We start from the raw sequence: 72,089 nt of genomic DNA, 5'->3' as shown, positions 1-72,089 counted from the left end.
TGACAGAAGTTTACAGTGACTGTGTAGAATAAGGAATAACAAAATATCACAGTGACACTTCTGAAACATGTGGAAAGCCTTTGGCTGCGATAAAGAAATTACTGGGATAGGCTAACTGTATAATTCAGAGGAAAAAAATCCCAACAAATTATTTAATATGAGTAATGTACAGAAATGCTGCCCAAATAAGAAGAGAATTTGCTATCCAACAGTAGACAAACAAAAGTCTGTATTCCCACTCCTTTCCTTCTGAAAAACAAGTAAAAGGAAAAGGTCAGGTTACAGCACTATGCTGATCAACCACGGTAATAAATATAAGTTATTAATATAACCAACAGACCTCAGATTTTTTTCCTTGAAATCATGAGTTACATATAAATTTAAGTGCACAGTGGACACTCAGAGGAAACCAGGAAGGTTCAGAAATATTGGTAGACTTTCTAATACTGAGGAATTTTATTTTAAAGCATGCAAAAGGCTTCAAGGAAACCCTCCACAAACACACATACAGGAAAATAACTTATGTCTATTTAACATGTTGAAAATTTCCTAAACTTAACACATTGACCTTTAAATCTCCAGTCAGAAAGTTTAGGTAGATAATAATGCTATTGAATAAAGTAACTTTATAATCCACCTTCAATTATATACCTTCAATGCAATTTTGACTTTGAAACACACATTTTTATGTGTGTTTCATACTTTAAAAATTCTTGAACAATCCTGATAGAACAATGGTTTTACAACCTCTGCCTATGAGAAGTAGTTTGTATTATATTTTTGTTAAATCAAAGATCCATAGCTATAAGGAACATTCTGTTCCTGTCCACCAATCTTATTTTTAAAACACAACTGTGTTTAACTATGACATGAGTCCGTGATAGCATGCATGTTTCTTCATCAGCTTGGCCAAAAAAATACAAGCAGAAAAACCTACGCCCCAAATGTCATAAGCACCTAATCCTAAACTCTATCCTAATGAAAATATGAAGCAATGGATTTCAAAACTATGTAAAAGCATGTAATCTATATACTCTTGAATGAGAAACGTCCTTCTACATTTAAAGAAAAAGAAAATCAGCTTGGATATTTTGGGACTACACAAGAAGCCTCCTGTTAGTAGCCTGGTAACTTTCTTTAGAGTGGCCATTTTTAACTCATACCAAACAGACAGTGAAAGATTGAACTATGGCCTGGCCCAAAATAGAGAGGTTTTCATTTCTTCCATTGTATACCATCTATTAAATTGCTGTTGAATTTAAAATGTCACAGATCTGAGTAGTCTCATTTTTATATACCATTTGTTTGCTTTCAAGAACTCAGAGTATTTAGGTACCCATGAATAAATGTCAAGAGAAGTAAAATAATATTGTTTCAACTCTCAAATCAATGCTATGTCTTTTGCAAGTGCTGCATTCCATATCCCACTGGAAAGATGCTTCTTGCCCCTAAGATAATGGAGAGATATGTACAAACTTTTCACAGTATTTGGTCTGGCCTATTTCTCTTTCTCAGAAGTCAATTGTAATAGTTTACCAATCTCTAGTGGAGCTTGAGTCTAAAGGGCTTATGTTCCGTAGGCTAGAACCAATATTGTCTATCTATTTTGAAAGTATTGCAAAACTTCTGTAAATCATCCTAGATCCTGTGGTTTTTTTAATAAACGTACCTAGTGATAAATATTTATAATTAAGACAACTTTTATTAACAAATATATATGGATTCCATATAATCTTATCATATCAAAGAGCTTAATTTTAAAAATTCTCAATTTTACAGGAAAACAAGAACAGAAAGTACACAAAATTGCTCATGGAATACTGTAGTGTCTCAAAAAGTGGTATGCAACTGTCTGATAAGTTATTTACTGAAGATGATGAGCAATATTTATCTTCTCTATTAGATAGATGGTGCTTTAGGTGGATCTTTATTTTTCATTTCTGAAACATTAACTTAAACAATAGTCTGTAAACCTTCAAATTCAAACTTCTATTCAATAATTTTAGTAATCACGCTGGAATATTTCTTCATAAAAATATTTTTTTATGAACAACATTCTTTGTTAAAGAATTACCATTGTATATACTTTGTTTCTTGTGAATATTTGAGAGAAAGACTGCTTTTAAAGGTAGAGGGAATTGTCACCTATAATTTTCTTACATATCAATATCCTGTCATTCTTTTAAAGCATGTATTCTCTGCAATTGACAGAAAATGTTAGATAATGCAGATTTGAAACATGTAACAATGATAAAGACAGTGAATAATAGTTCAGTGGCAGATTTATTTTGGGTTTCAGTAACATTATCATCCTATTTAAACATCATATTTCCTAGATTTTCCAAAATGCTTTGATGTAGAAAGCCTCAATTTTTGTTATTGTCAATGCTGTACATGTAAAGAAAATGAACTGAAATATATGCCATCTGGATAATCAAACTATTAAAGTTAGCAATTCTCTTCTATTAAACCATCTTGAGTTTGGTTTTAAAATTCATAATTTATTTGAAGAAAATTGTCAGCATCGTATTCATATCATATTTGAAGGGGCACTAATTTGTTATTCAGATTCATAGTACTGCCTTTAGTATAACATTCAACAAGCCCACAAGCTAATAAATGTTAAATAAATAAATTATTCTGATTTACAGCACATCTTCTTAAAGCAAATAGATAAGATGAGAGATAAGGGGAAGGAGCTCAAAAGCAATTTCATCACAGTAAGTATGTAAAAATTGGAATGCTTTATCTGGTCAATATCTCAAGGTTTCAAAGCCCTTAAGTTTAAAAATATCCAGGATGACTTTATTTGTAAGACACTCATGGATGAGTTTTGAGCTGGAATTTTTATGAAGGAGTCTATCAGATATAGCTTGATTTTACATATCTAATTCTTACTTTTTAAAAAGATTCTTCTTTTGAGAAAGACTGGAGTTCATACTGAATGCTTATTTTGGTGCTACAGCTACAAAGAAATTGACCCTTTTCAAACAACAATTTGCATATTTACATTTTTATTTTCCCAGGCAAATGCCAGGTAAAATTTCAGGTACAAAATAAGTTATGAGTGAAAATTTGAGCAGTTAAATCTTTAGCTACCTTAGTGAAAGAAAAAAAAAAACAAAACAAAGTGCGATTTGTTTTTTGCATTTTATGCCTGTGAGAATATTCATACCAGGCATTAGCTACGGATGATTTAAATAAAAACCAGAAGAGGAAATGAGATTTTCTAATTATAAAATCTTGCCCATTGTCTGTCTAGAGATGGACAAGGTAATTGTAGATTCTGACATGAAATTCACTCATTTGGTGCCTCATTGACTCTGGGTACAAGATGTGCTTTTGAAGTGCACAAATATACCACTAAATATACACAGCACAGGAATATAAAGCAGCTATAAGAACACTGAACAGTGATTAACAAACACAAACAGACAGCAAGGAATGTCAACGTACTATACCAAGCAACAGTATGTCCTTCTAAGTCCCACTTTTTTAAGACATGCAAGCAGCCTGCAATGAGGTGAGGATGGGGCAGATTCCCCCACTCCCTGAAACAACTCCCTGGAATTGCCTAGTCACCACTTTTCGACTTCTAGAAAACAGAAATTATCTTACTAGAGGTATAAGTACTATGAGGTCATGATAAAAAGTAATGCAGAAGCATTCAATCCTGCTCTCCTACAGAGCAGATAAATCTTGTGCCTATGTCTAGATCTGCAAGTAATATATTCCTTAAGAAAAGGAACATCCTAATCATGTCTTTAAGCAGATTTCTCAGTCCTGTACTTCTATTTTGTTGAAAATGTAATCTGATGGTATCACTCTCACCTTTAAACCCCCTTTTAAATGCAAACAGATGTTATCATGTACGTTAAGCAGATGCTGCTTAATGTTTATGGAAATCTTTGTATGTTATGTCCTATTTGGCAGCTTTTCAAGAAGTGAGTCTGGAGCTGCAGATCACATCTTATTTGGAACACAATCTTGTGTTTTGCACATCCTAAACTGAACTTTGCTTGAGACTGAGTAGGGGGGCACTCCCAAAACGACCCCCAAGAGGCCCATGCAGATGCAGTCAGAGGTACTGCACAAAGTAGCCCAAACTAAACAATTGTATTAGTAGATGGTGACTATGTATTAGATAGGAGGGTTTATGTAAATTTTATTGAATGAATTCTTTTTCTTTTCCTCACTGGCATGCTCAATTTGTGGAAAACTTCTGCCTTACACCCTGTGCAGAATAAACAATATCTTCTTTCTATACCTGAGTCATTGTGCATGTTTAGAAAATTATCAAAATTTGGCAACATTAGGATATGGCAATACTACTACAAGATAAAATTAATTTTCTGCATGGCTCACTCTCCCCATTCTACCACAGGTCAAAGACCTACTGCACTCCTATAGAAGTTTTCTTTTAATGAAAAGAAAAATGAAATAAAAGTTCTTGTTCTGTAGTTATTACTGTAAGAATTTGCAATGTTCAATCACTCTCATATGTAGGAGGCTAGTACCTTTTCAACCTGTTACTATCTCTCTAAAATATATTAAATTTCCTATCAGCAAGGCTACTGAAGGGCATAATGAGAGGCTAAATGACTTTTCTAGGAAATGTACTTTGAAACATTGGTGAAACCCTGGGTTTTGTCTGATCTAAACCAAAATGGAAATAGTTTCTTGAAGTGAAGCAAAATACTGCCTATTCAAGCCAATGGAGGACATGACTTCAAATGTTTTCTTATCCAAACACAAGAGTGATCTTTTCTGTAGGGAACAATTTGCTGAACAGCATTTTTTTCCCCTTATTTCTTTATGGTGCTTCCAAATAAAACTCTCATAAAACTAATCATATACTTGCAATACCTGAAGACATATCATTGTTTTCAATGCCTGAATAGGAATAGAAGAGATTATTATTTCTGTAAATTTTATGAATATCTGTCATGTAATTTGAAGCACATAATTTTATCCAGAGTTTTAGAACCAAGTTCTGTAAGCTCCGCCTGTGACACAGGAAGAGAAAAACCTGTAATGACACTCAGCAAAGATCAGGGCAGAAGAAACATCCTTCAGGGAATTTTACTAACTTGAAATGCTGCAACTGGATCTTAAGGCACCTAGATGTTTTGCAGAGTATGTGACAACTTTGAGCACCTACATTCTATGGATCTTTTTGTGGATCTGGGCCAACATAATTAAGAATTCTAACTGATCCCACACAGGAGTTCGAATGAATTTTAACTTCCATTTTCAGCTCTCTACATGTTCAAAGTAATGGACCCAAGGGAAAGATATAAATCCGTGTATTTCAGGCCAGACTGACCTCTAACTGTCAAGAGTTGGGGGGAAATTCTGTCTGGAAATGCTATGTCTTAATTGTGTCTTGCAGAGATTCTTGAGCTTTACTGTGAAGCACTACCCAGCAAAATTATTAGTTTGATTCAGAAAAGCATTTCCTGTGCCAGTGTCTGAGTTTTTCAGCTACTAGTCTCAAAACCTAGCAGAAAATTTTCAGCTGCCTAAGTACAAACTGTAAGAAATAAAAAACTGAAATTTAAAATATTTTTTTAATTAAAGAATTGTATTAAGTAGAATGCTTTTCTACCATGAATACTAGAAATGAGAGCTTCTTTTTGTTAGTGTTATAATGTTCATTAAACAATCCTTTCACTAAATGTTTATTAGTCTACATTTATAAAATAATGAATGCAGAGTGAGATTTTCAATATATAGTTACTCTGAAGTACTCCAATGTGATCAAGGAAAAACACCTCTAAACACAAAATTTCCATGTGGACTCGAACAAGAAAAGTTTAAGAGGAAATTCTTTATGAATGTAGTTTGTCATTCATAGCATGCAATTTATAATAACTACTTTTGTACTAGCTTTTAAAATTGAAAATTATATAAGATTTTTAAGATCTTAACGCGGGATAAATATTGATCACTGAAGTGTTTTTGCACTGGTTTTTTGAACAGTAACGCTTTTAAAATATGTCCTGAAAAAATGTTAATGTAGAAAGCAGAAATGCCTAAGCGCTGTCAGCTAAATATACAGTGGAGGGAACCCCAAACTTTTATAGTTTGCACATGAACCTTTTTTAGATTCTGTTAGTCATGCAATATCGAGAAAGATTACCAAGCCTGATTGTTATTTTAAAATTAAACAGGATAACAAGCTTTATTTCAAATGAGAAAGTCTTGGTTCAAGGATTATTACCTTTCAACAAGATCAATAAGGTAATCACTACAGATCTGTACAGTACCTTTACTAGTCAACATTCAGGAAATAGTAATACATTTATTAAAGATTAACTTTAGTTATTTTAATATAAGGACTTCATAATGGTTTAGTTCTTTGAAAATATTTATAGGTAGGAAACTAACACTTATGGTACTGGTGTGCTTGCTATTACCTGGTGATTCTTTAGGGCTTAGTTCTAGCAAAATCTCCCTGTACACCTCATTATTGTTGTTATCCTTGTGTGCTCATTATTGCTTTTGTCTTGTTGGACTTCTGAGACTCTAGAACACATGCACTGAAGGAGTGTGCTTTGCCAGCTGGGGCTATCATTATCCATCCTTTACACTCCTTAACTCCTATAAGAACATTAGCCTAAAAGACAAGTTGCCTAGATTGGAGCAGAGACTTAAAATAGGATTGGCATCTGGATTCGAGTAAATCCTGAGCAGATTACATAAGTGCTGAAATTATGAGGAGAATTCCATTTTTCAGTTACATGCAAAGTCCAATTTTTCAGCAAGGAATGATGGAGCTAGTAAAACCATGTTTTGGGGAGTGCTTTTTATTCCTTATTTTTTGACTTTCTGCCTTGTTAAGAAGAAAGAAATTTTTCTATAAACAGATAGATGGGAAAAATTTTGTTCTCAGCCATGATCACTGTAACAAGTTAGCCTACAAAAACTCTGTGGGAAATACAGCCTTCTTAATCTTTGCTCTTCATTCTCCTGAATTACTAGGAAGTGTTAAAAAGCAAACAAAGAAAAAACAGATGAAAATAACACAGGTTTAGTTGCAAAACAAAGATGAGATCCAAAGCTTCTCATCTAGTTTTGTTTTTTGAATTTTCTTTCCCATGAAAAGTTCCAGTTGCTGACTTTTAATTCAGTTCCTATTCAATATCTTCACGTTGTTAACATAATCAATTCTGTCATACTACTCAAGAAATACAATTTTGGGAAGGCAACTTAACAAGTTTCTTGCTTATTGCTGTCAAGTCTGTCTTCCCAGTGAAACTGAATTCCTCAATAGTCATCTGCTTCCTTCCAGGCACATATTCTCTCCTGGTACTCATTCAAAACACTTTTCAACTATTGTGGGGACAAAGTTCTTTCTGCTTAAGCTTTCTGCAAGTCTGGTACTTCTAGATTTCCATCCTATGTACAATAGGCAATTATCATAACAATGGATAGTTACCACAATACTACCAGGTGTTTGGTTTGTTTGTTAGCAAACAAACACCTGACAATACTGCTTTTCTGAACTATAGTTCAAAATAGTGGCTCCTTTATTCTTTTTCAGTCGCACAGAGATTTCAAAGGAATAGTAGTATGCAAGTTGGCCTTAGAAATATGTATTCCAAACAAGAACTGATCCCTTAATGTTTGTTGATACAAAGGAAATAAGCTAGTTCTAAGCAGAAGTGAAATTCACAGCTGTTTAACACAATAAATTGAAGTTTCAGCAACAATGGATTTATCATGAAAAAAAACCCAAAACATTTCCAAACATGTCTCAATGTAGAAAGCATTGTAAGGAGCAAGATTATTTTAGTTTTTCCATGTCCTGCAATAGCAATACACCAATTGTATGATTTAATTACAGTTTAACCTATAGTTATATTAGACATAAAAAACCCCAAAACCTAAGGGGAAAAAAGTTCAGGCAAAAAAAAAAATCAACATATGTCATTGGATATATGGAGTAACTCTGATACAAGAATCACTGAAGAGTCCTAGTTTATTTAGCTTTTGAGAAAAGAAGATGGAGATTAGTAAGGACAGAAGTAGAGATCACTAAGAGCTTAATAAATATCCGTTAAATCAAGTGTGGTGCAGAGAACGCAAATATGAGATCATAATTTAAATATTGCATTGTTAAAATAAAAACATTACACAAATATAAGTCAAAAGTTAAAAAATGTGTAAGGAGCTAAAAATTATTTTCTTTTCCCATGCATGGGATTTCTGAAACCAATAGCCAAAGGTTGTAGTGGGATCATATCATAGAAATATATTAAAAAGGATATCAGACACATGTTCAAGGATAGGGCTTTTGATTCTAAGGCAATCTATAACTTAGAAAATCTGCAAATGGATGGATGCTGGAACCTGAGAGGTTAATGAAAAACCACTAGATCAATGTTTGCCGTGAATTTTTTTTTTCCAAAAATATCCAGGGTGATGATGAAGGCTGACTTGTGTTCTAATTCACAAGGAAAGTAAATAAGGTTTGATCAATTACATTGGTAGAAAAAGCAAACCCCCTGGAAACAGTTTTCCATTGTATACTCATTGTATAACAGAGATGGAGTGTGGGAAGAGGACAAAGATGTCAGTGGGGTCACAGTGCCGTTTTCCAACACAGTGATTTCTGTGTTTCTTGTGCTAATTGTAACATCTCCCAAATTCCCAGATTATTCACTTTCTGCCTAATTGGCTTGCAGTAACATATTCTACTTTTCTCTGTTTTTTCTAGTCATAATTATATAAAGAAATCATGTCATTAACATTCAATGTATTAGTAACATGTTGATCATCAAAATATATTAATATCTTTGCCACAAAAATATATTCTATTTTTTCTTTTATTAAGTTTTCTGGCTTATTTTTTGTTTCAAGTGCTGTTATTTTAGAATGAAAAAATAAGTTTCTTTACCAAAAGTCAGCATAATTCCTACAAGTGCTAGAAGACCTGAGCACTTATCCTGCACAGTACTTCCACACGAAAAACATCAAAACAGGAAAACTGTACTCAGTTTCAGGATCCAGAATTGAAATTAGTCTAGGGAATCCATCTAAAAAGTTTGAATTGCTGTCCAGTAAGTGAGACAGTGGCAGAAAAAGGTCAGTAAAAATTGATTGCAATGGAGTTGCTCAAGTGAATACAGATTATTTGACTGAAAGGGTGATGTGATGTGAAGCCACAGATCCTAAGCTATTAACACAAACACCTGTGAGGGGAATGGGTATACTGAGAATGCTTATGCTGTCATGATGTCAAAGGCACATGTTAATCCAAAATTTATTTATTAAAAACAAACAAACCAAACAAAACAAAAAAAAAATAAACGTGGGATTAACATTCAAATAAGATCACAGGCTTGCATTCAGTTAATTGCAAGGGAGCTGCATCAGTCTGTTTTATTCCGAAGTATCCAGTAATTAACAAGGCAAAACATCAGTTTGGAAAAGGTTTATAGTGGTGACACATGACAATATTCCTGTCCAAACACAATACAGGTATTATTTTATTCACCTTTTTCATCAAAATTCTTCCCCTTTTCCTTTTGATAGTCACACGGCAACAAGAAAAGTGGGAACTCTTACGCCTTTACCAACTGTCAGATTTAAAGTATCCATCCTCTTCCATACCAATTACATACTGAAACCTCACTACAAAATTCCTGCTTCCGGTAACATTACGTTAAGAAATGCAGCCGGTGGCAGCTGAGACCCCGTCTGGGCTGGGCTTTCCTTGTGGCTCCATGGAATGTTCCAGGGAAACACCTGGGAAAAGTGTGAGGAGGGGAAAATAGGAGAGAGGAGCTGCTGTGGACTGACAGCAGCCAGGAGGGAAGGAGCAAAGCTGAGCCTGGGAAGAGGGAAGGGGTGAATGTCAGGAGGGTTTTCTCGTATTTCTCTTTGCTTCTCACCATGCCAGGCACTTTTAATTGTCAACAGATGCATTTTTCCCAAGTCAAATCTGTTTTGCCCATGTCAATAACAGATAAGGGATCTCCCTGCCTTTATCTCGATTTTTTTTTACTTTATTTTCTCCCCTGGCCTGTTGAGGAATGGGAGAAATATAGCAGCTGTGTGGCATATAGCAGCCAGCCAAAGTCAGCCCTCCACAAAAAGTATGGCTAACCCTGTAGCCATCAACTTATGGAAATCAAGCACATATTCCAAAGCTTGCAGTGCTCATTGATTTAAAATATTCTCTTTGTAAGAAAAAAAATGTACCCAAAATGCTGTAAAAACCACATAAGCACTCTATAGGTAGTTCCTATCTATACAATTAATAGCATTTTATAGGGTGACTGTATGTACAATAAGACTTCAAGAGACAGCTATAAAATAGTCTTTATTGTCTATTTGATGGTCTAAAATCTTCACTTTTTAAAAAAGGTTCCATTTTAGAGGTAATTATTAGCTTCAGCTAATCAGGAAACATCCTTCCTGTGAAAAGAAACATGACTTCTCTTTAGTTTATTTTTCTAGTAGTTTAACGAAGAAACAAGATCATTTCTCTGCCAAAAACATACATTAGATAAAGAAATGGAATTGTCTCCAGCAAACATCACTAGAATTTGGATCAGCACCTTGCCTTTGATTTGTAAAAAGTAATATATCTGCAAAAACTAAATTGAGGTCTTGATTTAATAGTTCCATCAGATATATAAGAAAATCAAAGACCTTCCATTCACTTGTTATGAAGTATTTTTACTTTGCCAAGTATTCTGCTAAGAATGTGAAGACACGTATCAGCAGAATATACTTCTCTCACACATTACTCTGCATTAGGAGAAGAGATTAACCCCTGTCTCAAATGTCCTCAGAGGGTTGGAAGTTGCTTCACTGCAAAGATACCTGGAATCCCAAACTTGTCTTTTCTCTACCTAGTGCCAATCTTGAGCCTTCCCCTCCCGCAGCTCTGCTGAGGGACCTTCTAAGTTTCATGAGTTCTGCTGGTATTTTTTCTTTTGACAGTTACATTAGCTGTCCACAGTTTCTATCATGAAAGGTGAACAAGGTCTATTCTGAGTTCTTTCTAGGGCTGGGATTCTGTAAGATATCAGAGACAATCCTACAGGATATAAATACGTATCTTGAACTGATCTTTTCAGCTAGTTTCAGTGCTAGCCCCCTCTCTGGCTGCGCTATTCAGGATCTGCTAAGGAAAGCTGTGATCTCTTCCCCTTACATCAGTATCAACTCAGTCTTTCTCTACAGCTTAATCATATGTCTGTGGCTGCTTCCTAGTGTTTCAAGACTAGAGGACTCATATTTAGCTTTTGAGTCTTTTTCTGTCAAATAAGTATTTTTGGATGGAAGACAGGCTTCTGCTGAAACATAATGCACAATCTATTTCAAGGAGTTCACCAAGTTCTAATATATGGCCAGAAAATGATGGCTGTGGAAGAATAATTGGCTAGCCATATAAATCAGCTTTAACTCCCTTCACATGTTTAGCTTAATCGTTTTCTTAAGGGCATTCATGTTTTTGTGGTCCCGATAAAGGTTAACGGAGGTCTGCTGTAAAAAGTGTTAGCTCTGTTTAGCCTTAGCTTGCTATCTGGTCATCCCAAATAGAGGAGAGGAAGTTGGGCAGCATAGTCCCAGATTCCTTATTTTCCTTGTTTTCAATATGTTTTTTTCCTTGTAAAAAATACATATATAGCATTGACTATGGTCTTTATGTTCTTTAATAGCTTATTATATACTCAAACTAAAATTTAGCCTTAAATGCTTTAATAATTTTATTTTTCCTGATGTAGACACTGAGAAAGCTTTTGCCCATTATTTATTTCCCTGGAATGTAGTACAGCCAGCTTTTTCCAATTGATATTGCAGGGGTTGACATATATCACCAGCTCTCAGACACCTTGTCCTCTCCGGTGTTACTGGGCAACAGCATGTCTGGTGCTGCATTGCAATGGCAGACATTCTGATCACTATTTCTATGGAATTAAGTGGCTGACATTTTTCTATACTTTGTCTATATTAAAAGCCTTTGGCTTAATTCAGGAAAAGAAATTCAGCATAGGTTTGTTTCAAATACACTACTGCAGCATGGACACAGTCTGGTCCCAAGCTGACATTTGATGTCATATTGAGAGTTTTACATTTTGAAATTGTTTCCTGTGTTTTCTGTTCATTTATTTTTTTTAACACATATTTTTTTCGATTTCCAATTAAAACAACATTATTCTCTTCTAGAAGGTTTCAATTTTTTGTTCAGGTGTGCAAATGCATATTAATTCCAACAGCAACAGTACACTGTAAATTTTAAAAGGAGTCAATATTTGCCTTAGCTCCCAGGTATGAATCAGTAAAAATAGACAGTGCTTTAACCCCCCTTCTCTAGATAATCGTGGATGGGACACATGCTGGTTTAGACACCTGCTATAATTTACAATAGAAGATACCTCCAGCTGTGCCATGTGTTGGACACCTCAGGGGAGCACTGCAGAAGCTGACTGCCATCATGGCACAGGAGAATTTTTCCCTGCTCTCTGTTCTTGGTCTCTATCACCTTCTGCTCATGACTCTGACACTCGTTGCTGACAAGAGTGATAAGAACTAATACCACAGCACTATCTCAAAAAATCCTGTCAGACTGGGTGTTCTGCTAGTTTAGGGTCATTTCATACTGATATGAAGAAGCAGGGGAAGGTATGAAAAAAAAGAAAAAGAAGACATACTGTGATAAAGCAGCTGAACTTTGGTGTTTTTAGGCTCAAGTTCAATCAGTAATGTTGTGTGCGCTATTTAAAGACCATTGAATAAGATGCAATATTTACATGGACTGGCAGGCTGAAGAGAAGCAACACATCTCTTTTCCAGTTACTTTTGGTGCATCAGTAAATACAGGACAGCTGAATGTCCTGTAAAATATGTTGAAAGGTACATAGTAAGACTGTAATTCCAATGGAAGTGTTCTGACAGACAAGTAAAGAGGACAGGGAAGACAGAATTGTTTCCTAATGGAACTTTGGAACTTTGACATAAAATTATGTCAATGAATTACAGTCATATCTTTCTTTCTCATTCATACAATACAATTTAGTTTAATAGTATGTAGAAAATGAAGTATTGATGACAGCAAGTAATTTTTTAAAGGTCGTTTCTGGAGGTGCTGCTTTGTAATAACCCATTAATAATTGGGGGAAAAAAAATCAACGGGTTCTGAAGTCACTCTTCTCTGTAATGTTTCATGATGTTTGAAATCATTCTTTAAATTGCATTGTGAAAAGGTTGAACATTACTTTTTGAAATAATTTGCAAACTGAAAATTCCAGCACTGCAAACCTTGTCTTTCAAACTATACTTTTTCTATTCAGAATATTTTTAATTACTAATGGATGTGTAAATAAATTTTGAGAGTTATTTGGTATGAAATAGTGACAGGAAGGCATTAAGTTTTCCTGACAAATACTTCAAAGCGCATTATGCAAATAAAACCCAAATATGTATTTTTTTATTCAAGGCTGAAGACTAAAATTTCAAGTGCAGTAGACAATTGCAAGAAATACAGTTCCAGCGGTATGCAAGACTGTTACCTAACAACCAAGTAAAACAGTATTTGAATTCTCCTTCCCTCATTTTCTGTATATGCACAGAAGGTAGATTATGGTAAATAGAAAGAAATTATCAGCTCCCACTTAGCTTATGTATGTAAAGTTATAAAACTGAACATTAATTTTGAGATCAATTATGACATATCTATTAACCCATCAGCCAATTATTCACTTTTGATACATTAACACTTACTAAATATCACAGCTGGGTATCAAAACTGAAGAAAAAATCACTCATAGCAGTTGGAAATAGGTAGTGAGATTGATTTTTTTTTGTTGGCTTTTCACACAGTGCATTTACCTATCTCTATCTCTATCTCTCTCTTTACCTATCTTGTCAAGTTTTAGTATGAAAATAATTTGTTTGTTTTGTTGGAATTTTTTTCTGTTTTAACCAGTAGCAGAAAAAAAAAGGCTATTGTAATCTTATGCTGTTCTCTCTCTCACGTGATAACTTTCATTTCTTATGTTTTCCATGGAGAGCTAACCCTAAAGAAACCTCTCTTCCAATCCATTCAAACAAAACAGAGTAGAGCCATGGCATCAGGCATCTTCCTCGGGTGTGTGGAACTATGCTACTTGGTGCTAAAAAGCAGCATTTGTTGATGTCTGCCATACTGCAGAGCAGCATCCAGGTCTGTGAATTTCCTGCTCTGCTCTATCCATATCTTACACTGGAAAGGAGAAGAAAATTCTTCACAAGTAATTATTTGCCCCTCAGCCAACACAGGGTAAGAAAAATAAGACTAGGCTAGGCTAGGCTAGGCTAGACTAGACTAGACTAGACTAGACTAGACTAGACTAGACCAGACCAGACCAGACCAGACCAGACCAGAACAGAACAGAACAGAACAGAATAGAATAGAATAGAATAGAATAGAATAGAATAGAATAGAATAGAATAGAATAGAATAGAATAGAATAGAATAGAATAGAATAGAATAGAATAGAATAGAATACTTCAACAGGAAGGAACCTACAACAATCATCTAGTCCAACTGCCTGACCACTTCAGCTGACAAAAAGCTAAAGTATGAGTTCAAGAGCTTTCTCCAAATGCCTCTTAAACACTGACAGTAATGGGGCATCAACCACCTCTCTAGGAAACCTGTTTTGGTGTTTGACCACCCTCTTGGTAAAGAAATGTTTCCTAGTATCTAAGACCTCTTCTAATGCAGTTGTGAGCTATTCACATGCACCCTGTCACTGCATAAAAGGGAGAAGAAATCAGCACATCCCTGTCTCCTATTCCTCATCAGATGTCTGTAGAGAACTGCCTCCATCCTCTTTTTCTCCAAAATAGACAAGCCCAAAGTTCTCATCCACTCGTCAACAGACATTCCTTCCATCCCTTTCATCAGCTTGGTTGGCCTCCTCTGGACACATTCAAGGACCTTCACATCCTTCCTAAGTACTCAAGATGAGACCACACCATCACTGCAGGACAATCTCCTCTTTTGATGGGCTGGTGATGTATGTGCTGCACCACAGGATGTGAGTTGCCCTCAGGACTTTCAGGGCACACACTCCTGACTGTCACTGAGCTGCTGCCAACCAGCACTCCCAGGTCCTTTTCAGCAGGGCTGCTTGCCAGCTGCACATCTTCCAGTCTGTACTTGGCTGAGGTAATTTTTCATCAAGACAGCAAAGTTCTAAAAGTTTATAGGCAGTGGAAGTTCTTCAAAAGTGTACATATTCTCCTTCTAAATTCCAGTGATCCATATTTAGCTTTCAAAGCAAGCAGCATGACAGATATTTCATCTTCTGCCACCTGTTGTCTTAATATTGAAACAAGCAATTCTTTCCCCTGATGTTTTAGACATGTGCATTTCTGACAATTCCAGTGTCCAAATTCTGGGGGTTTTGATCACACATAGGTTTAGGCAACATCAGGACTGATGGTAACAAATGGGGTATTCTGTCTCAAAGGGGAAAAAAGATCTTTACTCAGGACTTAGCAGAGATATTTTTACACTATTACAGTGGGAGCTTTACACTAGATTTGAAAGGGAAGGAGATAAAAATCAGGACCAGACTGTCCCCATATGCCAAACAATGAGCCACAGGGAAGAAGACTTGGCTGAAGAGAGTTGTGTCTGGAATTTAGGAAAAAAGTGAGAATTTATGAGATTTGGAAGAAAGATGAGCAGCTCACTTAGGAGGACTGCAATGATGTAATGAGATTGTGGAGAGAAAAAAATTGAAGGGAAAAAGCTCAACTGGAATTTCATCTGGCTACTGTTATTACAGACAACAAAAATGTTTTTACAAATATCAACAACAGGAGAGTTAAGGAGAATATTCATGCTTTATTGGATGCAGTGGAAAATAGTCACAAATAGAGGCTGAGGGACTTAATGCCTTCTTTGCCTTAGCAGCAAGACTCAGCTGTCCTCAGGGTACCCAGCCCCCATGGCTGGAAGACAGAGATGAGAAGCAGAGTGAAGTCCCCATCATCCAGGAGGAAATAGTGGCCTGCTGTTCCACATAAACTTGCACAGGTCTATGAGGCCAGATAGGATCCATCCAAGAGTACTGAGGGAGATGGCAGAAGAGCTCACCAAGCACCTCTCCTTCATTTTTCAGCAGTCCTGTTAACTGGGAAGGTCACAGATGTCTGGAGGTTGGCAAATGTGATACCCATCTACAAGAAGAGCCAGTAGAATCCAGAGAACTACAGGCCATTCAGCTTGACCTCTGTGCTGGCAAAGATGATGGAGCAGATCATCTTGAGTACAATCACACATCAGGTGTGTAACAACCAGGTTATCAGGTCCAGCCAGCATGGATTTATAAAAAGCAAGTCCTGCTTGACTAACCTGATCTCTTTCTCTGACAAGGTGACCTGACAAGGTTACGAATGTTGTCTCTTTGGATCTTAGCAAAGTTTTTGATTGTCCACAACATTCTCCTGGAGAAACTAGCCATTCACATCTTGGTCAGGTGTATTCTTCAGCGGGTTAAAAATGGTGTGGATGGTCAACTCCAAAGAGCAATGAGGAATGGTGCTACCTCCAGTTGGCTTCCAGTCATGAGTGGGCTTCCCCAGAGCTCAGCACAGTTTTCTCTAATATCTTTATCTATAATCTGGATGAGGGCATCAAGAGCACCCTCAGTAAGTTTAGAGATGATGCCATGTTGGGTGAGAATACTGATCTGCTGGAGGGCAGCAACACTTCAAAGAAATTTGGATAGGCTGGATTGATGGGGCAAAGCCAATTGTACGACAAAATGCCTCATCCTGCACTTTGGTTATAAAACCCCATGGAGTGCTACAGGCCAGGGGCAGAGTGGCTGGAAAGCTGCCTGATGGAAACGGACCTGGGGGTGCTGGTGACATCAAACATGTACCAACATGTACCCAGGTGGACAAGAAGGCCAATGGCATCCTGGCTTATGACAAAAATAGTGTGCTCAGCAGGACCAAGGCAGTCATCATCCCCCTGTACTGTACTGTACTTACCAAGTGAAGCCACACCTTCAGCCAGGTTCTTGGTTCTGGGCCCCTCACTACAAGAAAGATATTGAGATGTTGGAGCATATCCACAGAAAGGCAACAAAGCTGCTGAAGGATCTGGAGCACAGGTCTGAAAAGTGGCTGAGGGAGCTGGGGTTGTCTAGCTGGAGAAAAGGAAGCTCATAGGAGACCATATCGCTCTGTACAGCTACCTGTAGTGAGGTAGGAGTTGGTGTCTTCTCCCAAGTAACCAAAAAACAGGACAAGAGAAAATGGTTTCAAGTTGTGGCAAGGAAAATTTACATTGGATATTAGGAAAAAATTTCTTCATGGAAAGGGTGGTCAGGCATTGTAACAGGCTGCCAAAATAAGTGGTCTAATTATCAGCCTCTGAAACGGTCAGAAATCTGTGTATGTGTGTGGAGGAGGCCCAGTCCTCTGACAGGCATCTGTGGCATCCTCCCTGGAGATCAATCCCCTAAAATAAGATAAAACTGTCTGGTCACTGTGACTAATCTGTGGACCCCTCCCTTCCTCAGGACCCCATATTATCTCCCTGTTAACTATTGGTCATTTTACTCCAGTCTCAGATTATTGGCCTCCTTCCTGATTCTCCCCTTCCCTATAAAAACCTCAGCTTTTACCCAGTTCAGTGGTTAGACCATCACTGGCCCCCTTTGCAATATTTAGTAGACTAGGATGCCTTCATTAGTGACCTTGCTTGAAAATCCAGCCTTTTATGTAGCAATGCTGTCTTGAAATAAGTTAAACTAAATTTCACTGAAATCAAAACCACTGAATTTCCCATAATCTTACCAATTAGATCAAAATCCTAAAATTTCCAAAGTGACAGAAAATCATAATTGTGTATCAGTGAAATTCAGATTTTTGTCACTGTTCTATTAAATTTTGTATAAACCTTTCCAATATATTCAACAGATACAAGCCAAAATTAAAATTGGATATCCCTTTATATTGTACAAATGTATGTATTCAGTTTCCCCTCAAATATCCAGCTACCTGTGCTGGCACATTCCTAGATGTCCATTTTATGGTAGAAAGAGAATAAACTATAAAAACCCAAATGAACAATATAGTCTAATTTGAAATACTGAAATTCAGAGAGCTTCACTGATCACCTTAGTTTTACCCTTTACTTTTTAGTTCTGTTTTCATTCTCAAGCCTGTCACTTTCAATTTTCCTACTCATAGCCATCTGTAATTCCTTCCTGAATTTGCTTGTGTTCTCTTAGTTCCTTCCTAGTTTTCTCAGTACCTTCTCAAGACATGAGAATGCAACAAATGGATAGAGGGAAGCAGAAACTTTGTTGTAAAAGCAAAAAATGGGAAAAAATTCTCATTTGATCATTTATTTTGAATATAAATTTTAAGAATGACAGCTGGAAAGTATTTTTTCACGATAGTCAAAGCAGAGTATATTTATTTTACTGAAATTCCTTTTTGACTTTGTTTTTAAATAAAATTATGTCTATACTGAGAAATTCTAAAAATGTTTTGTGGATTAAAAATCATACTTTACAGTGGAAGGAAATTGTCTTAGAAGCTTTGCATTGACTAATATAAAAATAACTTGTAAGAAAGAAAAATATTTTAAACATTTCCATGTATGTGTTTTATATACCATTCTTTAATTTTTAGAACTTTCATCTCAAAACCATGTTAGTTACACATTGTGAGATAATGTAATGCTTATGAAAAAAAGATAGTAAGGAAAACTATAGAGTTTGACTATTGATAGACTTATAGACTTCATGTTGCTCTAGCACAATGAAATATTTAGCTGTTTCCATAGATCAGTGCAAAAAATATAATTAATTTTCATCACAGAAAGAAGATTATTTTGGCATATGGATATTCTTGGGTTAATATCATATTTAAGTAGATTTTCAACTCCCATGATGTTTTACCCCTGGATAAGGACATAAAGAGCAATTTTATCCTCTAAGAGAAATAGCAATTCTTCTAGTCAATGTCGCTACGATAGGCTGCTCAAATTCCTGATTCATCCTGTACCTGTTTTGGTTTGAATTCTAATTATTTTAAAGTCAGTGGTCAGAATTATGCACAGCATTTCAGAGGATGTTATATTAACCCATGTTCAGTTTTACTAGTATTTCTGTCTGTTGAGAAAAGATTACATTATTATCAGCCATAATATATTGGCACTTCACATCATTCAGCAATGAACTGCAAAACTCTATCTTCTTTGGCCATTTTCACTGGTTAACAGATTAACCCTGGTTTCTGTAATTACATTGATGCATAACATAGTATCTTCTGATATCAGTTTTAACATTTATTTTGATTACTCTAGTTTTCAGAAAGCAGACATTCTTGAATTCTTGAATATTTTAACATTCTCCCTGTCATGAATACCCATAATTTGCTATTTGTGTCACAACACCTCTGTAAATTTTATTTACTACTTAAATACAAAAAAATACTATTATCTACCCAGTGCTGAAGTTAATGTCAAAGCTGTTCTCCTTTAATTGGATAGTTTTTTCACAATCTCTTTACTAATTTCCTCTTATCTATTTCTACCAATTCACCTTGTGTTTCTGTACCCAGTGCTTTTGACCAGATAGGAGAGAGATACATTTGTTTTGTCTGCAAAAATCATTATGCTTATTTAAAAAGAACAAACCAAGCATCACCTCCCCCTGCCAAAGAAAACAAAAAATTAGAAGTTAGTTTGAAATTATCTGCTTTTTCATTTAATGTCAGCTATTCTTTCCCTCTAGATTAGCTCAGAAATAACACTCACTCTTGGCCATGCATCAACTTTTTGTTCTCACTCTTGCCAGTGTAGATTTTCACCTAGCAACAAGTGGTGCTATTTGCAGCCATCATATGAATCATACTTTTGCAATTTCAATATAAAACTCTCACCCACTGTACAAAAAAAAAATCCTATAATTAGAGTTATGTGAAACTTTAGGGTTATACAAAGTTTAACAACTGTTTTAGACTGAACAGATAAAGTGTTGCAAGAACATATATCCTTATTCAGTGACTGAAAGTCTAAATGACTGCTTTTAGCCTGGTATGACCTGCAGTAACTATAAAATTATTGCTTAGTCAAGCAGGGAGATAGCTGCTAGGAATTGAGCCACTGAGACATTTTTGGATAACAGAAGATATAATCTGTTGTGAGTGTGGTTCACTAAAATGTCAAGTTTAAGAATAATGCCACCAAAATGTCAGATTTAAGAATAATTCTAAGTGGTGAGAATTTGTTACAAAATAAACTGTGACCATCTTTAAAGTCTATTTGTCTTATTGTGTTCATAACCTTGCTCTGCATTATGCTAAGCATAAAGAATGGCACGACTGTTAATGTACTCAGCAAAGCATTAAAGAAAAGCAAACCAAAACAGCAACAAGCCCCAAATCAAACAAAACCATAAACAGGGTAATTCCTATCCTTACTTTTAAAAAATACCAGTATTTGAACAATCAGTCCTTAGAAAAACCTCTTTCATAACAAGCTTAAGATGGAGCTTGCTTTCTAAGCTCAGTTTTTGAAAACTAAGTCCATTTAAAAAGTAAAGCACCTTGAAGATACAAATTGCTAACACTGGTGAAGAAGATATAAGCCTGGTGATGATGCCAGAGTGGGACCAACAGTGGCATATCTAGTCTTTTCTTTTGTTTTTTTCCTAGACCTTTCTTCAACAGTACCTTACAGCAGGTAACCCACAGGAAGATGAAAGACATTATCACAGTCTTCCCCCAAAATATTTAAATCAGCTTGTCCTTCCACTGACTCCATGGTCTTCTTCTGTCCAGTGAGATGATTGCTCTATCCTATCCATAATCTGTGGGGTTTACTAATTTTCAATGCCATGTCATGACTTTGACAAGATATCAACCTGTGCAATGATTTTTTCAGGCTCCTTTTGTGTTTCAGGAAAATGTGGTGTATAGTTAAGGAAAATATCACTCTTTTATTGACTTTAAAGCAGACAGTTTTAAAGTTTATTAAATGTAATTCCACTTTTGTGAGGGAGTCAGCTGTTTGTTACTTAGCTGCCTGTCACAGTCAATTGATATGCAGGGAGGAATTAATGTGATCTCTCTTCCAAGCAAAATAGTTCAAAAAAAAAAGGAAGTTTTGGTATTTAGTAGTAAGTATTTATAATTCTTTAGTTATCTTTATTTACTCTTAGGCAATGCTGAATTTTCTTTTCTCTTTAATTTAAAAGAAGGAGAGGCAGTTTTAAACAACAAAGGCCAGTAGCCCATTCACTGAGAGCTAAATTTTTCTAGTTGTAGAAAATTTACTTTGGAACAGGAGAAAGGGCACAATTAACTGACATTTCTCTCAATAGCAGTGACAGCTTTGAAAAAAATATCAGTGTTCTTACCTGGGAGCATCCTTGTATCTAGCTCAGGACTTTGTGCAGAACACCTGTGAAGTCATGAAGGAGGAAAAGGAAGCAACAAGGGTCATAGATGGCTCTACACTGCCAAGAGCTGTACTTTGTCTCCTGTCTAGCTGTGTATTATCCCAGAAATTCAGCCTCTTAGCCTAGATACAAATAATTGCTGAGGTTGCCAACAAATGAAATAAACTGTATTTGCAATGGAACAAGGCTTGCTGTCCCTTAAATGTATGACAAAGACAATTGTCATCTCACAAGCAAAACACCTAGCCTTAAAGTAAGGTATGGGCAAGAGAACATTCTTAGCCTTCTCTAGACAAAAATAACTGGTTCTTTAACCTCAACTGATGAAATGCAGCTGACATTTACTCAAGTGCAACTCAAAAGTGCCTATTAATATTTTTCGTACAATAAACTTATTTTACCTGTTCCTCTAAAAGGATGCTAACTTTCCTTTTTCTAGTGAGGTTTTGATTTTGCTTATGCAACATTGCTTCCACATGGAGGAAGTTCCAAAAAATTCCTGAACTTTTCCTCAGGTGTGTGGTATGGTTCCAAGTAGCTACAATGTATTTCTATTACATTTACAGTGAAAATTTTACATTATTTTTTTCTTATAAACAAAAAGTTAATTACCCTAATGAATTCTCTGAGGTTAAACTGACAACTGTCATTTAGTATATTACAGAGTTTTGTTTGGTGCACAAAGAAATAATAAACCTACTACATGGAAGTAGATTAGAATGTAAAGACTGGCCTGCCTCATTGTGGGTCTTAAAATAAGCCTCCTCAACAGATTAAAATGATTGCAGCAATTTTGCTTCTTGTTTTGTATAAAAATGCACTTTAATTCTATTTGATCTAATTTTTTTCTCCATTCAATAGATTTTGCTACCTGTTTGATTGAAGAAAATCTCAATTTCAGAACAAAGTCACAAGGGTTTTATCTCTCATAGAATATTAATGCAAATAATCAACAGTTTTTCTCTTCACAAATAAACACCTTCTCTTGAAATTCCTTTGAATTAAGCTAACCTAAATGTATGCTTTTGGAAAGTGTTGACAGTGTAAGATAGAACAGATATGCCAAGACATTATTACTGTGCCACTGTAACATTTTTACTATTATCATAATTTCCTGGTTCCTTAGTGTCGCAGTGGGGTTCTGCCCTGTTTGGGTGCCACGTGTCATGGGAGGGTTCTGGGACCTCTTGTCTGGTTCAGCTGGGTCAAGTGTGGTGGAAAAAATAGGGACGGGTACCACAGAGTGCCCAAATATACATTTTAATGTTCACTGGGACCGCATGGTCTGAGGGGCTGCATCCAATGACTCAGGGGTGTGGCGAACTTAATAACGTGCAGGGGTATCTGAGGGCAGGGGTCCAGTCGTGAACACGGACATGACCTATTATGAATGATCCCAGTAGCATCCCCCCAGCACTCTGCCTCCCAAGGCCTCAGGTATATTCCCTCCATGTCAGTAACCCAGTCCAAGGTAACACCTCAGCTGATTCGGTTCCCACACCTTAGGTAACTAAAATCTGTTCAAGATGCATAAGACAAGACAGGCTACAATCCTGTGCAGATACCTGGAAGGTACACATCATCTTCTAAGATTATTAAGTGTTTTCTAAAGCAAATCCTATAGTGAAGAAAGTTTCTCTAAATGTACTCTGGTAGCATTAACAGTAGAATTTGGTTTCACACACAGTTCAGGTACATCTGGATATGTTGCCTTGACACATCTCATGTGTTCATGCTCTGTACCTGGCATGTTGTCAACTGAACAGTAGTCATCTATATTATTTATAGTTGTCATGGAGGTGAATAATTTATATATTCACCAACTTTCCTAATCTCACACTCCACATATCCCTCTCTCAAAACAATGATGCTACTATTCTATTGTCTTAAAAAGAAGCATAACTTTCTTCTTTTAATACTGCCTCATTTTATTGTTTTGTTTTTGTTGTTTTTTTCCAGTTAATTCACTGAGAAATGGTGTAAAATCATGGAATTGTTTTGGTTGGAAAAGACCTTTAAGATCATCAAGTCCAAATGTAAACCAGCACTTCTAAGTCCATTACTTAACCATGTTGCTAAGAGTCACAGCTACATGTCTTTTAAAAGACCTCCAGGGTGGTGACTCATCCATTTCCCAGGGCAGTGCTTCTTGTAAATCCTTAACAGCCATTTTCTAACGTTGCTTATCATTGCAAATTAAAGCATAGGATGCCTGGGCGTTTGTTTTCAAATAGGCTTAAATTGCAGTACAACATGTAGAGTGATTTCAAATTATTGGAGGACTTCAAATTTTATGGGCACTTCAGTATGGAATTTAAAGCACTTCAATAATTTTAAATTGCTCTGCCTTGCACAAAGCAATTTAAATTTATTGGAAGTGAAATTTGGCAGTGATCAGGGTTCTGGGCATCTCAGCATATATTGGTTTAAAATTAAAAGAGCACTTTAAATTTTTATAAGCACTTCATTTAAAGACCGGGGCTCTGGTCTGGTGTAATTTAAAGCTGGTAAAGGTTTATCCACTTGTACTCAAATGAAAAAAAAAAAAATAAAAATTGGTCTCTATTCAGAATAATCTCGTTTTGCTTAACAAGAGATCTAAAATACAATTTAGACAGAAAAGTCAAAAAAAAAAAAAAAAAAGCAAACAAGGTATGATCCTATTAAAGCTATCTCATCCCATTCATCTCAGAGAAAGCTGTTGCTCAGCTAGAAAAACCAAAACCCAAAGAAATCCAGGCAAAGGTAACACAAAAATATACACAAAATGATGCTACTTAAATAAACCCTAGCTATCCTTTTTTCTCTCCTTCTTTTATCTATCTAATCTAGAATAATCTTGTAAGGTTCACAGAACAGGAGCAGGTTTTTAGCTCTGTTAGGAAGAGGTTTAGCACATTACAGGTATTGACATCTGTGCCATTCTCCATGTACGTGCAACCGCCCATGAAGTTACAGCTGTTCATGTGAGCACAAACTAAAATAAATGCTTTCAGGACAGGGTCCTGTACAGGCCGTGGTGCCCCAGTGGGCCCGGGGCTATGTCGGGGCTGCCCGGCCCGGCCCCAGGCGGTGCCGGCGGCTGCAGCGGCCCCAGGGCTGGGCCCGGCTGAGCCCCTCAGCCACGGGCGGGCGGGCGAGAGCCCCGGGGAAAGCCTGGCCAAGGGAGGGCAAAACGCTGCCCGGCAGCCAGGGCTGAGCCAGGGGAACCGAGCCACAAACAGCCCTGCGAGCCCCGGGGGGACAGCGGGAGCGGGGCCGGGGCCGGCAGAGAGCCGGCAGGGATGGGCCTGCGGCCAGGGAGAGACCCCGGCCGGACTGGACCTTCCCTGCGGCTCCTGGGAATGTTCCAGGCTGAAGGAGTCAACAGCGTGAGGAGAAGGAAGAAGCCTCAAGCAGGAGCTGTTAAGCCCTGAGCATACATAGTCCCCCATTCTTCATCCCTCTTGCGTGGCTCAGGAATGAAGGAGTAAAGAAGGAAGAAGGGAGCAGCAAGGCCGGTGTGTGTGTGGAGAGTGAAGAGAAATCTTTTCATATTTGCTTTTGCCTCTCACCATGCAACTTTCTCTTAATTGTCAGTAAATTAATTTTCCAGAAGTTGAATCTGTTTTGCCTGTGATGATAACTGGTAAGGCATCTCCCTGTCTTTATCTCAACCCACAAGCTTTCTAAGTCCTGTTCTTTCTTGTTTTCCACCCCATCCCTTGGAGGCTGGATGTGGGGTGGGTAGCTGAACAGATGGATGAAAGTTTGGCTGTTGGCCAAAGCTAAATCACAAAAGCTCGCTGGTCTAAAGCTACTTCAAAGACTTTTCAGTAAAACAAAGACTTTTACAAATCTGAACTCCAAGGGTAATCCCAAATACCCTAGTACAGAGAGTGCTAATTAGTTCAATTCTTTTATCTAAACTAGAGAACTATTATCTAAACTGCTAAAAGGGTTTATACTGTGGAGAAGCCCTCTCTCCATTTCTGAAGGCAAGTGTAGTTTATTTCTTTTAAGGCTTGGCAATGCACATTACAGGTTTTGGACCATTTATTAAGATAGCATAGTGAGAATAAAAACCTCTTCCCAAATTTTCTCTTTAGTTCTGTTATCTTAGATAAAATACTATGGGAAGAAGACTTAAAAACTATTCAGAAAAAATCTTGGCACAAATAAATTATTGCTTCATTATGTGTTTGTTATAGGATGCCACTTCAACAGAGTGAAGTCCATGGATTTGATACAAATTTTTAAATTTTTTTTTCCTCTTTCTCTTCTAATAGAAGTCAGTCTCAATGCATATGGTCAATGTATATTGTCAGGAGTCATGAATAAACTGCTTGGAAGGACGCCATGCATAAGTTTGATTTGAAGGAAATATGATGCTACTAGACATTATTGGGTTCCACAAGACTAACTTCTGGTAACTGAACATTCACAGTTTGGCAGGCACCTTCACAAATGAATCCAGAATGGTTGTTCACGGTAATTTGCTTCCAGTGCTCTTCTTGGTAATTTAATTGTAAATGAAACAGTTTTACTGTAAACAGATGCAAGATTCCCCCGCCTTGCTGCCCTGGGAGACTGTGAAAAGGTAAAATTAATAATTTTTAACATCGCCTTTGTAACAATTCTATATCTACCTACAGATAAACTTTATATCTTCATATAATGATAGCTTTGGTTGCTTAGAACCACGTAGTAGTTCAGGCTGATAGGGGCCTCTGAAGATTTTCTCATGAAACCCTAGCCCAAGCTGTCTCAGCTACAGCAGGTTGACTGGGACTGTGTCCAGCTGAGTTTTGAGTTAATTCAAAACATGCTGATATCCTGTACAAAAGTTGGCAAGGAATCCTCAGCTGACTTTGGGGGTGGGCAAACAAATCATTACCATGATGTTAGATTCATCATTCCCATGAATCCCGCCCTCATCTTTGCCAGTACTTTGCCATCCATGTCTGATCTGTGCTGATCATTGGTGTCCCCAGTATAAATGACAATTGCTCAGTTATCTACTACCTTGTGAGTGTACAGATGGGTCTCAGTCCCCCAGGACTGGGCTGCTGTGTTAGAAATCCAGGATTATTCACAGGGTGCTAATGCAATGTCTTCCATTTCCATCTAGGACCTCTCAAGCAGAGGGTGGGAGCAAAACCCTTAGGTTTTGCTGGGGTCATGGTTTCAACGCCCATAGAAAGTCACTTAAGCCTGACAGGTCAGCCTATCCTTAGTGGAAACTGACTCTTTTCATTGCATATGTACTCACCAACTCTGGTGGTTATTAATGGTGAGAATTACTAGTGTGACCTGTGTGTCCCAATTGGGTGGGAAGACATCAGCACACCTGTTAATCAGGCTATTATTCTGCTCATTAATCCCATTGTCTTGGGGCTTCTATGGCAAATGGAGCACCCACTTAATTCCCACCTTTCAAGCCCAGCCTTGAAACACTGCAGCAGCAAATGATCTGGAAGTGCTGGTTGACAGGTGGCTGAACATGAGCCAGCATGTGCTCAGGTGGACAAGAGAAATAGTCCTGGCTTGTATGAGAAATAGTGTGGCTGGCAGGACTAGGACAGTGATCCAGAGAAGAGCAATGGACCTAGCGAAGGGTTTGGAGCACTGGTCTTAAGAGGGGAGGCTGAAGGATCTGGGGTTGTTTAGCCTGGAGAAAAGGAGTCTCAGGAGGGACCTTATCTATTTCTATAGGTACCTGAAAAGAGGTTGTAGCCAGGTGCGAGTCAGTCTCTTCTTCCAGCTAACAGGTATCAGGAAGGTATCAGGACAAAAGGAAGTGGCTTCAAGTTACACCAGGTAAAGTTTAGATTGGATATTAGAAATAACTGCTTCACCAAAACGATTTTCAAGCACTGGAACAGGATGCCTGGGTAAGGGATTGATCACTATCCTGGGAAGTAGATGTGGTGCCTAGGGACATAATTTAGTGAAGGACTTGGCTGGTATGACAATTGGACTTGATGATCTTAGAGGTCTTTTCCAGTCTTAATTATAGTATGATTCCAAATGCCTCTTAAAAACTGACTGTCATGGGGCACTAACCACTTCTCTAGGAAGCCTGTTCCAGTGTCTGACTACCTTTTCTGTAAAGAAATACTTCCTAATGTCAAGTCTGAAACTCTCCTGTTGCATCCTTGAAGAATTAAGGATAAGATTCCTGTCACAAGATGTTAGGGAGAAGATGTCAGCACCTCCCTTTTCCCTGCCCCTCCTCAGGAAGCTGTAAAGAGCAATGAGGTCACCCTTTAGCCTTCTCTTCTCAAAACTGGACTATCTCAAAGACCTTAGCCACTCCTCAAGATATTCCTTCTACCCTTTTCACCAGTTTGGTTGCCCTCCTCTGGATGCATTCAAGGACCTTAGCATTCTTTGTAGAGGTGGCCTCTATGATTGAAGAAGTGTCCATCCTATGATTCAGGAAACAACCATATAAAAATATGGGAATTTCTATTCAGCTGAGGCTGAGAAATATCTTTTTCCTCTACTGAAAAGCAATGGTGGATTTTGTTTTAATTACTGAAAAACTACCGAAAAAGTATTTTTCCTTAATATATATTTATTCTTACATGCTTTCCTGCTCCCATTTTTCCTACTTAAGAAAGCTTCTTTCTTTCAGGAACAAAAAAAATACGTACCATCCAGACTTATGAATGATAAAAAGTAAATAGTGGGTGAGCAGTGAATAATCCAGTTTGGTCATAAACTCTGAGAGTTAGCGTCACAAAGAGAAAAAGATATTAGATATTAAATAAGTCACAAAAACACAACAAAATTACCTGATTCTTCACAATAAAGGTTTTGCCCCATCTGTTCTCTGTATGAATGAACTCGTTTATTCTTGACTTCACCATTTGTCAAACCTTTCTTTCTAGAATCTACCAGATTTATCTTCAGTCAGGCATGAGGAATATCAGACACAGATATTTTCTTATCACATGAACATGGGAATTTAGTCTACTTGGAGTGCATTTATGCATTTTTATCAAATTAATCTCAGCACATAGTGTAGTGACTATATTGTTTGATACAGCAGCTAGATTGCAGTCTGTCATACTCACTTTCAATCATGCATCTCATAATCCAATGCAGATGTATTGATATGCAGCTCCTTTAGGCAGCAAGCCAGCACTTCCAAGGTCAGTTATTACTGAAGTAGGAGACCATGATCAGGATGTCAAACCACTAATACATAACTACCACAGAATGCTACAACATTTTTCCTGGATGACATCTGTAGACTATGGAATGAAGTAGATTGAATCTTGTTAGCAAGTCTAAGGAAGCTCTTACCTAGAGTGGGCTGGTGATGTAGATTCATGCAAGTTCCCTTCACTAGGAGCAGTATCATTATGGCCTAAGTTCAGAAAGGAATACAGAGAAGGAGCAGCAGGAGGAACTGGTTGCCAACAGTGATTACCTGATTATAGAACACATGGGAAAATCAAAGGCAGAAAGGTGAAAAAAAGCCAGCTTTCATGGAGGTCAAACCCTTGTGTTTGGCTGTGAAGTTCCTGACTACACTAAATCACTGTGTAATGAAAGGGGTGACTTTGCACCCTGACCCTTTTGCATCCCCTTCTCCATATAGATTCAACATAGATTCAACATTAACTCTTAGATTTTCCTATATATGCTTTATCTATGTAGCAAGCTATAGAGTGAACCTTGCCACAGAACTCTGCTAAAGTCACACTTTCACAAATTCATGTTAAAACCTGTTTTTTGCTGACACCTTTGATGATGGTTCCTTAAAATGGCTCAAACCACTCAGTTGAAACAAGGATAGGGAATGGGGGTTACAGTCAGTTCAAAATGCTATGTTTTTGCTGTTCCTTGCTCCCCACACTCTTCCCCTGCTCCAGCATGACATCCCACCCTTGCAAGACAGTTCTCCATGAACTCCATGAACTTCTCCAGTGTGGGTCCTTCCCAAAATTTTCAGCTTTTCAAGAAGTGCTCCAGTGTGGGTCTTTTTACAGAATACTGTCCTTTAGGAATGGGCTGTCCCAGCACGGGTCCTGCCAGAAAACCTACTCCATTGAGACCTGTCTGTGAGCTATTGCCTTCTTCAGGGCACATCCACCCACTCTGGAATGGGATTCTCCACCAAGGCTGCAGGTGGATCTCTGCACAGTCCTCCATGGGCTGAAGGGGCACAGCTACCTCACCATGGTCTTCACCATGGGTTGCAGGAGAATCTCAGCTTTGGTGGCTACAGACGCTTCCTTCTCCTGCACTGACCTTGGTGTATGCAGGGCTCTTTCTGTCACATATTTTCACTCTCCTGGCTGCTGTTGAAAACCTTTTTTACCCATTCTTGAATATGGTATCAGAAAAGTGCTATCAATGTCCCCACTTGGCTTGCTTTGGTCGGAGACAAGGCTGTCTTGAATCCTGCTGGGTATGGCTATTTTGCAGAATCACAGAATATTCCAAGTTGGAAGGCATAAGACAAGAATCATCAAGTTCAGTTGTGAAGTGAATGTCACATATGGGTAATCTGTCCAACATGAGGGCAGCTTCTGGTGTCTTCGCACAGAAGCCACCCCTGCATCCCCTTGCCCCCAAAACTTTGCCAGATTAACCAAATACAGTAAGGAGCAACAACAAAGATCTTAAGTGAAATATGGACATAACAATTTGAAACATCATTATAACTACAGAGACAGGCAATAGAAAATCTGGTGGAACAAATGACAAGTTAAAATTATGCTGAACTTTTTTAAAACAAATTTGAAGTGACAAGTCAAACATATGCTATGTCATAAATATACATACTGTTGCTCAAGGTTTTTTTTATTTTTTTGCCTCCAGTACTATGCTCCTTCACAGTAATTTTGTTTCCACAACTGAATGTGAATTTCTTTTTAAAAATAAAATACAACCACAAAACTACTTTCAATAATCTTGTACCTTTTCTCTGTCTTTCTCTCTTATTCCCCCATCATTTACACCTATTCTGTCAGGGCCTTTTTCTGATATATTGTCATACTGGAAATCTTTCTTGGACATATTCATACCACCTATTCTAACCTTCTGATTTTTTGGTAGATTTCATACCACATGATCAAATAATTTACGATTAGTTCTCTCTGTGTCTTACTAATTCACCACTCTGTCAGCACCTGCACTGATGGGATGTTCTGCAATGTTCCAATCTGTAGCAATCTTTGGTACTGTAGTGATCTTTAGAGCCACTGTAGATTAACTCAAGAAAGTATTATACGTTTTGGAAATAGTATTGAAGGTGGATGTGAAGCTGAAGGTGGAAATACCTCATTTACTAGTACTGAAAGCTTAATTCTGTTCCTGGATGAATTCAAATCAACCGCCTACTTACTTTTCAAGACTCTCTATTTCCCATTGATCTGTTTTACAGCAAAACTACAGAACAGCATCTTTCATAATTTTATCTGGTTTTGTTCCCACCATGCATACACTGGGAATCTTCTTTTCCAGAACGAATGGCTAAAGATGCTGCTTAAGTATGACCTCTGAAGTTTAAAATTGGCCTTCTCATCCAAGAGTTATTATCATATCAGTGGTTATTAAATTTCTCCACAAATCCTTGTAGATATATTTGCAACAAAATTTATATGTCACTTCTCCTGTGTGACTACTTTATGAATTTTCCACTTTGATTGTACATGCTCATAAAGAGCTGACTACATAGATTTTAGGTTATTTAATAGACGTAAGGTTTCTGAGGAACAGGAGAAGATCTGTTCTGTAATATATTCTCCCTCTACCTCAGACAATCTGATTTTGGTTTTGCTTTTTAAACCTTGTTCGTCTCTCAGCTGATTATTCTGCACATTTATTAAGTTACATGGGAAAAAACCCAACCAACCAACCAACCAAACACAAAAAACTTGCTTCACTGACTTTTGAGTTATTTAGGTTTTGCTTTTAATAGATACAATTTAAGAACTTAGGTGAATGTCCTGTTTTGCTTGTTTCAATTCCTTTGGGGCCATAATTATGTTGTGAAATATTTCTCATCTAGCTTGTATGCCAGCTCTCAGCCTTACAAAATTTAGAACAGTAGAGATACTGCTTAAATAAACTTCATTTTCCAAAATATGGTTCATAATGAAAATACTGACAGGCACTTAAACCTAGCTACATTATAGCCAATAAAATGCTAAAATATATTAATTTTAAAACATTCGGTGAAACATGACCTACTGTCAGCTAATTCATGGTTACTGGAAAATCTAATTATGTCAAATGATGATTGTGTTTAATTCCAAGTTTAATTGCATACAGCATATAACACACCCTCCACATACCCTACCCCCTTCCCCCAAACTGGGTAGACTATTACGAAGCACTGGATGACTCAGTTACTTGGAATCAAAATTTTGTGGACGTTAAGACTGAACAGAATACATAAACATTAGGCACTGAATCCCATGAGATGGGTACAAATCAAGCACTGAACACTCTCCCCGCCACATTCCCTCCCACTCACCCTAGCATTTTTAGATGCCTTAATACCTTGGAAAATCGGGGAACAAAAGGAATTTAAGAACAGCTGTACACTACTTTCTAACACATATTAGATTTAGATTCCAAAATCTCATTTTTTCAAATATGATTTAAGAGGCCAAATTACTATAGTTTCTATGCAGATCTTTTCTATTTACTGTCACAAAGCTGCCTTAAAGGAAGAAAGGTAACAGAAAAATAATTTAAAAATACACAATTCTTCCACTTGCAAGAAACTCCTCACAAATCTGTCCCCTTCATACATAAAGCAATCTATTCAGGCGCCCCATGCACATTCAGAGACAGAAGTGTGTGCTTAGAGCCACTACCACTTTGCTAATTAGGCCTGTGGTATTCTACAACTTGTAATGCATTCCGTTTCCATTATTTGGCCATTTAAAACTTGATCATTCAGGTTAAAACCCATTTAATTCCTTCACTGCAAAGGGCAAGGGGTGAACAGAAGGAGGGTTAAAAGCACCCTTTTTCACAACTTCAAATGTAAAGCTATCTTTTAATACAAAACCTTAGTTCTTGTAATAAATGTAGTCACCTGTAGTAGTATTTGTGGGCAACATAAGACATTCTTCCCTCCCCACTGTCTGTCACTGAGATCCCCCTAAGCTAGGGACTGAAATGACAAATGGCCCAAAAGCTACTCCTGATAAGCCTTATTTTATTAATATTTTCTGGCATGAATCCCTTCTCAGAAAGATGATGAAATTGGAGCAAAGTTAGCTAATACCTGCACTACTGAAAGGTATCTTTCATCAGGTGAAACCACTTGATCAAACATTATTTTATGACCTAGTCAGAATAAAAAGGAAACTTCTGCTTTTTAATTGTCTTCAAAATTCCAGAAGCTTTCCTCCCCATGGTGAACAGGTGCTGAGAAATACCTAAACAAGACTAATAGATGTTAGTATCTACATATAAATGTCTCTAGTATTTCTTATTAGCTTATCCACCAAATCCATTTTGAATTACTCTTTATCCAGTGCAATTGCCTAATTATAATATTAATAAAAAATATTTGAGAATGCAACAAAATTATTTTTAAAACTTTGGTTTTACATTTAACCTAAAATTAGGTTTTCATCATAAAAGTACACCATTCACACAATACCATGTTGGGCATTACAGAAATTTTAGTGGTTAGGAGGACATAAGGAGGACAAGGATTAGATGGTCTTGCCTAATGAATAAGGTCAGGAACTAGGAGGGGAAAGAAACTCCAGTGTCAGAAGTTAACACCCAGGTTCAGCGTGGAAAGCTAGAGTCAGAAGAAGAGATTCCAAGTCTGAAACATTTATCAGACAGAAAATGACTGTTCTAAAGAAGATTTTTTGTTCAAATACAATTATGGTCACACCTGCAAACTCTGTGGTGGAGATTTCCTGTATGAGGCTGAGGATATAATGCTGCTGAAAACACCTCTATAACAACACGGCTGCATGAAGAAGAACAAGAACAAGAACAGCAGCTCTGCCAACTTTGAGTCACAGTTTAAACTTCTGTCACATTGTTTAAATGATGTTTTTGTTATTAAAAGTTCTACACTGTATCTAAGATGCAAGAATTCACAAAGAAGTGACACCTGTGTTCTCGTAAGTTTTCCTATTCTGCCCAGTGTATAGCTGTACTAGTTACAGGCTTCAAGTAAATAGGCCTTCTCCTTCTGCCAAATGATGACAGTCTTAGAAGACTTAAAATGATGTATTATGCGACATAAAGTTTTCCCTGTTAAGTTGTATTTGATTTTTGACACAGACCAGTGCCATGTTAAATTTAAAAATATTATTATTTTTGATGAAACCTGGTGACAGATGAGAATTCTAATAAAACTCCATCTAAATTGATGGTAAGCAATAATAATTGCTGACAAAAAATTAGTGATAACAATAGTTAATGTTAATATCAGTAAAATTATTGTGTCTGAGACTATTTCTTTTTCTATTTAAAAGGGGCAAGAATTCCTATTGATGTAAGAGGGATTATATTCAGATGCAAAATGGAGTTATTTATTATTCCCCCATGCTAAAAAGCTTCAATTACTGTTTGGAATATTCAGTAATTATTCCAATATATAGTTTCATTTTCACATCACAGTGTTCTTCACAAGTACAATACAACACTATGTGACTTTATAGGTTGCATGATTGGTTATATATATTGCATCATAACACTGACAAATACATTCACTGTGCACAAGTGGAACACAAAATATTTCTGTTTGAGCTAATGTATTCCTTCTTGAAGTTCAGTTTCTGTATGAAATAAGACTTAGGTGACTGTGCCCTGTCTTCATCTGTCACGGATGACAGGTACTTTTGAACACATTGCTCGATCTCAACAGCATTTGACAGAAAAATGTGAAGACAGAGAAATGTGAAGCCTCTATCCTGCTTATGAAAACTGACAGCTGATAAAATGTAGAGGCCTAAATTAATTTTGCAGGCTGAATAAGGCAAGTGGAATTCAGTGCCTAAGCCTGGTCACTTTAGAAACCCATACTGTGAATTAGCTGTCAGCTGCCCAGTCAGAAGAGGGGTGCAACCAAACAAACTACAGCAAATGACTATTTTTACCCAGAAAAATATGCAAAGTATATAAGAGGAGATATCAAAATATTAGGTAAAAGGTGGCTTGGCAAAAATTCCTTATGGGGAAAAAAACCCCAGTCATTTTAGCTTAACTATTTCCAGATAATTTTTCTTTTTCTTATTCCCTCTACCAGCCTTCTTTTCCCTCCTTCAGCAGACAAAATACTGAGAACAGAATTAGCTCCTTTTGTGTTAATTTCTATACATCATCTCTATATCTTTATATACAGTACATATGGTAGATAATGGGAGGGAAAAAAAAAATAGTTTAATTCTTGACCCTGTCCTCAAATGCATATCTAACTTTTCACTGTGCCAAGCTATTGACTAAAAAGACATTACTTCTGTAATCATGCAACACAGTAGAACTGGTGTGAATAAGACTGGAGACATAACCTTTGCCAGCAATGATGCCATAGGAATGGAATGAGTATGATTTTATTATAGAGTACTCTTCCAGTGGAATATTTGACTTGAGTTTCTTAATGAAGCTTTAATAGGTTTCTGTTTTTAGACTAATAGCTGTTCAGTTACAGACACTCAAAATAATTATTTATACCTTTTATACTGAGACAATGTCTAGGAGGGATATGGACTTATGCCTACTGTACCTATGATGGACCCCTAGGAGCAGAGATCTTAATAGGAGGATAAATGAAATATGTGGGTCAGCAAGAAACCATCAGTGGAGATGATTTGGCTTGGCACTTTGCATGATATGGCCCAACACACTCGCTACAATTTTTAAATACTTTTACCTGTAAGGATCTCAGACATGCAACAGAAAAAAACATGCTACAGTGAATACCTTTCATAAGCAGCAAAAATTAATGTAGAAGTTAAGGGGTAAGCAGGCTTAGTTATCATGAGCACCTCTGTGGATGTCCTGATGCCTGGTAAGATCCAGAGTATTGCAGAATTTCTGTCACTGGGATGTTATAGAGTCTCTCTTTGCTCTATCTGCCTATTTTCATGAAGTGTCTATTGAGACTTTTAGGTTTTATTTAAATTTGTTTGAAAGTGGTTAGTGGGTCTAACTGGTTGGTCAGAAATAAAAATGGGGATGAGACATGAGAGACAGTGCTGTTGCATACACCTCATACCTTTAAGAAACTATATTAAATAACTTAATATTAACATTTTAAGGTAATAAATTAAGATATATCTATCTTTACTAATCTGAGATAATAGTATGATAATTGTATCATACCTTACTATATCCTTTAAATAACACCAAGAGGCGATCTCCCAAGGAACATCTAGTGTCTTTTACTAAATAACCCCTTCAATTCAGTTTTGTGGCAACAGTTATGAAACATCGTTTGAATATTATCCAACAAGTGTTCAGCTGATTCCCAAAATAAGTGGGAGGAAAGTAATCACAATTATTTCCCTTGACCTTAAAAATCAGTTATGGTGACACATCCCCCATCCCTTCTCTGAGTCAGAGAATTTCTCCTTTTTTAGTGAATCTGTCTTTGTAGTGATAGAACTCTTAGGAAGTCCAAACTTAGCATCATCTGTTGCTAAAGGTCTCAGTCCAGTAACACCCTGGCTAACTTTAAGTACAGCCTTAAAGGATTTGCTGAGTAAGAGTGAACCTACATGAACAATTATATTTAGGACATGATCATATGCTTGGGTGACTTCAGCTTTGAAAGCAATGCTGTAAGGGTATGAAAAGAGATTGCCCACATAATTAAAAGATTAGCCCATCTGAATACTGACATTGTTAACCCTGAAAAGCTATTTTACATAAGGACCAAGCTAATAATGTTCTATATGTGTATTTGCTATATATATGTCTGCATATATATATATATATATATATATATATGTATGTATATCTAAACATGCAAAATCATTATACAGTCAGAAATGGAAGAGATACCAGAGGCTTTGAATTATAAGAATAGAAAAGGTAGCTTGTTTCAAGTTCTACAGATACACCAAAATAGACATGCAGGATATCATTATGAAACAAAGTGATCAAGCTACCATCTGAAAATGTCACCCACAACAAAAATAAATCTGCTCTGCAATTGACTATATTTAGATGAATTATGTAAAATCATAAGCAAAATGCTAAGTAGTCCTTTATAGTATCTTGAGCTGAGATTATTTATAACTCATTAAGAGATTTATGGTAAATGGGTATGTGTTGGGTTTTTTTTTTCTTCCTTAATCATCCTGGTGAAACAAAGTACTGTGAAGGTCTTACAGGACCTTCAAGGCCAGAAAAGTCAAGCATATATATTCATCATAGCATATCTTTATATAGTCTCACACTTTCAGTCTAAAATATTTTGCTGCCAAAGGGTTGCAAATGTAAGTGGAATTTCACAATCTATCTCTTCTGTGCTTACTCAGCTGCCCTTAGTATAAAGTCGTTGGTCAGGAAAAATCAATGGATTCCAGAAGTATCAGAACAGACATAATTAATGTTATAAATAATTATTGACACTATACCTGAAATAGTGGCAAAAAGTATCTGTTGATAAGATTTATTGAGATTGTCAAAGTTTTTCAACTGTTCTTAGCATTCATTCTTGTAATGGATTTAATCCCTCTTATGATGTACCAATTGCAGCAAGAATACAAGAATGAATTAGTTGTCTAATTATCAGCACCTTTCCTGTGCTCATTTAAAAAATAAAAAAATAAAAAAATATCTCAACCATAGAACAGCCTGATCTCTCTCCCTATCTTTAAACTAATCAAGTCTCTCTTTTTTGAAGCTTGTTGATCTTAAAGTTCACTAAAGCCAAGTATCCTGGCATCTCCATGTCCAGTGCATTAAATTGGCACTGCATAGAAAACACTTTCTGATCACTGTTGGTCTTCAGTGAACAATATATAGAGAGATAAATTGAAGAGTTATGTGTAGCCTTGCCAGCTCTTATTGCTATTCAGTGGAATTTAAAGGCCAACATTTAACCATATTGCTAACAGAAGACTTTCTTTATCTACAAAATAAATAATAATGCAAGTCCATCAGTTGTGTTCTTTGTGGATGGAATATAAGCTGTGCAAAATTAAATGCTATTTAGACAGCATTTAATATGACTTGTTTGATTTTCTATTTCTCCTCTATTCATCCTACATTTATAACTTACTGTGGAGGCATGAAATACATGGCATATAAACACATCTATTTTATATATAATTAACCATTGCAGCAGAAAATTAAAAGCAGCAGTATGTTTAAAGTAGAAGTAGGACTTTTAACATTTGGAACTAAGCCTCATAAATCTAGTTTATGGGTGTAAAAACTGGTGGTAATAATTTTGAGTAGAAAAAGTCTGTGTCCAGATTCACTACTGCAAAACCAGGATTATAGACACGATTCTTGCCTGTTTACAATCTGCCAGATTTAATATTACCCATTTTAGGGTGAAAACCCAGGGAATATTTTTATAAATTTTGTTAAGTCAAATAAATCACACTCTAGGCATTTGAAAGAATGGAATGTTTATGCTGAAGACAAAGCAAAAAGAGGCAGGGATGGCAATTTTCTTCTATTTTCCATCAATTCTTTTTGGTTTTAGATGCCTGCTATCAGCAAAATATTCTGGCTTCTAGTGGAGTGCTCAGATGTCAGCTGTAGGTGTAATATGGGAATAGAAATTCTGGGAAAGACTAGAATTCAGACAGAAAAGTACTGACTCCAAAATCTTGCTGTTAATCTTTCAGCCTAGAAGGTTTTTGGAGTACTTTCAGATTCCCTTAGTTCTCCCCATTGACAGACTCCAGGGAGACACAGTGATGTGGTTTATTCTTCCAGAACTAACAGGGTACTACTTTCCCTAAGTTTACAAGGTTAATTTAACTATTTTTGTCTAGTTTTTTTTGGAGTTGGGACTTGGTCTTTGGTCACTAAATTAATCCTTCTAATCCTTCTACAAGAAAACTATTTTCACATCAGCTTGCCAAATAAGGAAAGAAAGACTTTCTAGTATTGTGACTGCTTCTTAGATCCTACCAGGCAACTACAAAATTTCCAGCTATTAAGCAAATATGTAACTCAGAAATTCACTGAGGAAGGAGTTGTAGTCTTACTGAAAAAGTTATTAAAATATGCTGTGATAAGACACATTAAGCAGTACTTTCCTCTCATTTCTTGCCCTCCAAGATGATTATTGCATTCTAACAGCTCAGAGTCATGATGGCAATATTTTAACTTGCAATTTCTTTTCAGAAGTAAAACTGGATATCTATGACAAAATATACATTTCTTCTGGCTCAACATTTTATAGAAGAAGTCAGGTAAGGAAAAGGGATAAAACAAATCAACTTATGAATTTTTGTAAGTGTGTAAGAGCAAAGAAAAGTGTTTCAGAGCATGAATATCTGAGGTAAAAATAAATTTAAAAAAAAAAATTAAGTCAGCTTGGTGAGAAAGTAGAATAACTTTTATCTGGACTTCAGAAAATCCTATTTTAAACTTTTGCAATGAATGAGGCAGATGAACCAGGCATGTTTGCTGCCTCACTCTTAAGGGGAAAGCAGCACCTTAAATATGTAGATGACTGTGTTAAAAAGGAGTGGCAAAAGTCAGAGGGTCTCCAAAAACTTGCATTTTCACTAGGAAATTATACAGTTGGCATGGAAATTGGTATAATTTTGTCTCTTACCCTGTAGTATAAACTAAATTACAGCAGATTTGGAATAAGGACTAGGGTGAAAGAGAGACAGATTAAGAAGAGGCAGAGAGGAAGAAATGAAGAAAAGATCAGCACTCCTGGCTCCAGTGTCAATCCAGATGGTGGGGTTTACTAGGTCCTGGGGGCTCTGCCCAAGTTTCATGAGGGTACCTTTTTGTTGACAAGCTTTCCTTACCCTGGACCTAAGTTTCTAATTTTCTATGCAAATTAGTTATCATGCACAATTCATCTAAACTGTTCTGTAATGGGTTGAGGGCTTCAGAGGTTTTTAATGGTCTTCATCCCCCTCTACTCAGTCAGCCTTGGGTCAACAGTCCATGGCTGCTCTTTGACCTCATTACTGCACTTGTGCTGTACAGTGTAATGTTGATCTCCAGGAGCCAGAACAAGGATGTTTTCTCCAGAAAAACACTGCCCTATCTCTGTGTAGCCCCGCTCTTCAGCCACATTCTTTCTTGCAGTGTAGTCTCAGCAACAAACCTGGGCTGGCTCCATGGCTATCCGCCTACCTGTGTTTGAGATGTACACATCAGCCCCTTATCTTCTGGCCTTCTGCGCCATGTCAATCCTCATGTTCCATATCCGAGTTCTTTTCATATGAAATGTATTTCCAATGCTTTGAAGTTATGGAGTGAAACTGGATGTTTTCTGTTGCTTTTGTGGCACTTTGTATACTTGCACTTCAGTACAAAGGATAAGACATTGGTTGGATGCCAGAACTTTTAGTCTAAACCTCTGTCCCACTGAAAGCATGAGTGGACTGCAGCTACAATAGTAAACACCTTTACAAGTGTAACAGCTGTCTCATCTTGGAGCAGGAGGCTACTGCCATCAGATTCCAAATCCAGCAATGATTTGCACATGCTGCAGCTTCCAGCAGTTCATTGAAGCAATTAATTTTATTCTGAAATAAAATAAACCATTTATTTAACTGTCACTGTAGAAGCAGATTAAAACACAAATTTAATCCTGCCTCTGTTGGTAGTAGTTTTACTTAAATAAAATATTGTCAGATAAGATATTTCATTGTGTAAGACTCATACAAATATAAACTGCCAGACATTTGCACCTGGAGCATGTCTCTCATAGCATACCATTGGAGATGCCAACACTTAAACTCAATGAATTAAGATAATCCTCCCACTCACTTGCACTTTGAATTTTTGATACCAGATGTTAATTTATGAGAGAAATAGCTTGGCAATAAACTCTTGTTTCCAAGCATTTCTAACTTACATCTTCCTTTAATAACTCAGATTTAGTCATAAATGAACTTCCATATGGTACTAGTGAAATGTCAGTAGTCAAGAAATAAAGAATTCTAATGCAGAAGCATCAAGAACTCTTTGAATTGAACATTTCTAAACCTGCGGTTTTAAGAGCACCATTCTTATAACACTGGGCTGAGCACACACAGGATAATGAAGAGTGGCAGAGCTCTGGCTCATACTAGCAAGCTCAGAACTAAACAGATAATAGACAGAGAATCTTTCATGGAGTCAGAGGGAAAGAATGAGAAAAATAAGAAAAAATTATTGATGATTCTGCAGATTTCAGCTGTTCTGTTTGGAGGAATGAAGAATGATACAGTCCTGGCAGGTGTGTATGCCTGTGCTTGTGTAAGAAGGATTGAAAATAAGGTAGAAGGACATTTACATTATTACATATTTTTTTTCAATATCTTTCCAAGAATACTGCTCCCATGGGATATTTCCCAGATTGCTGATATCCCAGGGGTCTCTTCCAGGAATCCCACCCAAAACAAATAACGGAAAATTATAAAAAAAAATCATCAAATTTTAGCACTGTTCAGACTCAAACCCCTGAAAATGCAGTTAATTTCTATACAAACTACCTCTATCTTCCAGAATCAGTGCTGAATTCCTTGGTCTTATTCTAGTATTGTGGCAATATTTTCAGAGTGCATTTAGCACCAGATGATAGGCTGTAATGAGATTTTAACTTTCTGGCACATAAGAACAGGTAAAGTGCTGATGACATTGTAGGTTTTCAAATACTGCCAACACTTTAAGAATATCCTCAAGTTAAAAGGTACATAAAGTGTAAGCCACAGTAGGTACACTTTGTCGAGTCTTCACCACAGATACAATATCCATTCACACCTTTAATCTGAGGCTTGCTAAACACCAGGGATATCTTGTGATGCACCATTGGGATGGCCTCAAGTCTTCAGTTTGACAAGGTATATTCTTCATCTCAAAGAGTGCCAGGCACCTGAGATTCACACTGATTTCACTGGTAGAGAGAAAAAAAAGGCACTTGACTGCTTCACATACTGGGTCAGGTTCTGAAAGCTTGTTTTAGCCTTTAGAACACTCTGAAAAACAAATCTACAAAGAATTGCTATAATTGTAATGAAGGACTTGTTTGGCCTGTAGGTCTTCCTACTTAGCAAACTTGTACAGTAATCAGCACAAAATTTAGTATTCAAAAGTACAAGTAAGCAGACAACATGTCTTGTCTGAATCATTTCAAACTATTTCATTTTCCCTTATCCTTTTGGTAAGGGTTTGTGGCAGAAGAAAAGCCAGTCAGCATGACTCCTTTCAAAATGAGATTGGGCAAAATAATCACCTTAGAAGCCCGCCTAGCCCAATACAAATCAAGACATAGTGTTTAAAATTGACTTAAAAATGAAATTAGAAAATACTGGGGGGAGCAATAGTGTTAGTTCTTCAAACAGCATTTTAAGTTTCAGGCAGTTGCATAACTTCTGGTTTGCAGAAGCCTGACAGTTCTGGCAGACTGTTTTCCTAAGACACTATTTGCTGTGAGGTTTGGCAAATAAGGTTGGAATCCAGTGCAAGAGTAACAGGTAGGCTTTTCAGGTGGCATTATTTTTGAGCAATAATTTCAAATATCAGTAGAGCCTAGATTTTCAGTTGGTATATCTGATGTAGTTCTCTTTCCTCCATCATTCTTTCCAGGTTTAATAAGCATGATCAGGAGTTCATATTTCTTCCATGACCCCCGAGTACTGGGGAGAAAAAGCTAGGTAAAGTTAAGGAGACTAAAAAAAAACAACATTAGTGTTACTTGTTTATCCTTTCTAGACCCAGCAGATCCTGATTATATTTGTTCTGAGGTCCTAGCCTTTTCCTGCTGCCAGGTAATGTATTTTCTGAAATTTGGGCTCCTCTTGGAGTTTGAATCTGTTAATTCTGCACAGCGTAGAGCTTGCTTCAGTTAAAGGTAACATAATGTACTTTACAGACTTCTAGAGTAAACTGTAATTTAAAATACATATTTAGCACTGCAATTGCAGCTAGAAGTTCTGAAATGTCAGATACATGCTCCTCTTGGGTGCCCTAGGCTGGCTCTCCAGCACTGTGACTTCAGGTTCACAGTTGCCTAAAGGGCTGTCCACCTCCTCTGGAGCTCATCTGGACCATCTGCTTTGCTCAAGGAGGGCCAAACAGAGCTGGTTGCCCAGGGCCATGACCAAATAGCTTTTGAATATCTCCAAGTATGGAAACTTGACAGCCTCTTTGGGAGGCCTGTGCCATCAGTTATCCTCACAGAAAAAAAGTGTTTCCTGCTGTTCAGAGGGAACCTCCTGCATTTCACTTTGCGCCCATTACCTCTGGTCCTCTCACTAGTCACCAGTGAGAAGAACCAGCTTGCTTCGCTTCTCACCCTCCCTTCAGTTACTTGTAGACATCGATGATATTCCTCTGAACCTCCTCTTTTCCAAGCAAATAGTCTCAGTCTCCCTCTTCCTGCTTTATAAGTTTACACTTACGTGTTAGGTATAGGAACTCAGCCAGTTTCAGACAAGTCTCTAGGCAAACAAGACCTCACTACAAAAAGCAAGACATCTTTTATAAATTAAATAAAATTAATGCAAGTTTTTGGAGGTCCTTAAAGTTTCTTAGTCAACTTGGTGAAAATTTAGTTCTTTCTGAAAGAAAGGTGCTGAGGCTGCCTTTGAAAAATAAAAAAAATAATTCATCTTACAAATAGAGATCGGCAGAATTGAAAGCTGTTGGCATTTGGAAATATTATCTCATATGCTTCAGAATACATTAGAGTCCTAAATTATGCTGGGTTTTTGTATTTAGGCAGAAAAACAAGTGTGTTGGAAGTAATAATAAACAGACCTAAAATCACATTTGGATTAAATTTGCCAAGATGCAGAAATGTGTATTTTCTAAATTTCATTATTTTTCTTTTCCCTGCAGTCCTCAAAGGGAATGCTATTGTTTTAAGTGGAAACCAAGACTTGCAGAATACATTGTTATCCAGAGGAGCAAAGGAATCTTCTGAAGGCTACAAGTCTTCTGAAGCCTTAGACAGAATGTCTGGATTTATTTTTCTCTCAGAAAAACATGAATGCAAAGAATACTTGGGATTTTGAGGGGACCTCTCTAACATAGTTTTCAAGTGAGTTGATTTTTAAGATGAGAACCAGAAAACTTTTGGTTTTACACTTTTACACTTTTTGCTAATGAAAAGATGACATTTTATTTTTTTTACTCTATGGCACGTGCAGACACAAAAGCTCAGACTTTCTGTATTTGTTGCTCCGAGACTTTTTCAAAATATGAATAAGATTACAAATTCAGCACAGATTTCAGACAGGTGGATTGAATGTTCAGGGAAAAAATCCCGGGGAAACTCCTCTGAAATAAGTGGAAATATTCCAGGGAAAAGGTGCAGTCATAATTCAGCAAATATTTTCCATGAGGTAAATGTTTGTGGGTGAATTGTTTCATTTCCACAGTAAACAGAAGATGAGCTCATTGTCAGTAGCGTAATTAATTCTGAAAAGTTATAAATAACCAGCACTACATTTTGTTATATATTCTGAGAGACAGTTCAGGAATAGAAAAATGTTCTCAAAGCAGACAAATAACAGCTAATAACTTTCTATTCACTAAGAGTTTCATTTTTTCTTGACTGAACAACATATTGGTTTTTTTAAGTAACAATACATCACAGACGTTTGTCTAAGTAACCAGACTTAGCTGGTTGGAATTGCATTGATGCTGTGGACATGTGTGACCCAGTTGCCATGAGGCCCAAGGAACGCAGATCAATGAGCAGCAGACTTTAAGCGTGTGTTGGAGATCACAGCTACAGAAGCTGAACTGGGTAGCACTGCAGACCTTTTGGCCCTGGTACAGCGAAAGCTGAAGAAGAGATAAACTCAAGGCAAGAACAAAGTGAACACATCATGTCTGTCCACCCTGACCCTCTGATGCTGACTGTTCTGACAAAAGAGATAACAAGGATATTACTAGTGTAGGAAGGATAATCAAATGTTGTGTTTCTAAAGGGGAGTAGGGCAAATGGGTCTGAATGGAAAATTTTGTATGAACATAATGACCTATAAATACTAGCAAACTAGTGTAATAAACTGGCTTTTCTTTCCTGGCATAAGTGGACTCTGTGTCTGTCAATCTCCACAAATGGTGCTTCCCATGTGAGGAAGCAAAGATTCACCTATCTGGTGTCCGGCAGGGAGCTCCATGGAACTGAAGTGCTACTGGAAAAGAAGCAGGAGCCAGACAACAAACCATCCGTTCAAGATTTTGGAGGTGAACTGGAGGAACATGTGGAATAATATGTTCTCAGAAGAGAAACATGTGTTTGAACTAATGTCTAAACTTATCCAGAAGCAGGGGGAGATGATTGCTTTCCATGATCTTAAGCTGATTTTGTGCTGGGCGCATTCACACGTTAAAGGGTTAAATGCCAGCATGGCTTTCACAGCAGTGCTAGGAAAGAATCATCTTCCTCTGCCCCAATCCAGCAACAGGCAAAGGACTCTGCAAAAGAACTTTTAACATCCCCTTCTGTCTATGACCAATGAGTGACAAGGCTGCAGTGAGGAGGAGGACTGCAGCCTGAGAGCAGACCCCCTTGTGACCTTCCGGCTGCGAGCAGAGAGCAGAGCTCGAGCCTTGCTACAAGGGACTTTTCTTGTGAACCCGAATATGATGGAAAGTAACAAGCCGACACAGCTAAGAAAATTAGGCCAGGAATTAGGATATTCACTGGATGAAAAATCAATGGAACTGTGAATACTAAAGAAGTGTTCTGGTAGTGTCAGTGTAACTTACAAATATTACAGTAATTTCTTCACATTGAAGCAATTCTTCATTATGGGTTAAAAGCCCTGTATTTCTTTCCTAAATGAAAGAGACCTGACTTGAGACATGAGATTAAAAGTTCCTGTAAGCAGCTGCAATGGGAGTACCAGCAAAGATACTGATAACGAGCTGGGCACAGTTCCAAGACACAGGTCCTAAGAACGGATCCATGGAATGCATCCAGGGAACGGACCTGTCCTCGGTTTGGCGCACGGTGTTGCAGGAACTTGGAGTTCCCCCAGCCCAGGGTTGGCCCCATGGCTGGTGTTGGTCCCCCACGCTTGGAGGGGCCCCCCCAGCTCATCGGAGCTCTCCCACTTTCTCCTGAGCCCGGGCAGCAGCAGTGGCCTGTCTCGAGCTCCTATTCAGTGCTGATGCCTGGCCCACACCGCCCCTGTTGCTGTCATTTCAGTCACAAAAGTTGTTTGCCTGCATGCTATTTACTTTAACTGTATTATGAGAGATTTCCAGATATAATGATAGAGTCAAAATGAGTTAAGAATCTGTTAAGTATTGGTAAAATTAAGCAAAGTTAAATTTAAGTATTACTCATTTTAAATTCTGTTATTTTAAGTTCTGTAAAAATATGTTTGTTTAAATTGTAAGATGCACTTGTTTTGATATAGAGATGAGTAATGTGAAGCTTGCATGGAGATAACTTCTGTTAAAATATGTTCATTTAAATTACAAGATACAGTTATTTTATTGTAGATATAAGATGGAACCGATTAGTTGCAAGCTATTTAGTGCTTTCTTTTTGACTTTTTTTTTGCTTTAATGTCATATATTTATTAATGTCTAGAAAAATAGTATCTTGACCTCTTAAGACAGTTACTGCTGATGTATTAATAACCCTGAAAATGTTGTTAATCTCATAATGGGAATTCACTCACTCACTATAACAAGCATTATCCATAAGATATTAATTAAGATTTGTTCATGGTGCCATTGATTATTTAGCTAAGGATAGATAACAAAGATAGATTTACAAACTTTAGCTTATCTTGTAGCTATCTGCAAGACATGTATCATTTTAAGAAACTTTCCTAACTGCTGTTACTGACAGTCTTGTTTTTAGGATATATTAGGGAGACCCTTCCAGTTAAGTCTTGGGCTCTGGCCAATCCTGGCCCTACCTGGTTAGGAAGTATGCCAACAAACCCAGGTGTTTTCTGCATCAAAACTGTACTCAGGTCATTTTGACTTGCCAAATTTGGATGTATAACAGCTGGACTCCCTTTTTGAAGTGAACTTGGAACCTTACCTGAGAATGGTTTTCCAAGCCCTCACTCTAAAATGAGGCTTGCTAGCTACTGCAGACTCAGGGTGATGGTACAATATTTAGGGAATTGATAATGCATTGGTGTAAATCACCATCCTATCTCTCATGTGCTACTAATTGCATGTATTATCTGATTTATTACTGCTTGGTGTGAGTTTATTGCTTTGCCACATGTATTGTTTTGCTTTTATGTTGCCTTCATGTTCAGAACGAGAGACACATATGTTGTTAAAAGAAAAACAAAAGAAGGGGAAATATGGCTCTTCAAGAATGTTTAAAAATTTTAGTAAAGGAAATTATTAAAATTGAGCCCTGGCAGAGTGATACTGCTTTGAAGATTTGCATGTGCAGAGCCAATTTCTAAAAGTTTCTATTGAAAGATCCTTAACTGAGAGTACAATGATAAGGTCAAGATGATTTACTAACCTAGGGAGAAGATGTGCATGTGTTTTGTCACCAACAGGTCTAAAGTAGTTACCTGCTCGTCTGGAAAAACATCCATCGCCTCCAAGAGAATGAGGCCCAGAGAGAAGAAAAAATGACCTAATTGCCATTCAGCCCCAGTGACCAAGATAGGAACAGAGGTAGGACTGCCAGGACATGGCTGTGTCTGGAGGCTTCCAGAGGCAGCCTGCCAACAGAGACCTTGTGTCCTACTGCACGCACCATCAGGGTGCCCTGTTCTCACTAACCTCTTCCAGTTATTCCTTGTTCCATGCTTCCAGAAGGACATTCAGCAATGTCAAAGGCAACATTTCCAGCTAATAGACCTCCTCCTGCCTAAACTGCATGGCTCCTGAGCTCCAACCATATGAACTTGAGAGCAGTAGCCATTTATTTCCACTTCCTAAGAGACTTTGGACATTATTCATTATTTGTTCTCCTATACTGCAAGTGTCTTTGTAAATGACATGATTGTATTTGATAAGTTTTTACTGATTGTGATCTGTGCTCCATGTATCTTATCCTGTATCTAGCAGATGACCAGTAATAGTCTTACTAAGATAACAGCCTTACAGGTGAGAACTGTTTTAACATCAAAGTACACAAACCCTTTGCATAAATAACAGAAAAGGAGGAAATGTCAGAGATCAGACAGCGACAGAAGCTGAACTGGGTAGCAATGCAGTCCTTTTGGTCCTGGTACAGTGAAAGCTGAGAGAGAGATAAACTCAAGGCAAGAATAAAGTGAAGACATCATGTCTGGTCACTCACTCTGATGCTGACCATTCTGACAAAAGAGATAAGGAAGCTACTAGTGTAAGAAGAATAATCAGAAGATTGTATTTCTAAAGGGGACTGGGATAAAGGGGTCCAGAGGAAAATTTTGTACAAATATAGTGACTTGTAAATACTGGTAAATTAGTGTAATAAACTGGCTTTTCTTTGCTGGCATAGTGGAGTCTGTGCCTGTCAATCTCTGCACACATGCGAAGAAGTGCAATCCCTCTGTAGAAAAAGTCAGTCAACTTTTACAGTTCTGCCCCTTCAAAAGGGTCACAGGACAAGCATGCTAAAAAAACCTCAAAGCCACCCCTACCCAATCCTACAGTGCAACAAAAAAGAAAAGTCTTGCTTTGCCTTCTGCTAACTAAAATGACCATTCACTGGAAGATACTGTGGGAATATGCACTTATGATAAAGTCTGTCATCAGTTTGAAATAAGCTACAGGATTTTTATAAAAGGACTTCAAATGGGGAAAAGAAAGGTACTTTTCCATGTTCTCTGTATTTGAAATGCTGTTTGTAGGACTTTCTGTAAATTTGTTTTGCTGTGAGACGGGTTTCATACAGAAACTTTAAGAAAATATTAGTAATGATGTCCCCAGTGGAGTTCCTGAGATTTGAGATTTTTATCATAGAATGATGCTCTGCAATTCACCTGCTCCCAGCCTCCTCACATTTCATTTTGGTGGATGTTACCTTAGGGTTTTCAAGCACATTACTTACTGAGAAAAGGCATTCCAAAAACTGCGATACTTGAAACATTAATTTAGAAAATCTAATTTAAATGTATAGTGTAGCTGATGTTTTAGTTCAGATAATTTCTTTAGGAAGAGGTATGTTTGATATGTTTCTCTGAAGCATTATTTTAATTAGAGTTAAGGCCAAGTGATAATTAAGATGGCTTGAAAAAAAGTCATACACCAGATTTCTTTACTTTTTTTTTTTTTTTTTTAAGAAATAATGAATATTTAGGTGTGTGTGAGACACAAAAATTTAAGATTTAGGCTCAAAATTGTTTTGACTTTTCAGGAATACTAGATTCGGAATCCTGTACTTGTTTTTAAACAGTCCTACCAGAAACTTACAGTGCATTTTTAAGTAGATTTTTTTTAAAAACATCTCTGTCTCAGATCCCTGAATAGGGTGGCTTATCATTTTTCTATCTGATAAAATAGATTATTCTAACTGTACAGGTTCATCTTTTGATGTTCTTCTAGATGTCCTTCTAGATAGATCATTGTTCAAAAATAATTTTTCTCACTTCTAAGATCTTGACCTGAGATTTTGTCCCATCAATTTTCTCCATATTTAGTTAGTCCTAGGATAGCCATTGCATTCAGGAATCAAAATTAAATAGTCAAGTTTTCTTATAACACCAAGCTGTGTGGGGCAGTTGACGTGCTGGATGGAAGGGATGCCATCCGGAGAGACCTTGATTGGCTTGAGAGATGGATCAATGAAACTTTTGTGAAGCTCAACAAGACCAAGTGTAAGGTCCTGCACATTGGTCAGGGCAGTCTCAAACATAGATTCAGTCTGGATGGAGATGGGATCAAGAGCAGCCCTGAGGAGAAGGATTTGGGGGTGTTGGTTAGATTAGATTGATGTGACCTGTCAGTGCACACTTGCATCCCAGAAAGCCAACTGTATCCTGGGCTGCATCAAAAGAAGGATTCAGCAGATCTGATTCTACTGCTGTGCTACACTTTTGTGAGACCCTGCCTGGGGTACTGAATACAAGACAAGAAGTATGTGCACCTACTGGAGTGGGTCCAGGGAACGGTCATTAAGATCATCAGGAGGATGGTGCACCGCTCCTGTGAAGACAGGCGGAGAGCTGGGGTTGTTCAGCCTGAAGAAGTCTCTGGAGAGAGCTTACAGCACTCTCCTGTACCTAAAAGAGGCTACAAGAAAGATGGAGAGGGACTTTTCACTACGGTGTATTGTAATAGGACAAGGCTTTAAACTGAAAGAGAGTAGTTTTAAATAAGATATAAGAAAGAAGGTGTTATTTATGAGAGTGGTGATGCAGTGGAACAGATTGCCGAGAGAAGCTGTGGATGTCCCGTTCCTGGAAGTGTTCAAGGCCAGGTTAGATGGGGCTCTCAGCAACCTGGTCCAGTGGAAAGTGTCCCTGCCCATGGCAGAGGGGCTGGATCTGGATAATATTTAAGGTCCTTCCAACCCAAACCTTTCTGTGATTCTTTGATTATATAAATGTCTAACTCATTATATATATATATATATATATATATATATATATAACATACTTAATACAGACAGCCACTTGTCCTTTATTTGCAGCTCATCCTATTAAAAATCATTTCACAATTCACTTTGATTCCTTATTTGTATGTCTTAAAGCACCTTTCATGGAGAACACTGATCACATTATCAGTAAAAAGGATATTTCAACTACACAATCTTTTGCTACTGGTGGTGTTTTGATTATTGCTTTATCTAAGAAATAATGGTTTGAATATTTTCCTGTAAGATGTTTTATTTTAGTGTTGATCACAAAGGTCCCTATGAACATTAGGTACCTGAAAAGTATTGTCATCATGGCTTCTTTCTATTGGCATTGCTTAACACTTCTATTCCTCCTAGAACTTTCTTAACTTCACTTTGATGTTGGTGCATATACAGATTATGTAATGTATTGTATGAAAGTAGCAAATGTTAATTGATTTTAAATAATGTTATTTCTAGCATAGCAGATAAAATATCTTGATTGTGAAAATAATAAAATGGATAATAAAGAGAATTTAGTCTGCAACTGGATGCTTGGACACAGTGATGACAGTTTTGAATCTATTAGATTATGAGAGTCATAGTGTTTTACATCTGTGATTACATTCAGAAGTTAAAAAAAGAGCAGGCAGGGAGGAAAACAGTGGAAAAAAGACAGGATTGAAGAGCCTGACATCTGCAAAGGGTGAGGAGAGATCTACAGAGAATTGTGTTTCTGTCAGTAAAGAATTATTGCATGACAGCAGACCATAAACTGCAAGGTAAGAACCTTTACATTTTTCGGTAACTAGAAACACAGTTGTGTCTGTTTCTGATACTCAGAGCCAGACTTTCCTGTCACCAAGTATTTTTTCTGAACATATGTCAAGTGCTGCTGAAGGTATCAGCATAGCAGACTGAAAAGATCTGCTTTAGAACAAAAGCATCAAGTGCCTTATTCTTTGTAAACAATATCACAACGAGGTTCCTACTTTTAACTCACTAAAAGGTATGGAAACTTTTGTAAGACAGCATAGGAAATGCATAATTTATGATAGGTACAGAATTAAAAGGAGATTGTGTTTTGAAACTCTTTTTGTGTTTTTTGCAGAGTATACAAAATTCTGATTTTTATGCACTCAGTTGTTTTTAATTTCTGGTAACTCAAAATTTTGAACTTGGCCAAAGTTTTAGTTTATGTGTTGACTGTTTATAGTTATGCAAAGATGTTACAAAAATCACAAATGAAAATAATTTTAATTTTTTTTTGTATATTATTTATATATATATATATTTCACTGTGCCATGTGTGTGAACTGTTGCAACTGTGTGCCTTCTCTGTTTTAACATGCTCCAACAAAATAAGTTCAGGTGATCTGTGAAAAATTGATCTGGTAAACTCTAGTTCATACAACAACAAAGACATTCAGGATACTGAGCACAAGGAACTCTAGACAAACTATTTTAGGTCTGCATGGTCAACCTTGTTCCCAGTGCCATATTTCCTATGACACTTAGGCAAAATAACACATACACCTAAATTAACAAAATAGCCTCCAAACCTGTGCAGGCATTTGGTGAAGAGGCAATTGCCAAAAGGCAATTCACAACAAGGGAGCAAATTAGATGCTCTAAATCATTTCTTTAGAAGCTATTCTTTCCGTGGTTATGTCTATAAAGAGAGACTCAGGAACTTTTCTTGGGGCAGGATCCCTGAACTTGTCCTGGTTTCATGATGGGTTATAACATTGTACACATCTCTTCCTTTTCTAGTTATTCCAATGTACATGTTAAGTATTTTATATTATTTTAGTAGAATAAATATGTAATTCAGGATATTCTCCAAAATAAATGGTCTAAAAGTTCAACTTATTAATTTTACAAAGAAAGTTATATTGCAAATACATGAATCAAGATCCAGTGAAGTTCAAAAGAGCATTTTACATCCCTTTTCCACAAAATGTGAATGATCCTTGAGAAGAAAATCAAGAATAGAAAAATACTCCAGGGGAACACAGCAATGACATTCATTTGTTTAATATGCTTTGTTTTGTTACATGAATACCATTGAATACTTCAATAGACATACATTCTTAGGTGACTCAGTCTACTTCTGCACATCAAAAATGAATACTAACCTGCTCTTATAAAAGTTGTGCACTAATTTAGATTCTGAGCAAACTTTCCATGGAAGTTGAACCTTTAAGTTGTCCATTTTCAATCAAACTCAATTTTACATCTCATTTTGGTTTTGATACTTACTTTTGATTATCTGAAATCAAACTCTAAAGTAAGTTGAAAATTTGAAAATTTTGCAAGACCTAATAGTCTGATTTTCTAAGACCCATTTGTCTCCACTGACAACCAAGAAAACCTGCAAAAAGCCCCACAAGCTCATTCATCTCAAAAGACAAATCTAGCATTTACTTCATAATCACTAGGTGGGACTTGACCACCTCCATCAAATGTCTGGAACTCAAGAATGCACTTCATAAAGACTCAGACAGGTCCTTGTAGTTACATTCCAGTCTGAACTATGTCCCAGGGAAGGACATCACTGCTCTTTCGATGAAATTGCTACATTTGTATTTTATTGCTTTGAGCCTTGGAGAACAAGATGACAGATATCTAAACAATACCAAAAATTGACAAATGGATTAGTTGGTCTGAACTTGGGCTGAAAATGCTCCAAGAGTAAATTAACTGAAATTTTCCTTATGGATGTTTTCTCCATAATTTCACTGATTTTTTTTTAACCTGGACGTTGACCAAAGAGTTTTAATTTTGGCTGTTGCAATATGAAGAAACTCATGGCTTAATGACTACCTCAAAAATTTATAATTATTTTACAGAATGTTATCCATGTTAAAACATGAATTCTTTGAAGCAATTAATTTCTAATGGAAATAATTTTCTTAGGTTCAAGGGCTATGATAAATTTTCCCTAAGCTGTGTAACACATTCATGCCAACAGAAGGATAAGGCTTGAGTAAATTTTTAGGGAAGAAGACATCTGTTAATGCTGAAATATCACCCCTATAAAAGAGCCTTCAGCTACAGCTTACAAGTACCTCTCTAACACATCAGGCAGAAATAAAGACAATCTGTCATCATAATGGTCATGAGCAAAAAGTTATTTCAATTGCTCTCCTTCTGTAATGCTCAAAATCCAATTCTAAGCAGATCCTACGCATCTACAGACACCCACCATTTAACCAGTATCTGATAACACTATTGTAAAAATCTTATGAATTGTATACATAATATCAAAACCCAGGACTCTGTTTGGTATAGTTTAGGTTAGCTGGAAATTAATAGGCTTTGGGTTCAAGCCAATGACCAAGGCACAAACTGTTTGAGAGCTAAGGTCTGACCTCCCTAGTTAACAAGTCATACAGTCCCAAAACTATCCATAGGGATAACATACTTGCTAAGAGGAAAATTAGTGCTTTCCTCAACATCATTGGCTACTGAGAATTACCTGCTTGTGAACAGAAGGCACCTGCCGATAAATCTGCAAAGTAACCATCGGAATTGAAGTCAGTATAAGCAAAATAAAGTGATTGTGTCAGCAAAGTACCTTATTTGTTTAAGGAATAACTTATGTATTCCAGACTTAGAATGAAGTGTATGACATATTTCATTTTTTTCTTTTGCAATAATAAATGAAATACATTTAATAAAATGGTAGACTTGGCTGAACAAATAACAAATAATAATGATGATGCCTGCAGAAAAATCCATAAAACCTAATTATTATGGCTTTTTTCCAGCATATATAAAAAGCTGGAAACATATTTCTTTGCTGAAGCAAGATGTTTCAGACAAAAAATATCAATAATTTTATTGAGATATTTTTACTTCACTGGTGAAATGGTAATTCCTAGAAAATTTATTTAGCAATGCATTTTGTTGTCTTGGTAGAACTACGTTTAAACTCCAAACTTTTTGATGGAATTACCTTGCATCAGAGGACAATAATAAAAACAGACGATGGGCTACAGTAGGAGCCAAGAAATAGCACCACAGACAGCACAGTATATATGAATACTGTATGGTAAACCTTGATTTTATTAGACATAACACAATTGTAGATTAGTAGAAGTTTAAAAAGAGGGAAGGAAGAAAAAGGAAAAACTTGGTTTTTTAAAGGATCCAACCAATCAAAAAAATATATAATTTTAAGAATTTATAAACTTGAAGTTGACAGTAATTTTCTCAGGCACTCAGACACATTGCCCCTTTATATTACTATGCTTTATGAATTATGAATTTTGTCTGATGAGGAAGCCTAAGGGAGACAATGGAGCTTCAGTGTCAGTAATGCACTGTCATTTCACGCTGTGTGAGTTCCTACTATACCTAGATGGATTTTTCAAGCTTAAATAATGTTACTGACTGCCAAAGATTTTATTAAGAGGTCTGATGATATTATATGCTCTGCTGGTAAGATACTAATCCCTATTAACTAGAGAAGGGTCAAATACTTTGAGAGATTGCCAGGGCTTTTTTTTTTGTCTGCCTGGGGTGTTCAGATGTAGTTGTACTCCCCCACCATAATTCACCTATTTTGAGTCAGATAGTGAAATAGAAAACAATTTTTCCACCATCAAGAAGAATGACATTTGTGTAGAAAAGACAGTTGTTCTGTGAGATTTTACATGGCTCCTGTTACCAAGGAAACAGCTTCTTTTGGCTTTGAAAGGTTTGGTAATGGTTGCCCTAGCTACAGTTTGGGCAGTACAGAACAAGAGAGGCATTTATCTCATGTAATTATATACATATACACACATAAACACACTTACCCTCACATTAGGGAGGGATAGATTTAGTAAACCAGAATTATGAAAACACTGAAGTTAGGAAAACATTCTGAACAACATTTATGGAATGTGTTGATAGAAGAGACACTGTCACTGGTTTAAGTCAATCCCATCCCACACCTGAAAATATGACTTTCAAAAATTAAAAAGGAAAAAGAAGAAAATAATATAGTGCAAATTAGAAAGCTCATACAACTACTTAATCAGGCACTTAATATTTAAAGTGTAGACTCAAAAATGATGAAGAATACAGAATACTTATAATTTTGAACTTACGGAAACAAAAGTTTTTACTTTAGAACCTCTGACAACATTTGAATTGGAAAGTCAGATTCATTATTTTAAATATAACTTTAATATTTTTTCTGATATATCACAGTGAAACATTCTTTGAGTTGAAATGGGAAGGACAATTCCTAAAGATGGACTTTTATACATAGGAGGTGAATAAAGCAATGATGAAAGACACCAAGTGTAAATTCATTAGCTGATTGGAAAGTGGATTGGTTGTACTGTATCACAAAAAGAGAAAGTTTTGTAGGTGCTGATGGGGATGAAAAATCTTCAGGAATATCAAAATAACATATTTTTTCTATGTAGAAAATGCAAATCCATTTTTAATGTGATTACATGCAAAGTTAGGGCAAGCTAGGGATAAAGCTTAATATGTAAGTTTTTATAATCGCATAAAAAACTTACATAAATATTGGGTTCAAAAGCAATAGTGACAGATCAAGAATAGTAAGAAATGAAGACAAGAAAAAGGAGGAGGAGACTAGGTACAAGTATAAAAGGAAGAAATGTCTGTCTTATGAATTACAGCTCCTCTAGCTAATGTCTGGATGAGTATCTCAGACTCTACCATCTATTAGAACAAAAGCATTTTTGATTATTTGATTTTTTCATCAAATATGATCACTAGATCTGTGGGGGAAAAGGAAACTTATTTATTTGTTTTTTTCTTATGAAGACCATGATGGTCACTCCAGAAAAAAAAAAAAAAAGATAGAATTTTAAAAACCATCTTCTATCGATTGTGGATTAATGTGTTTTCTGATTTTTATTCATCTCACTTAGATTTAAAATTACCAAGGTGAAATGTTTGCATATGGAAAGTTTTATTTTCATTGAAAAAAACTAAAATATGCAAAATATCCACAGTTTTCTCCTATACTTAGACTAAAAATCTAATCTATTCTTTCAAAGAGGTCTTTATGAAAATAAATGCCATATAGTAGATGCTTATGGAAAATTATTTTCTTCTTTTGTGGGGCTTCAGTGTTTATAGGAAACAATATTGTTTCTAAAATGAGATTTTTTTAAAAAAAGTCTGATTTTTTATTTGATTTCAAAACACTTAAAATATCTTTAAAATATGTGAAAAAAAGCATGACTCATACAGTAATTTCAGGTCAAAAGTGGATGAGTGCCAGTAAGTCAGAGTAAGCTGCTATGTGTTTCAACTGGTTTTAATTCTATATAAAATATTGTCTGTTATTATGAAGAGCTGCATTTTGTAACCTTGAAAGAAATTTTGTTTTGCCACAAGTGAGACTTTTTACAAGGGTATGCAGTGACAGGACAATGGAGAATGGCTTTAAACAGGAAGAGAGTATTTTTAAATTAGGTACTAGGAAGAAATTATTTACTGTGAGGGTGGTGATGCACTGGAACACGTCTCCCAGAGAAGCAGTGGATGGTCCACCCCTGGAAGTGTTCAAGGCCAGGTTCTGAGAAACCTTTTCCATTTTTTTCCTGTGTATTTGTATACCAGTTAAACTTATTTATTTCTTATGCCTAGTGAAAGGTCTAGTGGAAAGTTTCCCTGCCCGTGACAGAGGCACTGGAAGTAAATGATAGTTAAGATTTCTTTAGACTGAAATCACTGTATGATTTTATTTTCAAGAAAATGATTCTTTTTCCTCTATAGCCAAAATGCATATAGTGGATTTTTTTGTTGTTGTTGTTTGTTTGTTTGTTTGTTTAACTTCTGCTCCTGAGTTTGCTTTCTACCAGTCCATTCTTGGAATAAAATGGGTAAAAAGTCTTTGTTTCCTTTGTGATCAAACATGATACTGAGGAGCAAATAGAGAACTACCCATTCATCTATTCTCATGATGTTCTGTCAAAAAGAAGTAAAATTGTAACTGAAATAATGCTGTTCAATATCAATACAATTCATCATGGAAATAAGAGATAAATTGTGGAGCTATGAACTTCTGTTTTTCTGAGATACAAACTCGTCTCTCTCAGCAGCTCCAGCCAATCAGACTTGAGACTATGTATTTTCTTAAAGAAAAAAGCCCCAAAAAAACAAAAGAAGTCAAAAGAAAACAACAACCAAACAAGCTCAAACGTTAATTTGGATACTAAACCTTTGAAAATACCTTAACACAGAGCTGAACTGCAGTGTTCAGGGAAGAACAGTTGAGTCTGTGAGGGTAAGTCAGTTTTAGAAGACCAGCTTCCTGTTCTGAGTTTTAATCAAATATTCAAAAGTTCTCATATAGAATGAACACACTGTATCTGTATTATTATCATAAAATAATCATGCTGAGCTTCTTTTAAACTCAGACACAAACAGAAAACAGGGAATATTTACGCTGCCCTAAAAAAAAATCTAAGGAGGTATTAAATAATCTACATAGGATTTTAAGAGGTAGTTAAGGAAAACAAACTTCTGAAGTTACAAATTACTGTGATCATTATCTTGTTTTTCTGTAGTACAAGACAATATTAGCAAAACATTTCAAATATTATATAGTTCTCGATTTTGTGGTTCTTAACTAAAAACATGCTTTACTATGTTTTTTTCCATGTATCTAGTAATTATTTTGGCCATTAAAGCAACATTAAGACAAACGTAATAAATCAATTACACTTCCAGAACACAGTCTCCCTAAATAATATAAGCTGCTTGTCCCTACTGCTTATCTGACTCAGCTTGCATGCAAATATTTAAAAGATTCTTTTACTCTGGTTTCCTTCTTACTTTATTATCTATGGCAAGCCTTCATTGCAATTGAGGGAGCTTATATACTTTTAGCTTTTAGAATGAAGTACACACTAGGAAAAAAAACAAGTTCTAAACTTCAATAGGCTCAAGTGAATATTTCTTTCTGGGAACATGTGTCAAGCCAACACATTTCCCCATTCATTGAGTCAAAGGATACTTTTCCTTTCATCTTAAGTGGAAGAAAATGGTCTCCCTTAGACAGGAACAATGTTACTTCTTTATGGTTGCACATTATTGATTACAGCATGGGGAAGTATTACCCCTGCTCTTATGAAGAGCTCCTCTTAACAGAATAGGACTCTTCTACTACACGAAAATAGGGACTGAAAAAAAAGGCTCAGACACATAAATGCATTTTCCAATTCTGGATTAAAAAATACATCTGAATGTTTTTATCATTATTGTAGGCATAATCAGTATCAATGAACTGTAATGTAACACAGCTCAGTATTCTGAGTCAAGCAGGTGTCCATTCATTTAAAATAAAATAAGGCAGAAAAAAAATAAATGCGTAGAATTCAAGCCACTACTTCCATGAGTTGAACAGGATTTGAAGTAATACATCACTACCTACCTACAAACAACATTTGATTTAAAGCCACTAGGTGTCAGCATATAAGTATTCCTAAAGAGATTTATCTGCCAGAAAAAGTAGTTGGCAATAAACAAATATGCAAGATTTTAGGTGGTTGATGATTCCTTACAAAGCCATGGAAGAAAGCTATAAACTTGTCAGGCTCACTGATAAATAATAGGACAATGTTTTTCCACATGATAAATGAGTCTGGAATGGCACCTTCTAGTTTTTGATAAGATACTCTGGATATTTTAACTTATACAGACCTTTAGTGGTTTGACCTCAAAATAAACGACTTTCCAACCAAAACCATCTGATAAGAGCGTGTGGTCTTGTCGTGAGACAGATTCTTCATACCGGCATGTTTGTGAGCTGCTTAGTTTGTGTACTGGAATTCTTTGGTAAAAATTAAGTTATTGTCTCGAAGTATTCTGTTGTCACTAAGACCCTAATGGAGCCCCCCAGTGATGATAAGAGCACAGAAATGAGGGACAAATTTAAGTCATTTATCTTACTAATGATCTGTTATTAAAGTAGAGCTAATAACTCAAAAAAAGGAAGGATGCTTCAGGCAGGTAATACTGCCTTAACGAGAACACTGAAATGACAGTGTACTTCAGTCACTGTGGACTGCTGCTTTTGTGCTTCTTCTTCTTTATATTTAAGGGGGAGTCCAGGTGTCTGACCTGGACATGAGCATGTGACCAAAACTGATTAGTAGTCCTGACTCGTCCCTAGATTTTCAGCTATTGACAGACTACTGGAATGTCTCTTCATGTAATTCACTTAAGGTTCTTTGTTATGTTTTTGTTTTAATAAGCAGTGGCTTTTCCTTGAATTTACATGATACTGTTTATGGGATGTACTGTAACTACCTAATGAAAACCACAGATGCACCCCAGGGAATTCAGAAAGGATCTGAAGGGTTTTAATAGCTATTTAAGTATGATTAATGAAATATCTAAATGACACACTAGTTTAAGAACGATCTAGATTTCATAGCCACACCTCCACAGAGCCATAAAGATTGTACACTGATGTTAAAAGTTTTGGGTGTGTACTTTACTCCTACCATTTTCTGCATAACTGTCCAGACTGTGTGACTAATCTTAGTGAAGACATTCTAAATATAAGCAGGGTGGCTCACGCTGAAACCTAGCATAAATGTCTCCATTTCTGTTAAAGTATGGGGGATGCTTTTAGGTAAGGAGCAGCATGATGATTGAGGAGAAAACAGATAAAATAGATCTGGCATAAAGTGTAGCTCATTTATTTAATCTTCTAACACATATGGTAAGGATGTAAACTAGACTCTGTCCCAAAACTGGTAAAAAATTAACACATAAAGAGAGGTAGAGAAAGAGAAAATGAGAGTACTTGCAGCTCTGACAGATGAGGAACAAAGTCAGAAGATAGCTAGCATCTTTGTCAGCTTGAAATGAAAATCAGACAGAAAGTCACAGCAGCTTGTTTATCCCCCCTCATGTTGACCAGAACTACCTGTCCATCAGTGTTGTGTCCCTTAAGTGATGTACTGTATATATGTATAGCAAATACAGAAGTATCTCGTCCTCCATCCTCAAGAGATCAGGTTGTCCTGCTGTCCCTTGACCCAAGAAATAATTCAGAGCTGTTGCCTTATACAATGAAGCCATGTAGCACTGATTAATGATACCGATCTACAGAGAAACTTTTTAAAAAGAATTGTGGTTTTCAGGCACTAAATTAGCTTTTCTTTTCCAGAATTTTCTTGAAAATTCCCCATTCTTAAACATAAGGATACAAGCAACATTTTTTTCTCCCACTGGAGAAACAGTAAGAAATAATAGCATTCTTCTAGAAAACGCTTTTGCACTTATTTCTACTTCTGAAATATAATGCTGCGCCGTTATCCTTATGTAAATTTATTTACAGAAGTCCAAGTATTGTTGTAAAAAAGTTTGGGTATCAAAAAATTAAGCCTTCAAAAACACAATGGTTGTGAAAAAGTTTGTTGAGAGATCTCCTGTCCCAGGGACCACTGATTCCTGAAGGCAGGTGTTGGCAGAGTGTATTATATATTGCAGTGAAGTATCGTGCAAGAGAGAAGTAGTTTTCCTGTCTTGCATCTTTCAGCACAGAACCAAAATAGATGAGAGGATTCATAAGACTCTGCAGCTCTTTTGAGGCAACAGTAGAAACCTCATTTTACATCTGTCTTCAGAATGACAGCACCTGAAGCGCAATGAGGTTTGTAGAGTAATGCTCTGCAAGTGAGTGGAGCGAGGAGCCTCCTGCCAGCCTCCAGATGTGGCTCATAGCCCCAACCCCACTCTGGCCACCACTTACTGCCCTTCTTTGCTTTTTGAGGCACAGAAGGACCGTGCCAGCAGGGAAATGGAGTAGAGGGAAAGAGAAATTGAGGAAAGGGCAGGAGTGGATTGGGAAGGGCAGGGGTGTGGACATACAAGGGAGTTGACAACCTGAGCTGACCTCCAACAAGAAGTAATAAAGATATAAATGGCAAAGAATTGATCACAGAAGCTGAGGTTAGTCATATTTTGCAAGCTACATGCAAGACAAAATGGTGTCATGGCTGACATATCATTCATTGCATGTCTTGGTTCTGTCAGGAAAACACAGGTTGCTGTATCTGCCTTTTCTTAACATTTTCCCTGTATCCATGGAAGATAAACTCATTTAAATAAATATAGATTAATGAGGACATTACAAATGCAGGACAACATGCACCCTCCAGAAGCCTAGCAGATCTGGAGATAATTGCCTTGGAACTTCTGGAGGCAGATGCCTCTCCTCTGTGCCCACCCTGTGCTTCTGTCCAGTCCCATCACTGCTCAGCTCCTGAAACAGGGAGCAGAAGTGAAAGTGGTGATGACTAAAGAAGGAGATTTTTTTCTACTAAGGGGAAAGTGCTGCTGCTGTCCACTCCATTCCTTCTGAAAAATTCAGGAGAAGGAGATAGATGACAGCAGCTTGAAGGAAATGCAATCTGAGCACGGCAGAGACATTATGAGTGCATTATACAAATGATCACGTGTGCTTGGCAGGGATATTTTTAACATGGCTTAACTCTTGATTTCAGAGTTCTGAAGTGATTCTGTTTCTTAAAGACCAAGTAGCTTGACAGTGATAGTGGTATGTATCTTAGTTGTTTTTTAAAAAATTTTAAATGTGTCAACAGCTGCAATACATACATACAACATAAATACATCTTGCATTGATAATTACATTTACTTAGCATGGTGACAAAGTCCTTTACCAAAGGCTACACTTCAACATTATTTAAGGGTTACCATTGATTCACAGAGCAATTACCTCTTTATTCAGGAATAATTGAAGTTTTTTTATCTATCTGTTCAGTAGGTATCATTTTGCTTCTGAGTAGTGAGAATTTTGTTCTTTCTGGACTGGTTTGGACTGAGAAATTCTGTCCTGGGTTGATTATGATGTTAAATTGTATCCCCATTCATCCACCTAACCCAGACAGAGGTTTTGTATTCTTAAAATTCCATCTAAGAGTAAAAGTGAGTGGAAAAGAAGCACTGAGTCTGTTATCAGACTGTACTTGCTCCCCCCGCATCGGGAGTTTTGACTACAGCACAGACAGACAACAAGACACAGATCGCCTTGGCTTTCCAGCTAGCTGGAGCAGAGAGGTCTTCCTGGACTGTTTTCTTTCCCTTTTTCTGAAACAAATCAAACCTGCTCTGGACTGGGGACTCAGGGGAACACCGGGAGCTTGCACCCGTGGACTACCGGGAGCCCAGCCTGGGCAGCGGAATTTTCCAGTGCCAGAGGGATTGATAACAGAGCGAACACCCCCAGGAAAGAGACCCTCTGAAGTTTGTCATCTCTTCTGAAGGGCGAGAGGTTTTGTAATTTGATATCGTTTATTTTTGTGCTGGGTAGTGCTGTGCCTGTGAAATAAACAGGTTTTTTCCACTTCTCTCAGAGCAATCTCTTCCAGAACTGGTTGGGGGTGGGAGAAAAGGGCCATTGTGGGTTTGCTTCCTGGAGGGGAGCCCCACTGGAGGTTTTCTCCCAAATTTGCCCTAAACCAGGACAAATACCCAGACTGCCAGTGTCTCCAGTTGTACCACAGCAGCAGTGATAAAAAATGTACTTGTTATGAAAATCCCTAGCATCTAAGATGTTGTGAGCAGTAGCCAGGTGTCCTGAGTGAGGGATTTGATTGAATTCTCCCACCAATAATTAGAGAGAATGCTGACCCTTAGCTGCAGTGCAAGCCATAGCCCTTTCCTTATGTATTGCTCCAGAAGAAGTGATTGCTGTAGGCAACTGGGTTTTTCTTTGTCAAAGGCTATCTGGGTTGCTCTGGGTACCATTTAATGTCATCATTGTTTTGGTGCCTAGCAAAAGCTACTGGGGCATCCATAAACATGTAACAGCCCTTGAGAGGCCAAGATGAATGGGGAACCAATTGTGTGAATTGGTTCACTCTGAGAGTTATAGTCAGTGGATCCTCCTGATTAAAAAAAAAATCCTGATGCTGTTGGCAAAGGAGCACTGGCCCTATCTTCTGACACATTCAGAAGCTACCTGGAGGGAAGTCTAAAATTGGCTGCCTTTTATCTGCTGATGCCCTAACCCAGGAGAACACTGAATCTGACCCAAGCTGCTTGAACTGGCTTTTTCATTCAGAAGGTCTCTTCAGGAGACATGTGTGAGGTTAATAAATCTGCCTCTTGCTGGGAGGCCATGTGGTGGCTTTAGCTCTTCCTCTAGCACACTTTATAAAATCAGTGCCCTTTTGTATTGTGAAACCTCACAACAACAGCACAAGCCCTTTGGATCAAATGCACGATAACTGTAATTTTCTCTTAGCAGGGTTGCAAGCAAACTGTCTGTCACAAGCAGCTGTTCTAGAATGCATAATTACACCTGTCTGTCTTAGCCAACATTGTCTGTGTAAGACGTGATGGATGATTTTAATCTTGCATATTATTATTATTATTAATTTTACTACTAATATTATTTAAAAAATCTGAATTGTCCAATATATTTCAAGTGTCTTTTTTGAGCCTTGTCATGAGGTAGCTGAGACATCCTACACTCACCACTTCAAACATTTTACTAAAATAATTTTTGCTGTCATTTAAGTAGCTTATTTATATTTTTATCCTGAAAACATATGTCTAAGTATAATATTGTTAAAGTAATATCTTCCATGTCACTTGGTAACTCTTGGTCTGGATCTGTGTGCCTCCTTATCTCTTTTCTGTTTCACATGAACTTCAAGATTTTCTATACAGTGTTTATACCATTTTGTACCATTTTTACATTATAAAAAATGTAAGTACCTCATAAATATAATATATACAGCTTCTCGAAGAGGAGGAAGGTAATTTTCTAAAGGAAACTCAAAAACAACAGGAATTCAGTAGCAAGGAAATAAAAAGTCTTCATCTGTAATTTCATCTCAGGGAAATATTGCTATGACTGAATTTTTAAAGCTTTATTTTAAATCTGACTTAAAAAATGAGCAAGGAGTCCATAATCAATAGGATAAAGTGAGACAAGGTGATCCTTTCCCTCATAGCGCTCACCAGAAAGGAGAAATACTTTAATTTCAAAGCTGAAAACGTTTAATTTTATTTTAGCACTGCAAGTTTATACACTACAACAAAGATGTCTGGCAAAAAGTTCTTCTCCAAAGCTCAAGATTCATAGCAGGTTATGAAAAGAAACACAATGTTTTTCTTTTTCAAGAAACAATGATTCAAGCAACTTTTTATATGTGTAATCAAAGTTGCTTTCTTCTAATAATGTTCCCAAGGAAATAAAGAAAAAACACATAATTGTCAAAAAAAGTCACTATTAACATAAAGTGACCATAGACAAGAACTCGTAATAATCAGCATAGAGGAGAAATACAGTAAAACTGACTTCATAATTAGAGGAGATCAATATTGAGGAGATCAATACATTTTTCCCCAAAAAATAATTTAAAATTTGAAGGCAAATTCCCTGTCACATTTGTAAGATCTTTGTGTTTGTTTCCCATGAAATATAGCTTGTATTATTATTTCTAAATCCTATCTTCTGTTCCAGTAATTTGTTTCTCAGGTATTTTTATCTCCATTTGCACAGAATCCAGTGCAATATCATCTTCAAACCCACATGGAATTTCTTGGACTTAATGTGGTATAGATGTTTACTTGTAATCAAGGAAGCCCTTTTAAAGAAATCACAGAACAAATGATATTTCATTTCTGATTATCTGCCATGAAGTATTCACAGGGCAATCTAAAAGGGGAAATATTTCCTAATTAAAATTAAGAAAAGAGGTTTGTGCTTTCCCTCCAGGCAATTAAATATAACATTTGCATGCATATAATTCCATGGGAAACAAAACCCAGGAAGTGCCTGTTTGAGTGTCTATTAATTAAAAAAATCTATCACTTCACTAGTTGTACTAGCTGGCCTTTTATACAGTCTCTGTAGGTTAATAATTGAATTAAAGTGTGCACAAAATGACACCAATGAAGGGCTTCTTAAAAAGAGCCAATCTCTGTTAATAGTAAGCATATAATAATTTTTATTTCCATTAACAAAGATGTATAATTCCAAGAAGTATATGATTCCACAATAAAATACATCATGTATCAGATCAATCAAGTCCTTGTCACGTGCACACAGTGACAGAAGAATTTGGTAGCCTGCTCTTGGTGATGTGCTTTTCTTTTTTGGTGACTGCTAGCCTGAAAAATGAATCAAAGCCAGAAATCATTATCAATATAGAGAAAGCATTTACTTTGGAGAAATTCTCCTGTAACAGAAGATGGAAAATTGTTGAGGAAAATACTGTCATTTGCTACTCAACCTGCAGTTATCTGTAGATAGAAAGCAAGTTCAACTAAACCCCGTGAAACTACAAAGTACAGAGCCAACAGTCCATTAGTGTAGCTAGATCAATATAAAGGAAAGAAACATGGCCTTCATTTTGCTTCAGCACTTTTGAAGATGACCTGCTGAAGATTTATCAGTTTTATATAGAAGGATTTGCCATCCTCCTCCTCTTTATTTGCTGAAAAAACTGTACAAAGTGAAATATAGGAGAACATCTGGGCAAGAAAAGTACACCATGAAGACATGACGACATTCTTGCTTCTAGATATTGTCAATAAAAGAAAACTAATTGAGGGCTGATTTGTAAGGCTAAGTGTTTATTTTCACATTAGGACAAACCTATATGCATTTTATAGCTCTCCTCTGCTCTTCAAGTCTGGTACAGATTTTAAACAGGATGTCTTCTAGAAGCTTACTTACTGCTTAAACTTAATAGGTATTATTTTATGTTCATTTTACACTGGTGATATAGCACCATGCCTCACTTGGCACAAAAAATTCCAGTCTTGTTCATTGTGGAAAATGAGAAAGGACTAGTGATGGAATTAATATACCAATGGAAAGCATGGAGAGAAAAATGGCAGGCAGAAAAGAAAGATAAGATGAGAATGTTGGGATAAGAAGAGGATGAGGTGGTTGCACTGAAACCAGCTGGAGGCAAGACAAATGGAATGTCTAGAAGCATCCAGAAAAAAAAGCAGGCTGAGATCAAGAAGGTGTTTGGTTGGTTAACATTTGGAGCTAGTCAGTATGTTTTTAATCTATCAAAATTTAAATTATTCAATAAACTCTATACCTCTCTTAGGGAATTAAAACCTATTTTATGTTTTCTCTCAACATATATTTATCACTAGACATATTATCCAAATATGTAGGAGAATGACATTTAGGATGAACTCCAGAATTGTTTTCTGTGAGCATTTTCTTTGTACTTCCCCAAACTTGTATTTGGGGATGAAACCTCCAAATAGCCAAGTATAAGCAAAGAGCACAAAGCGTTAGGAGTTCTAGCACTCTTAGACATTTGATATTGTTTCTATGTCTGATTAAATCTTGTGTTTGATTTGACAGAGACAAGGTCTTATCTCCCTTTCTCCTTTTGCTTTTTAATACACTAAAACATGATTGAAGCTGATTTGTGGGTATTATTTTACTGTCATTCAAGTGTTTACCCTGCCTTCTCATGTAAGTGAAAAAAAACAAAACTGCTTCCTTAGATTAGTGTGCCACTTAAATAATACCCATATTATCAAAAGACTGCAGAATTATTCTTCTCAAATAGTTTTCTTGTCCAGCTAGTGTGTAGAGAATAATAATCATGAGAGGGAACTGTTTAATTTGTAGCTACTATTAACTTCTATGGTTAAAGTACTTTTCTGACAGTTCCTTGAGGATTCTTTTTGTGTTTGATTGATTTTCGTTTTGTTTTGATTTTGCTTTGTTTTGTTGTCTTGTTTTGGTTTGGTTTGGTTTGTTTTTGGGTTTTTCTGCTGGTTCACAATTTTAAGTGGCACCTGCCCTACTGGAAAATTCTTGAAAGGAATTCTAAGCGTTGTTAAAAAAAGAAGGTTTTTAAGACATCAAACAAGGAGCATGTTAATTTAATTCAATCATCCTGGCAGGTATAAAAAAAAACCTATCACTTTTATGCCACCCTAAATGGAGCAAAGATTTAAGTCAGTTTAGACTACAGAGCTCAGAAGTTTTACTAATTAACATCTACAGGGACAGCAAACAATAGTTGCAAAAGAGAAACTTGCTTTTTTTTTGATCAGGGAAAAAATATTTCAGCATGTTTCTAGGTATCATTGAACAGCACATGACATCTTGCTAGGCCTGCAGCAAAATAAGCAACAACAATATGTTTGAAATAGTTGCCTCTGATTTCTGGGTTCAGCAGATTTTAGACATCAAAGAGCTGCACAAAATTAAAGATGATAAAGTGCACGTTAGTTTTTAATTACATTAAATTGATTAGGAAGAAGCAAGCTCTTGATTGGGAGCACATTAACTTCTGTCTGTGCAGCACACAAGCTAGTTTGTGAGTGAAAATACCTTTTAAAAACATGAGAAGGGTAATGACATGAAAACTAACTCAAAAGTATCTGAGCCAAGGATTACGCTGCTATTTCACTCACTTGTTCAGCTTGGCAAAGAAAGGCAGTTCTCAGGTCTTTGAGAGGTAAAAAAAAATGCATCCAGTCACAGTAAGGAGAAATAAAGTATTCCTTGCTATCACGGACATGAGCTAGAGCTGTTTTTCATTCTTTCCATCTGCTCATGAAAATTGCTTCTGAAAAAAAATATCTTCTTTTGACTAAAATAGATACCTAAGTTGTGACTTCAACATATGCATAAATCATTTCATTAAACATACAATTTCATGTGCAAGATATATATTATATATGGAAACCAACTTTTTACATATTTGTAGCATTTCGCAGATTCAGTCAGAAAGGTAGCATTGTTCAATATTTAAAATACAGCACTTCAGCTAAAAGCACATGCAGGCCTGGTATTAGAGATGTGGTACACTCAATGAACCTGGGCAAAAAATATGTGTTTTGTTAGCCACAGTTTTTCAGACTATTAAATAGCAGAGTAAATACTTTACTCTCTAAAGTAAATATATGCCTTGGGGGATATTGTGAGGTTTCATTTTCTTTAATGACTGAACAGGGTACCTTGCTTGGGAAGATGTAGAACAATGTAAGGTACATGACTGATTATTTTAGTCTTCTGAACACAGCTTGGTCATTGCATTACTTGATACTAATTATTCTAGTTGTGATTTCAGTAAACAACTGACATTTTTCAGATTTACTATTACTCAACACTAGTGTGACCAATGTTCAAGACAAAATATGGAATATATAACACTTTATGAAATGGATTTCATGTCTCTAAGAAGCCTCAGTTTGACTGATGAGGAAAAAATGTCACCATGTTCCATTGAATCTGAGACTAGTAAATGCAGACATATATGCATTGGTGTCTCTCTAAACAGTCCAGTAAAGAAACTTTAGGCTCAGTCTTTAAAACCTCAAAGCGGAAGCAACTCATCTTATTATTTTTGTATTATGATTTGTTATGTAATGACAAGAATAATCTTTATCAGTTCCTTACTTGGCATAAAATTACTTTTTGGACTGATCAAACACCTCAGGCTTCGCCTTAGTGTTTAATCAGTTTCAGCAGCTGTTCATAGCTTCAAATACTACAAAGCAATAAAATTTAATTGCTTAATTAAACTCAAACCACAGTTGTCTTTTTAACAGGCAGGAGCCTGCCTAGCTTTTGGATACTCAAAGACAATCAGAGAGCAAAAATGACATTGTTCTTCTCTCAAGGATGGTTGATCTAGGAGTGTTATGTAGATGCAAGGAAAAGCCAAAGGCTTCTTTTGGAAAACAATTAGGAGTCTTCTTGACCATATTTTTTTAACCTATTTTATAGCAACACAGCTGCTATACAGACAAGTGCACATAAATGAATTGATCAGTATGCATAGATTAATGGAAAAATTGACCAGTGCATGTAAGATAATTGAAAAACTTGGGGACAGATCTTTAAACAGAGTGCACAGACTTGTTGAGTTTTATTTATCCTTGTCAAAGTTCTCACTCAACGGGGCTTTTTAATTTCATTTTCTGCCTCTGGTATTCAAGGTCAGCAGTTCTAATAAGCATGAACTGAAGTGGGGTGACCACATTAACCATCGAGTTGGAAGAAGCAAACAAATTTTGTCTTATTTTGTACTAATGTAAATGAACCATGTTGATACCTGATACCTTTACTTTGAGAACTTATCTATTACTTCTCACTCTTACTTAAGAATTCTTTTAAAAAAATTAGTGTATCTGCAGGAATTATGCTTTTTATTTAATGTCAAAATCTAGTAGTACTATTAGTATAATATGTCAGATTTGTTTTATAATTTTGTTTGAAATTATTTTGTCCTCTATACATTACAATTAAATCATTATAGTTTGTGATACAACTGATTAGAGAATGGAGAAAGGGAAAGAAATTGCACTTAAGAAGCATAACATTAACCTAGATAATATTGTATAGAAAATTTATATAGTGAATTGTTAGCCAACTTCCCAATTACCATAAATCAGTATGATTTGTTTTATTTCAGTGGAGCATTGCCAAGTTCAGTAATACTTTACAATCAGATGAGGTTCTATGTGTCTGAGGAAAAACACTTGCATTTTATCTGTTATCATACTACCTCATAATGTGTTGTATATTTTTCTATTGAATACATTAAGTAGCAAAGTTTTATTTGTCTTTTTCATCAAGACAGTTATGATTCTGAAAGTTCAGGTAGTCACTTAATAGTATTGTCTAAAGTATGTGAATACCTTAATTTCTTTTAAAATATGTTCTGAAATTATTGAGCATGTCTACATGAGATGTCTTTGACACAGGAAGAAAACTGAAAATACCTACAGAATTATTTCGGTGCAAAAAAGTCAGCACTAGATTTTGAATATGCTTTGGTTTTGCGTTGATATATTAAAATTCTTACGGTTTGTGGAAAAGATTTACCTTTTTTTTTTTTTTTTTTTTTTTTAAATTTCCTGTTAAAGGCTTATGGATGTAAATAGCACTTAAATATGCATGCCCAGGTAAATAATTCCAAATAATTCTCCACTTATCAATAGATTTTGATATTTGATCTCTATATCTTACAAATATACTTCATGCTTTTTAAAAGACACCTGAAAATAACAAAACATTAATTTTTGATAATGAAGCTACCATCAATTGACAACTCCCCTTCAAAGAGTGTTCTTCATCCTGATGGTGCTTCACTTTGTTAACAAAGGTAATTGGAATATACCTTGAGTTGAAGAGGCCAGTACTTTGATACTAAAGCATAAAAACCCCTCCCTGAAAAGACAAAAACCTAGATGAAGAACAGTCTTCTGTGGTCATCAGTGGTCCATGTCAGTGCCTTGTGGGGCTCACCAGTAACTTATAGATCCATAATTTCACAACATAAAGTTTCAGACAGAATTTTCAGAAATATATTTATCTTTTATTAATTTTTTCACTGTCTTTTCCATATGTTATGCTTCAACCTCGTTTTATATGAAATGTTAAATTCCTTTCTGATGATCTCTGATATTTTAACTTCAGGATGTTCTCTGAATTCCTTCTAGCCTTAAAGGCATTAACAATTTTAAATTACTGCTTGTAAATTTTATTACTTCTGAAAAGTAGCAATAGATTTGACAAATATTTCACTAAGGTGGAATTGTTAGTGTCTACAGCTTCATTTTGACTGCTTCACATTTCACAGAGTAGCTGTAATCAAAGGCCTCCATGGATAGCAAACTACATGTATATTTATACACACTACAATTACTATGTTCCACCTCCCAAATATAGCAATCTGGAGCCATCTCTTCAACCAAGACAGAAAATGAGAGAATTATGTTGCATACTGTATTAATTCCTTCATTCAGGCATGAAGTGCCACAAATGTATGTTCATAGACTTATATAGTCTCCTGAAATGTACTTCAGTGGTACTCAGAGCTCCGGGCAGGAATAAGAAAAAAGCAGCAATTCAAACCACATACCATGCAGTACAGGGAGGGTGTCATGTAATTGTGGCTGTTTCTTGTTTTAAGAACTGGAAATTGTCTGGAAGGGCTGTTGCAGGGAAACACAGAGGTTTTTAGGGCTGCCAAAGTCTCAGAATATAGGAACTTAGAAGGAAACAGTTTTCTTTCTAGAAAGAAATTTTCTGGAAGAACTAGAAGGAGGAAAAACACATTTCTTATTTAACAGGGTTGGTAAGAATATGACTTCCATCCTGTAAGAATGTAGATATTCTACAATCTATTTTCAGCATGAATTCAAATGGGCATAAAATTCATAAGTGAAATGTGAGAAGAATCCACTCAGAAACACTAAATCATCTATAAATACACTACAGGACTACAGACTGCAGTAAGGTAAATAATAGTATCTGAAAGTTTCAGCAACATAGAATGGGTGATATTTCATCTCCTGTTTCAGTGTGGGAAATTCATAAAACAGCCAAAATCAAACTAAAAAACATATATTTTTATTCAAAAAGGAGTCTTGCTATCAACTTTTGTCCAGGCTTATTGATTATTCTTTGGCATTGGGAGGCTAAGATTGAGGATCTTACATGGAGCCAGACTGTATTATGTTCTTGGCAGACCTATTAGAACTATGATGACAGGGAAAACAGATGGACTGCTGACAGCTGGAGTTACAATGAATTGTAGGACTTACATAAATACTTCTGTTCAATATTCAAAGCCATTTTTTCCCCTCCTTGGACATAATGAAAAATTCCTCCATTCCAAGTGTTCCAAAACCAGGCGTTATCAGAAGTTACAAAAAATTGCATATAAAGACTGTCCTTTTCCTGATTGTGTATCTGTGATAACCTGGCTCTACTCAATAAGTGAGTCTTGATCTTCTTCAGTCTGGCTAGTGAACAGAAAATGTAGTCAGGAATTTGATCTAGATAGACCAACAGTTTATTATTAAGCATAGCATAGTTTATTATGCACCACTCACGTGGAAGTGGTATGAAGATCAGCTGCAGTTCTTATTGAAATTATTGACATTTTGGGAGCAATCTTCAAAAATATGGTGAGTTTTATAGATGTCTGAACTACAGACCTCTGTGGCTAACTTTAAACAGTTCTTCTTGGAAATTTTTACAGAACCTGTCCCTTATTTCTTTAAATAAACAT

General features: G+C 36.5%; 1 long non-coding RNA gene across 1 annotated transcript; it reads left to right on the top strand.

Annotated features, from left to right (window-relative positions):
* The first annotated feature begins 24,715 nt into the window (after positions 1-24,715).
* LOC111924062 (uncharacterized) lies at positions 24,716-47,991 on the top strand. Its single transcript, XR_015289623.1, has 5 exons — positions 24,716-25,065; positions 25,706-26,016; positions 27,132-27,236; positions 38,733-38,800; positions 43,401-47,991. It is a non-coding gene; the product is annotated as an uncharacterized LOC111924062 (long non-coding RNA).
* Positions 47,992-72,089: the final 24,098 nt, after the last annotated feature.

This window comes from Cyanistes caeruleus, chromosome 1, assembly GCF_971803275.1.
Source record: "Cyanistes caeruleus chromosome 1, bCyaCae1.hap1.1, whole genome shotgun sequence".
Lineage (NCBI taxonomy): Eukaryota > Metazoa > Chordata > Aves > Passeriformes > Paridae > Cyanistes > Cyanistes caeruleus.
The sequence above is the reverse complement of the archived record's forward strand: the minus strand, read 5'-3'. Positions and strand labels throughout refer to the sequence as shown.